The 72089-nt window shown below is 35.3% G+C and overlaps 1 protein-coding gene and 1 pseudogene across 4 annotated transcripts; both read left to right on the plus strand.

The window, feature by feature from the left end:
* The first annotated feature begins 37843 nt into the window (after positions 1-37843).
* On the plus strand, positions 37844-58137 carry LOC111719689. Of its 4 annotated transcripts, XM_023498979.2 has the most exons (4): positions 37844-37957; positions 54847-54915; positions 55465-56526; positions 57932-58137. In XM_023498979.2, the coding sequence occupies exons 2-4, from the start codon at positions 54885-54887 to the stop codon at positions 58006-58008; spliced, it is 1170 nt and encodes a 389-aa protein (XP_023354747.2). In that variant the 5' UTR covers positions 37844-37957; positions 54847-54884; the 3' UTR covers positions 58009-58137. The 4 variants fall into 4 exon arrangements, with proteins under 4 accessions (XP_023354747.2, XP_031815310.1, XP_031815309.1 ...); XM_031959450.1 differs by having other exon boundaries at positions 37847-37957; positions 55480-58137; XM_031959449.1 differs by having other exon boundaries at positions 37848-37957; positions 55465-58137.
* Positions 48468-50141, plus strand: LOC105749818 (annotated as a pseudogene).
* Positions 58138-72089: the final 13952 nt, after the last annotated feature.

The following is a 72089-nucleotide window of genomic DNA, read 5'->3' on the forward strand; positions in this document are numbered from 1 at the left end:
CTCAAACATTTATTAGGTGTATGACTCTGGGCAAGTCATTTAATTTTATTTGTCTCAGTTTCCTCATCTTAAAGATGAGAAGGAAATAGCAAATTACTTCAGTATCTTTGCCAAGAAAACCCCAAATAAGTTTACAAAGGGTAGGATATGACTATAATGACTGAGAAACAAAAACATGGCAGTCAGCTGTGATTCATGGAAACTAAATAGTCTTAATTGACTGTATATCTATCTTGGGTAACCATAGTTGTTTGAACATAATGCCTGCCTTCTTGATGTTCTATACATCTACTTGGAAGAATTGACTGCAATAAACCCTATGAATTCTCCAATAAAATAATGTCAATATTTAAGAAAAAAATTTTAAGAAGTCTTGAAAAAATACAATCAGAAAGTATGTCATAATTACATCACAATTAGCTGTGAATAGTCTAAACTGTATATTGGCCCTTGAAAAATGATAAAAAAAATTTTTAACATTAAAAATTTAGCTCAACACTCTTAGTAATCTAAGAAGTAGGCATACTTTTAGGGATTTTTATTTTGAATATGAATTTATGTATTATTTGCAAAGTCAATTAAAATACTCTAAAATTATTTATATTTGAATATGTGGGACTTTATATATAGTATCTATTCACATTTATCAAGTTACTCCCTCTTCCAGCTTTTTTTTCTCCATTGTCCTCCTTCCATCTCTTTGTTTCCTTTTTTCTCATTTCCTGTTTAATATAGGAATACAAAATTTCTTATGTAGAATTGTTGGGGGGGAGGTTAGTTTGATTTTGCTCTAAAGCAAACAGAGCAAAATCAAACTAACATCATAGGTTCCTAGAGTTTTTCCAGATTTCTTTCTATTTATGGTACTGATTTTAATCCAATAGTATTTCATTGTGTTTATAAGCCAGAAATTATTCAGCCATTTCCCCATTTGTCAGACTCTCTCCATAAAGTCAATAACAATAACAATAGTAATAATAAGTAACATTTATATATTTCTTATTACGTGTCAGAAACTATGCTAAGTGCTTTTACAATTATCTCATTTGATCTTCACAACAATGCTGAGAAGGCAGGTGCTATTATTATCCCTAATTTATAGATGAGAAAAGTGATGTTAAGAAATGATTTCAGTGGTTCACTCAGGGTTAGTAACAAAATAATACTCTACCACAAATACCTCTGAACATATATAATTGTTTTAAATATATAATATTCTCTTATTTGGAAATATTTCCAGTAAATGGATTACAGAAGTAAAAGCATATCATTTTTATTTTTAAACATTAACTTTTTTCTACCAGATTGTTGTCTAAAATAGATATAGATATAGATATAGATATAAATATAGATATAGATATAGATACATTCCTAATAGAAGCATATGAGTATACCTGGTATTCCAGAGCCATGCTAATGTTGGAGTTTCACAATTTATTGTTTCTCCTTTCATGATTTTAATGCCATCAACTTTTTCCTTTAAATGGAGAAAATATTTAGAAAGTATAATTACAAGATAGTCCCAAAGGGAATAAAGTAAGATCATGCATAAAATCAACAAATAGAATCTATTCCACTTTACATAACTGGACAGGAAAGATGTCTTAAGGAGGTAGTAGTCAATTCCTGTCAAGATAAAAATATATTTTTTTTTATCTTGCTTCCAAAGACAATGTTATTACTATCTATGAAGCAAAATATGGTCATTTCAAAATTATAAATGAGCACACACATAAACACAGGGCAAAACAGCCCAGATTTATAAGAACAGAAAGAGCCCTATAAGTACATATCCAATGCAACTAGTTCAATCAGAATTTCTTAAGTATTTACTAAGTGCAAGTCCTGTGAAGTGTGTGAAATCTGGGGGAATAAAGCTCTATGATCTTCAGAGCTTTACAATGTAGAGTAGTGTGGTGAGAGTAGCATTAGGGATAAAGTATAGAATAGAAGACATAAAAGAGATTACAAGAGATTATTAAGGAAAAAGTCAATACTTTCACTGGATATAAAGAAAACAGAACAGCTAAAGGAGTCATCACAAAGAGGTCTCAAATTGCACCATCATAAATTAATAACTATTAACACGACTCGGCAAGGTTTTCATTGTTGTTGTTGTTTTAAAAGGTAGATTAATGAAATATAGTCCATAAGGAAGCCCCAGATGTAACTGAACTCAGCATTCCAAGGTTCGATAAACCCAAAAACAAAAATGAGAAGCAATGGTTCAATGATTCAAAGTCATCCCAATAGACTTTGGACAGAAAATGCCATCTGCATCCTATGGAGATTGAATATAAATAAACGCATGCTATGTTCACTTTTTTTTCTGTTTCTTTTTTCTCTTCTTTTTGTTTTTTGCCTTTCATTCTGATTTTTCTCTCCCAATATGATTCATCAAAGCAATGTGTATTAAAATAAATTAATTTGAAAAATTAGAGAGAAAGAATTCTGTATTTCTACAAAAACTTCAAGGAAAACTGGAAATCAGTTTGACAGAAATGAGGTTTTAAACAGGAAAATATATACTATTTATTAAAATGAGTTCAAGTTGAAGATACAATTTTAATATTAGAGGATATTCACATAGCATTCAAAACTGGGGGAAAATTGAGATTTTTTTAGAGCTATGCTGGCAGGAGAGCACACTGATAACCAAAAATAGGAGATAGAGATGATCATAAAAGACAGTCAAAATCTAGACTACATTTGATTAAGATTTTTCAAGAAAAGAAATTTCTAGAATAAGAAGAGATGCCCCAGAAACATAAAAGATAGAATTCAAGAATACACACACAAACATGAGTACACACATGTGTGCGCACGCACATGCACACACACACACACACACACACACACACATCTACTTTGTTTCCAGACAAGAAAATGTAAATACATACATATCAACATTTTTCTGTATATCCTATCTATCCATGTTTTCTTGTCTGAATACAAAGTGGATGTCCATTCATTTAGGAACACCTGAACAAATGAATTCTAATATAAAAAAAACTCATATTAATTAATGTAAAGCAAGAAGAAGAAAGAGATTATTTAAAACTAAATTAAAAATACTCTAAGGTAAAAGAAAGCAGTCATACTCTGATAGAACAGTTAAGGAGCACAGTGGATAAAGTGCCTGGCCAGGAGTCAGGAAGAGCTGGCTGGCTTTACATCCAGCCTCAGACACTTACTTGTTCTGAAATCCTGGGCAACTCAGTTACCTCTGTTTGCCTCAGTTTCCTCATCTGTAAAATGAGCTGGAAAAGGAAATGGCAATCCACTCCAATATCTTTGCCAAGAAAACTCCAAAAAGGCAATGAGTTGGATATGACTGAACAACATACTCTGATTAATTGAAATTGTTTTACAATTAATTGTAATTTTAAAAATCCCAATCTAGGATTTTGGAAGACAATAAGATGGTGAGTGCAGATAGAGAAAGGAGCAGAGAGCATCAGATTCAATTGCTTTGTTGGTCAGTTTTGCTTGACTCATTCTGTATTACCTACAAGTGATACAATAGTGAGGGTGGTGGATGCATATTGGGAAAAGAGAAGTTTGCAAATCTCAAAGGCATCAAAAAAATTTAATAAATCAATTAAAAATACTTCCACATGATAAATTAAGATAATCACTTAGTAGTGTTTAAGACTGTTCAGACTAGGAAAAGACTTTTTTAAAAAGAACAAATTAATTTTTAGACATCTCTTGATGAAAAAAGTAAGAATTTTGAATTTCTGTATCTTTTGATTTGATTCACATAATACCTGATCTTTGATGGAATGCATCAAATATTTCTTCCTTTCCTCAGACATCTTGAGAAGTATGATGAGTTCTGTCAACCTCAGATGGTCCTCATCCAATTTCAATTCTAAGTTTAAAAAAACCAACATATGTACTTAGAATAAGACATAGTTATGAAAACAAACCAAATAGGCAAAGTCACTTAAGCTTTTGGTCTTCTGAAAACCTCATTAGCAAGTAGCAATTACTTACCAAAAAAACACAAATTCATGAATTAAAAAGAAATCCAAATGAAAAATCAAGGGTTTGCCTGAGATGTAATGAGGCAAATTTGGAGAAAATGTGTAAATAGAGCTTAAAAATCTGATGAACAGAAAAGAAAGTTCATTCATATCCAGCAAAAGGAGGAGGAAAGGGAAATTTTAAAAATATATAATGTGGCTTTCTTCCTCCCCAACGTGAATATGAATCCATTGCTATGGAAATTTATTTTCCTTATTCAACTAGATATCTATTTTAATGACCTGGTTAATATATTGATACTAAAAAACAGAACCGAAATGTACAATTTAAGATTTTTACGATGCAACACCACAATGCATTCATATAATTAGAAGACCAAAGGGCAGTACTTGGACATTTCATTGACACATCATCTATATAATTGCTATCCAACATGCATATTCAGATCACCATCTCTCTATAGATAAATAAGTAGTTGCAGAGGGTTGATGTGGCTGAATAAATTGATCATATTTCAGCCCATACTCAAAGTCTTTCCAGCTGCGTACAACATATTAAAGTAAAAGCTATCCTTCATTCTACCATAAGGCATAAGAAAATCTTTGTCATAGAACCATTTCATTTCAATGATAGTTTGGTCGTGGCAATATTTTAGAGGCAATTTTTCTTCATTTTTAAAAGATATTTTCATAAACCCAGGATGTTTTATAGTAGCTTTTCATACTTGCAAAATTAGTCCCATTCACGATGATTTTAAATTCTCCCTACAAAGTTAATTCTTTAAAAGTTGTAAGATCAAGTCCAAACTCACTATGAAGTTGGTTGACTATCTCCTTCAACAATTTCAGTGATAAAAACACCTGTTTCCTTTTCAGCTGCTGGCCAAGGCTGCTGGATCAAAGAAGAGACAAACAAAAAGTACTAGCTCATTTTCACCTTTAAATACAAAATAGATAGACAGACAGACAGACAGACAGGTAGATAGATAATATAATACAGGCAGAAACATCTAAAACAATAAACAGTAAAAAGAAAATTCCCATCTAGTCCAACTGGCCAAAACCAATCTCTAGATTGACACTTAGATGCTTAAGTCATCCACTGATAAGTTTTCCTGCATCCACTTTTTTAATAGTAAGCATTCTCTGATTCCCTTATATTCTCCCAAATCCAGTGATTCTGAACTACTCACCTCATAGTATAAAGAATATTTCTCAATTCCAAACACATTTTTCCATTGTGCAGTACTTCCTTTAACACTCTTTCCATCTTTTGACACTCCACGAGTCAACCTGACTCCCCCTCCTTTTGACATTATATCTCTGACAATTGTATAATATTCCTTGCACTTTTTTTTTCATCTTTCTCAGTCCCTTTTTGAAACCAGTTCAACCTCACAGTATTCAATACCCTTGAATCCCTCACCTATTTGTTCTATCCCAGATAACCTCTTATCAAATCCCAACCTTAGATCACTTCTAGCATCTACCTCCTTTTCCAGCAATTCACATGCCAAGAAGTACAAAACATACTAACTTTGTCAATTTTAAATTTATGGTACATAATCTCAATTAGGCCAATGATATAGAAAGGCAATGCTATTTATATGTCCTTATTTGATTTACTGTCATACTCATCACAATTGCTATTTCTAACTTTTTCATCCCTCCCTTAACTTCTCTAATTACTCTCCCCTTGACCTCTTGGTTAAGGCCTTTATCTCATTCTTTACTGAAAAAAATAGATCTTTCATGAAGAGCTTCCTCTTTTCTCCTCCTATTCTTCCATCACAAAGATATCTTCCCCACCTATTTCCTTCTTCACTTCCATCTTGCATGAAATCAAACACATTCACATACATCCTTGATCTCATTTCCCATCATATTCACCTGAAGGTTTTTCCCAGTATCATTCCCACTCTGTCATCTCCAGTCTCTACTCACTTGATCTTGCCCCCTGTTACCTATACAATCATATTTTTATTTTCTCCATACATGAAAACCAATAACAAAGGAAAAGAACCTTTTTTTGAGTTGACTATCTCTACTACTTACTGCTGTAAATCTTTAAGCTCCTTTTTGACAAAAACTCCTTGAATGAAACCTAGGGAGTTCTTTTTTTTTAATTTGTAAATGAAATTTCTTAAATTTAAATGAGAGCTTATGAAAAATCAATACATAGGTTCCAAGGTCACAGACGCCCTGAAATCCATCCAAAAACAAATTGTGTCTTCATGCATTCTGAGTTAGAGACACCTTGTGTGTATATATATAGATATATATATATATATATATATATATGTATATATATAAAGCAATAACTAATTTTAATCTATTTTCAGTTTTCTTAGCATTTTTTATTAATTTTTTTCAAAACATATGCATGGATAATTTTTCAACAGTAACCCTTGCAAAATCTTGTGTTCCTAATTTCCCCTTTTTCCCAACTCCCTCCCCTAGATGGCTAGTAATCCAATATATGTTAAACATAGTAAAAAAAAATCATATATATGTAATTATACTGCTTTACAAGAAAAATCAGATCAAAAAGGGAAAAAAAGATAAAGAAAGCAAAATGCAAGTAAATAATTTTTTTAAAAAGTGAAAATGTTATGTTGTTATCCACACTCAGTTCTCACAGCCCTCTCTCTGGGTGTAGATGGCTCTTTTTATCACAAGATCATTGAAACTGGCCTGATTAACTTCATTGTTGAAAAGAGCCACGTCCATCAGAATTGATCATGACAATCTTGCAGTTGTTGTGTACAATGTTCCCTTAGTTCTGCTCACTTCACTTAGCACCACTTCATGCAAGTCTCTCCAGGGCTCTCTGAAATCATCGTACTGATATTTTTCTTATAGAACAATAATATTCATTCATGTACCATAAGTTATTCAGCCATTCTCCAAATGATTACATCCATCAGTTTTCAGTTCCTTGCCACTACAAAAAGGGTTGCCATAAACATTTTTGCACAGATGGGTCCCTTTCCTTTTCTAGCATTTTTTAAAAAATAATTCTTGATCCTGGTAGCCCGAAGACTTTGGGTTTATTGAAGACTAGGTTACAAGATTAATTTCATTCTGCATGTTCTGGATATAAAGTGTTCCATTAATTGATCCCTCCACCCCAATTAGTTGTGTCCAACTCTTCATAACCCCTTTTGGAATTCTCTTGGCAGAGATGGTTGTTTGCAAATAGGGTTAAGTGACTTGCCATGGGTTACACAGCTAATAAGTATCTGAGATCTACTTTTTAAACATGCTAAATAATTTAGAATATCCTGTGTAGTATACTTTGATATATGAAATGAATAGGTATCTTTCCTTCCAAACCTTTTTTTTTTTTTGGTTTTATTATTTCTCTTGAGAATCTTCACTTTTTTTCCTTCAAATGAATTGTGTTGATACTTTCTTTAGCTTTATAAAACAATCCTTTGTAACTTATTTGATATGACAATTAAATTCATTAATCTAGAAAGCTATGCAGTTTTATGATATTGGTTTGGGCTACAGAGGATTTTATTAATATTATTTCTTCAATTATTTAAGTCTTTATTTATGTAAAGACTGTTTTGCTATTGTATGGAGATAGCTTCTGTGTATACCTTAGGGATGGATAGTGTCCCAAGTATTTTATAGATTTTGTCATTTTTTAATGGAATTTATCTGTTCCTGCTGGGAGTTTTGAGGGGTAATATATAGAAATGCTGATGATTTATGTAGATTTATTTAATATCCTACATTTTCCTGGAATTATTCTATTTTTATTTGGCTCTCAGCTTTTCTAGGTAAACATTAAAATCATTTCTATAAAGTAATATTTTTGTTCTCGTGATGCCTTTACTAGTCCCTCAATTTCTTTTTCTTATTGTTATAACTCACATTTCTAACATTCTATTTGTAAATATTAATGGTGACAGCAAATATCTTTACTACTTATAACTGCACTTCATTGGGGAGGTTAATCTGAATATTTTATTTGGAAAACATTTTCCAGATTAGATAGTACTTAATATAGCATATCAAAAATATACTTGTAAAAAATGGAACTGCTCCAAGAACAGTTATATATGTATAAAATTGGCAATTATAAATGCTTATCTTTTTTCTATTTGATAAGGAAACAAATGCAGCTGCTTAAGTCTTTTGCATCATTTTCCCCACCCTGGAACCTGCTATAGAATTTTGTAATGTTTATTCCTTAATATGTTTTTTTGAATCTGGGCAAATTCTTGAACCTCTTTAAGGTATCTTTTTTATGCCATGCAAATTAATTACCCTCTGAGGTTCCTTTGAATTCTACGACTTATAAAAAAATCTGATGGTTCTAAAAGCAAAGGGAGACAGTACAACAAAATATGTAAACCCAACTAGGTTTTATTGATATACAATTGATATTCACAGAGATGTCTATAATACCACTAAAATTCACCAGAACAAACTGTAGCAATCTATTGCTTTCTTCAATTTAAGTAAGGCCTATCTTGCCTTCAATTTTATCAACTTTTCCACTGTCTCTACCACTACCCAATATATTACATAATTCTAGGAAAACTCTCCTCTCCCCATTTTCTGCATTAACATTGCAATATTTCCCCCTTTTTTTAAATCTTATCCTCTTCTTTGCCTTAGATGGCCTATCACCAGTCTGACTTCTTTCCCAAACTCCCTTGAGACCCGACATTCCTGTGAATACTCAGTACTTACTTATTATCCATTACTACTAATATCAAGTGTTCTTGACTTATTTGCCAGTAAAACACATCTACTATGGACATTCAGAGTTTCAGTTCAATTTTGATATAGGTCATTAGCATTACAATATTTTTCCTATCATTTCTCATTAATATATATACTTAATCTTCCTGAGATAAACTGAGATTCCCATGGATAGCTTCCCCCAAGTACTTTTATAGATTCTGTTATTGTTTTAAAACAGAATTTTTCTATCTCTTCCTGCTTAAGGTTTTTGGAAATGCTGATATTTATGTAAGCATATTTAAAACTCTTAATTTTCCTGGACCTATTATTTCAATTACTTTTATTTGACTTTCAAGGGTTTTCTAAATAACCTATCATGTATCATATCTCTCAAAAATAATAATTTTAAGATCTTTTATCAGTTTTCTTAAGGAAGTCTGAGTTTTCCCTTTTTGTTTCAGGATCACTTGATTATTACTAATAACCTGTAAAGAATGAAAAGAAGGCATTTCTTTTACCTTTTTATCATTTTCTCTAAGTGGGAGACCAGCCTATACACCTGAGCAGTCATTAATTGGGTAGAAATTCCATCACAAACTTGATATAGAATATTATGAAATTTGTTCAGTTTTCCATATTTCTACTTTGGAACCTAGCAAAATTTGTTATTAAAAGAAGTATTGTTTGATGCATATTTTTAAATTTTTGATTAAACACTGAACTATTCTTGACCAATTTTCCCTTAAAACAAAGTCATAGTCTTAAGATGCCTGCTTTAGTAAAACCTAAAATAATTTGATAATTTATATGTTCTTTCACACTTGTTTTTTCAACTGAAATGCCCATAAAAATGTAATATTTTATTGTACTGTTATCTTTCTACTCCTGAAAGGTGACAGATATTTCTTAAATGTCTTCAAGTTGACAATTCTCATTCTACAGATATGGATACCAAGGTTTTTAAAGTCATAACAAGTTTATATCCAGTGTTTGAGGATGACAAGAATTAACAGTATCTTGACACTAAACTTATTTAATATTAGAATTGCCTAATGTGGGAGAAAAGAGTGGCAAATGAGAACTTTAGGCATGAGGAAACTGTCTTTTTTACCAAGACTATGGAAGTCCTTTAGATTGAATAATGTGTCTGTGCCTTAATGAGGCGACTAACTAGACAAATACAGATTTTTGTGTGTTTTGGAAAAAAAGAGCAAAACATTCTTATTTCACTACCTTACATGAGTTTCTTTCAAAGCTGTACATACTCTATTCCACAGCACTCCCAGAATACATACTATGACATGTCTGCCATTTGAATAACAACACAGATTCCTTCACCAGAATCCAGACCTCTATCAATGGGGTTCCAGAATCCTTATGATATGAGACAAAGCCTAATAGCCAGGTCTCTCATGTCTTAAATGTGAATAACTTTTCCCCAAGAAAGTACTATATAATTATGGAATTCATGGTTCCTCTCATCTTTTTATTATCAGCATCTAACTATAATATGTGTTTAATAAATAATTCATGGAACTGAATTGAATGGTGCAATAGAAATTAATTAAATTTGGAGTCAGAAATTCAGTCAGTCTTATTTCAGTTGTGTCTGATTCTTTGTGACCCAATTTTCTGTTTTCTTGGCAAAAATATTAGTGGTTTGCCATTTCCTTCTCCAGTTCATCTTATAGATGAGGAAATAGGCAAATTGGGCCCAATAAAGTTTTCAAGATTACCATTGCTTTATAAAATTAAGGGATCTGACTAGATCCTTCCAAAGGAAATTCGAATATTTATATATATATTGAAGAATGACTCATTTTCAAAAAGAAAAACTGGGAAGCAGGGAATTTAATGCCATAAGATTGTCTCAAAATGTAAATTTTCTAAGAGTTTAAGATAAATTATTACAGACAAATTTAATTCTTTAAATTATTACAATTAAATTTATTATAAAGCATAAGTGTTTAATATGAAAAGTAGATACAGAATCTGAAAGATTTTTGAAATATCCATGTTGTCATTCCACAACACATCCACCCATAACAAAAATCATCAACACATCAAACCCTAACCTACTAATACACAAGACACCAATTTCAAAGCAAACCAATCCACAATATAACAATCTAAAAATATATAATAATCTACAACAAACTACTCTATAACACAATTTTTACAATTTATTTAACAATTTATCAAATTGCTGCCATTGAAAACAAACATATCCTACCTCCTTGTTTTCCTTTTCAGAAATGTTCTCTCCCAGTCCTCACATCTTTATTTCCACCCATCCCCCATGTTATATTGGTGATGCAGAATGACATCATAAATGTTTTATGATGGAATCAGTAGCTTTTACTGGCTATTGAGTTAGCCTCTTCAGAAAGTAATCAAGGCTTAATACTAAGTTGAGGTTAACTGTCTTCATTTTATCCACAGTTTATGTCAGTCAGCCAGTTTTTAAAATAGTTGATAGCTATTTCAACCCAGGACCTACCTAATCTTTCAGTTTTACCACTTTTATACATTTAATATGCAGACTTTGTCTTTCATTTGAGACTAATCTAGTTTTACTTCCTAAGTGTTAGAATAAGTTTCCCTATCAGAAAGAGCCTATCCAATTCTACCCATCAATATAACCAATAGGTATTTATTAGTAGCTTACTATGTGGTAGATATCAAGCTAGGTGCTTGAAATAAACAATAGTGAAAACAGTTCCTGCCCTCAAGTGGCTTATAGTTTAATCCAGAGGTGTAAAAAACAAAATCAGAATCTTCATGATGTACTAGATTAAAATATAATTGAGAAATATTTAACAATTAAATAAAATTTGAATGATATTAATATATGGTTCTCTAAGTCACTATAAGGCTCACCATAATCCATATGTATCATTTCTCTTTGAATCTGACAATACTGAATTAATCAAGAGTGATAGTATATATACAAATATTAGCAAAATAAATACAAGATAATTTTAGGGAAGACATTACTAGTAGTTGAGGGGATAAGAAACTGAGCTGAGTCTTTAAAGAGACTAAAAAGAGAATTTAGCATATACTCTTCTCTATTGATTTTCCTTTATTTCACAACAAAACTTTACTTGATGGGGGCAATATGCTCCATTCCCATACTAACTGGGATCATTATCTCAGCAGAATGAATACTGACCTAGATAGAATCTGGATATCTGAGAATGAGACCCCTGATAAATCCTGAGAGGACAATAAAATAGTAATGAGCAAGCAGAGGCTTAAACCCTTCCCCAAGGGTATGGGATATTTGTATTCAACTCTAATTTCTATTCATGGATTACACATTTTCCAGATGTTAGCAAATGAGAAAGCTTCATAGACCAAGAGCCTTTGAAATCCAAAAGGAAATTACCCAAGCTGAGCAGGAATGAATAAACCTGGATTTCTTTAGTTTGAAAAACAGTAGCTGGAGTCCTACTGGAGAGAAAACAATCCAAACCCTTTCCTGGTTGCTCCATAAAGTTCTACTCTGTTAATATCTTTAGTTCTGTTCACCTTGAAAATACCAAAAAGCTTACAGAGGTTATACATCATCTACCAAATGTGAAAAGTAAATTACTAAAGATCCATAGAGATTGTAGACAAAAAGATTCCATTGAAGGAAAGAAACAAGAGACATATGCTGGGGCCTGGTCTGGGACAGCGGAGACCCAGACTAAGCCTTGATACATGTAATTGTGGCCCAAGAATCAGACAATGAGGAGTAAAAACAGCAACTATGGGGCAAGATTGCATGATGACAAGAAGTCCATTCACAGTAAGGCTTCAGGATCAAGACAAGAATCAAGGTTCTGCAGCTGTTTGCTGGAGCTCTAGGACCATCAGCTCTGTAATTGCAGCCCAACTCATCCGGATCATGATGTTGTGCTGAACACAGGACACAACCTGCTTGCTGAGCCTTAGCTCCGAAAAGTGGGGTGTTTCCTAGTAATAGAATAGAGGAGTGGTCTTGGGGTTGGCCCTGACAGTTACACTCCTGACCTTATCCTCTGGACATTAAAAATAACGTTCAAAGACAGGAAGAAAAGTGGTCAAAACATGCATAGAGCAGGCCTATTTTTATATTAGGAAGTCCAATTTAGGCCAGAAAGAAAAGCAAGAAATAGATTTGGAGTATATAGATCTGAGGGCTGGGTTCACTGTCCAAGTCTGCAATGAGAAAACAGGAATTCTGACTGAGGGGCTGAGATCTGAAGCTCAGGATATGAAATAGCTGGGATGATCCACAGATCAATGGAACTATAGTCTATCCTCTATAATATCCCTTATTTTCAATCTGCAGTTTGGCTCCTTCCCTACTACCTATAAACTTATTCATTTCTGCCCCATCCTCAAAAAAAACCCTCTCTTGATCTTTATATCCCATATCTCTTCTGCTCTTTGAGACTAAACCCTTTAAAAAGCCCTCTATGATGGAAATGCCTTCACTTTTTCTCCTCTTGCTCTCTTCTTCTACATTCTGTCTTCTCATCTTATAGGTATCTTCCCATTCTTCTGTACCTCCATTAGAGAGGAAACATATGAGCTGCTGGACTCTGTGATGATGTCATTGATCAGCCACTTTTTTTAGATGGCTTTTGACTAATTCTTTCCAAGATAAAGGAATTTTTCTATTTTGTTCCTGGTTATTCAGTTAGAATCTATGTACCCATTTAGGAATTTACTATAATTGCACTTATGTAATGGCAATATACTCCTGCTCCTATCCTGCTGAGAATCTCTCATGCCTTTATGAAGCCTTGAATTCTTTTGACACTATGAAATAAAAAAGCTCCATTGTAGCAGTAAAAAGTCAGTGCTAAGGAACAGAGTCAAGATAGTAAATTGAAAAGCTTATCCAACTTTTTTTTGCCAAGTTTACCCAGAACACCACCTTCAAAACAGTCTAGAAAAGGTGTCATACAAAATTTGAATCAAAAAAGATAGGAAAAATTCATAATGACTCGATTTTCCGCACTCAATAAAGGTTAGGAAATTAGAGAGAAGACTCTGGACAATGGATTGAGGACTGGCCAGAGGTAAGAACATCTTAGGGTCCAAGAACAGAAAAGGAACCAAGACAGAGCACAAGGCAGGAAGCTCCAGAGCAGAAAAAAAAAATATTTCAGGAACCCTTGAATTACCACTGGGTCCAAGAACAGAGTCATCTAGAACTTTTGTTGCATGTTAGCTAGTTTCAGGTCACAGATCTAGGATGAAGAAGAGCAGTCTTAAGAGAATACAGGCCTAGCCAAGTACTGAGCAAGGAACAAATCTGAGAAACTTACTTTCGTGGCTCTAAGCCCAGGAACAGAGATTTACCTTTAAGCCCATCATATAATTTTGCAGTGACAAAACCAGGGCCAGGAAATTAATACCAAAGAAGAGCCAGCTATTCAAATGCCCTGAACCTACAAGACCTCCCATCTGTTTAGCAGGGAGCAAGTGAGTCCATCAGAAATCTTATCAACAAAACACAAGTCAAAAGATCCAATTTGCAGAGCTCAAATCAAAGGGCAGTAAATAGACTTCTCCTCAGTCTACATCACTTTGGAAGCACTGAAAACTTACAGGTTTCCACACTGAGCTATGGATGCAGCAAAAGAAATTAAAGGAAAGAAGTTCAGCTCAGACATCCCTTGATCCAGAAGTGAAGAGAGCCCAACGCTGATATAAAATATATTAAAAAAAAAAACACCTTTCTAGGAATAATGAAAGAAATGGAAGGAAGGATGGGGAGTGGGCTCCCAAAATCTCTTTAGCAGCACTGTTATTTATCAAGGATAATGTAGGAAGTAAAAAAAGAGAGATCGAAGCTGAGCTTAGATGTGAATTGGGCAATGTTGGAGTAGATGTTGGGAACCAGGGACACTAATACATTGTTGATGGAATTGTGAATACATCCAGCCGTTCTGGAGAGCAATTTGGAACTATGCTCAAAAAGTTATCAAACTGTGCATACCCTTTGACCCAGCAGGGTTACTATTGGGCTTTTATCCCAAAGAGATCATAAAGAAGGGAAAGGGACCTGTATGTGCATGAATGTTTGTGGCAGCCCTCTTTGTAGTGGCCAGAAACTGGAAAATGAATGGATGCCCATCAATTGGAGAATGGCTGAATAAACTGTGGTATATGAATATTATGGAATATTATTGTTCTGTAAGAAATGACCAACAGGATGATTTCAGAAAGGCCTGGAGAGACTTACATGAACTGATGCTGAGTAAAATGAGCAGGACCAGAAGATCATTATATACTTCAACAACAATACTATATGATGATCAATTCCAATGGACATGGCCATCTTCAACAATGAGATGAACCAAATCAGTTCCAATAGAGTATTAATGAATTGAACCAGCTACATCCAGCAAAAGAACCCTGAGAGATGACTATGAACCATTACATAGAATTCCCAATCCCTCTATTTTTATCTGTCTGCATTTTTTATTTCCTTCACAGGCTAAATGTACACTATTTCAAAGTCCGATTCTTTTTGTACAGCAAAATAACTGTTTGGACATGTATACTAATATTGTATTTAATTTATACTTTGACATATTTAACATGTATTGCTTAACCTGACATCTGGGGGAGGAGTGGGGGAAAGGAGGGGAAAAATTGGAACAAAAGGTTTGACAATTGTTAATGCTGTAAAATTACCCATGCATATAACTTGTAAATAAAAAGCTATAATAATTAAAAAAGAAAGAAAAAGGAAAATTAGCTGGGCTGCAGGAAAGGAGACAAGACTTGGAAAGAGACAATAAAGGATTTGGACTTAAAAAAAAAAAAAAACTTATTCTTTGTTCCAGAAGAATGTATTTCTCTTTTCCCTCCCAAATAAGATAAAGCAAACATCTCATATGGGGAAAGCTCCAGATCTCTTCTGGCAGTGGTTTTACAAAGCAATAGGCAAACATTTGGTCCAAAACAATTGAGTATCTCACTTCAACTTAGTAATCTGTTTCTTAAGAACCTCATTCAATCTTTTCACTTTTTCTGATGAGAGATGCACTTAATTTACAATCCCCCTCCCTTATTTCTTATAAAACTTTAAACATAAAATATGTTCCATTATAAGAATTCAATAGTCTCTCACAATCCATACTTCATTATAATTTGTTCCAATGTTATTCTACTAATCCCACTAGAGGTAGCAGAGCTCAGGAGAAAGCATCCACCCATCCTGTCAAATGGTCCATTATAACCTATAAATATATCAGTTTTCCTACTAGTGTCATTTCAGTAAATCTAACGACTATTCTGGGCCTAGACTCCCTGCCTCTAAATGGACATTTCCTCAATATCTTCTCATTTGTCTTTAGATATATTACATTCATTTCAAATATTTGTTCAGCAATTGTATATATCCCTATACAGTTAAATTTTCTTAAAAGACATCACACATTGCTTGAGAACCCTAATGGCTTCCTTAATACAATGCAGCTAAAATTTCCTTAGTCATGGCCTTATTCAACATTCTCCTCCCATCAAGTAATTGTCAAAATCCTTCAGGGATTTTTTATTGCTCCAATATCTTTCAACCTTTTCTCCTCCTCTTTAGAACATATTGGAGCTGTCTCTATTTTAAACAGAGTGGATATAAGAACAAACATCCCTTATTCAATCTTCTCCCTACAAAGCCACTTGCTTTAAAATTTTCACTAACAGTTAAACAGTTGCCCACTACCTCAGGGATTATCCCTTTTTATACTCTCTAATATGTCACTATCTGTTTACTTCCCCAAGGTCTTGTATTAATCCATAAATCTTATCAGATTATTAAAGAGCAAAATAGAGGTATTGAAAAGGGACATACAAAGTTCTAATAGTCTGTCATTCAAGAGTCCCTTTATTATTGATTTCAATCTTATTTTTCCTTCCAATAATATAGGGTATTGTTTAACACACACCACATCCTCTGGATTTTTTCACTTTTTCACTTTTTAAGCTTTCCCCATTTCTGCCATTCATATTTTATCAGAAGAGGGTGCCTTTAAAATACCACCTTTAATTCCAATACCAATTGTATAGTACAATCTCTGCCAAACAAATTATTGCTTACCTCTGGAATTTACATTTATCCCTTAATTTTTCCCAGATACAGGAGTGCTTCTATAATATAGGTACAGAGAAATTTTTTCCTTTACACCCATCCATTAACAATTCCTGACTAATTTACAGAATGAACATCTTTCCACTCCAGTAGCTACTCAATCTTCTTTTTCCTCCCAGATAGTTCTATTCTTCAAATTTACTAAGCATTTCCAGTGAGGCCTAGAAAGGAGAAAGCCCAGGTACCTCTAGTCCCTAATTTTCTCAAAAGGTAGGAAGGGCACCACCTTTTCCTCCTTCTTTAATTCCAGACACTCCTTCCTGAAGTGTCTAGTTTTCCCACAATAATAACAGGTGATCTGACCATTCCACTTTGTGATATCTCTTCCTACCCCTATCTCTCCAATAAGGGGAAATTTTCAATATCCCTTGTTGCACTGAGTTTCTTCCTCAGGTCAACTATGGACTCTTCCCAGTGCTGCTTCACTCATCCTCTTGTTCTACACATACAGTAATTACCAATTGTCGGTTTTAACCTAATGAACAACCTTAGAATTTTCATAAGTAACAGCCAAATGGTCTTAGATGCAATTTCTTCTTAACTCAAAATCAAAAACCACCTAAATAACATTTACTGAATTAGCAAGGCTGATAATAACAACAGATTCCTTAACACATTTTCCATTTTCTGTTAGATTTTCAATTTATATTACAATAACATTCAGGGTACTAGATAACAAGTTAAAATCTGGTTCTATAATCTCAGAAAAAAACCATTATCATCAATTCAAGTAGAACAAAATCTACAATAACCAATTAAGTTTCCGATTTTAACACACATACCAATTGAAAGTTACTTTTAAATTAACCAGTACTTGAGTTTGTGAAATTCCCTAAAACCTACCTAGTTGTTCTATTCAAGCAAAATTACCTTTTAGTTGTTTTCCCAATCCACAGAGCTTTAAACTTTTAGAGGTAGTTACCTTATATTGTTCCTTTCCTGTAATGGGCCAGAACTCTGGAGAAATATACTTGAGGCAAGGATTCTTACAACAAGGTGTTAACGCAGTGGAATTGATGAGACAATGATTATCTAATTTAGCATGGTGATTAATAGTTTTAATCTTACATTAAATCTAAAAATAGATTTAATCTTACAACAAAAAATAGTTCCCTAGTGATATAATAATTGGCTTATACTCAGTATGATGAATTGATTTAATTGGAATAGAGTATATAAACTGGGGACAAATTCAGCCACTAGAGAGATGACTTGACCAGCCTCATGGTGGCTTTTTTGCTTTCACCACTTCTCCACTAAGACCAAGGACTCAGGCTGGTCTGGAGATCCTTCAAAGAGCTAGCTTGGACACTATATTTTAATCCACCCCAGTGTAGGGGCTCTAGAACCCAGAACATTTTGTCAAGCCAACTTGAGGGCTCTAGAAAGCAGGACATTACATTTGGATGTGTAGACTGCTGACTGACTGGCTGACTGGATAGGAGCAGAAACTGAATAAGACTGCTGGTACAGACTGGGAGACTGAAGGAGACAATAAAGACTTTGGACTTTATTCCTGACTATTCTCATGGTGATTATTCTGCTGAAATCAAGGCTGGTCCCAAGACCTCCAGAAAACTAACCAGAACATTACACTTTCCAGTGGTTCACATTATCTTGTCCCCTTTTATGTAGGACTCACCCAATCTTACCAAAGGAAATAGGAGCATTCTTATAGATTTGCTTAAAACTTAGAGCTCCTAACCCCAATCTAGTTGAGTCACCTAGATGGCTCACCAGTTCTTGACAAAGGGATAGCACTCTTGCAGAGTCAAACCAGTTAGAGCATCCCCACCCTCACCCAGCTCATTGATTTCTTGCCCACATTGTTAATTAATTCTCTATTTTCACTATCCTGGTTCGGAGCTCCACTTGCTTATTTTTATCTACTCCAAGTGTCTCTTTTTGGGAGTTTACTCATTTGGAGGAGAACTCCAGACTGAAGTCCAAGGATCACTGGAGAACTCTCTGGTAGGAGCTTGCTCAAGAACTCCATGTGAAGACCCCTCATGAAAGGAAATATTTTGGGCGAGCTCCTAAAGCTGTGTGGGACAGTGACCCTTGCCCAAATTGAAATCAGAGACTCCAGAGGTAAGAGATAAAAAGGAGTTTATTACAGTCTCCTGAGGAAGGATAACTCCTTTCTACCATGATATTAGCAGAGAGAATGCAAAACATAAGCTGCATACACAGATGTCTATAAATCCTAATACAGAAGTCCCCTCTTCCCTTCTGGACCTTCTTCCCATTGGCTGGGAGTCCAAGCTCACAGTCTAAATGTAGAAAATCTACCCCACATCCAACCATTCTGGAGAACAATTTGGAACTATGCTCAAAAAGTTATCAAACTGTGCATACCCTTTGATCCAGCAGTGTTACTACTGGGCTTATATCCCAAAGAGATCATAAAGAAGGGAAAGGGACCTGTATGTACACGAATGTTTGTGGCAGCCCTCTTTGTAGTGGCCAGAAACTGGAAACTGAGTGGATGCCCATCAATTGGAGAATGGCTGAATAAATTGTAAATAAATTGTATATAAATAAATTCATATATATGAAATATTATTGTTCTGTAAGAAATGACCAACAGGATGATTTCAGAAAGGCCTGGAGAGACTTACACGAACTGATGCTGAGTGAAACAAACAGGGCCAAGAGATCATTATATACTTCAACAACAATACTATATGATGACCAATTCTGATGGACCTGGCCATCCTCAGCATGAGATGAACCAAATCAGTTCCAGTGGAGCAGTAATGAACTGAACCAGCTATGCCCAGAGCAAGAATTCTGGGAGATGACTAAAAACCATTACATTGAATTTGATTTCCTTCACAGGCTAATCATACAATATTTCAGAGTCCAATTTTTTTGTACAGCAAAATAATGGTTTGGTCATGTATACTTATTGTGTATCTAATTTATATTTTAATATATTTAACATCCACTGGTCATCCTGCCATAGGCTATTAAAAAAGAAAGAAAGAAAGAAAATCTACCCCAGAGACAAAGAATAAGGAAATTAATAAAACTAGTCAATGACATACATTTTAGGAACTTATGTTGATGAGGCGAAAAAGAATGTCTGCTTAAGACAAGTGAATGAATACCTACAGATTTTGGCTAAAGCGCAACAGCATTGCAAAGTTTCAATTTATAATTAGGTTACCATTACATTGAACTCCCAATCCCTATATTTATGCCCACCTGCATTTTTGATTTCCTTCACAAGCTAATTGTACAATATTTCAGAGTCTGATTCTTTTTGTACAGCAAAATAACGGTTTGGTCATGTATACTTATTGTGTATCTAATTTATATTTTAATATATTTAACATCTATTGGTCATCCTGCCATCTGGGGGAGGGGGTGGGGGGGGTAAGAGGTGAAAAATTGGAACAAGAGGTTTGGCAATTGTTAATGTTGTAAAGTTACCCATGCATATAACCTGTAAATAAAAGGCTATTAAATAAATAAATAAATAAAATAATTAGGTTACATGTCAAGTCTATAAGGCTTCCTTTCCTACTTCTAAATTCTCTGATTTTATACAAAAACATTCCTTACAGCAGGCATCATTCACTATAGCAAAAAAAGTGGAAACAACTCATATATTCAGTAGTTGGGGGGAAAAGCTGAAATAAGTGAGGCATAATATGTGATGGAATCCTGTATTATTGCAATAATAAAATTATTATTGTAATCCTAAATTGAATATAAGTAAATTTGAAAATCATGTTAAGGGGCTCAGATGAAGAAAACAGAAATCAAACAACAGTGTACACATTCAGCTAAATGGCTTAGTAAGTAAAGTGCTAAAGTGATGAAGATCTCATTTCAAATCTAGATTATTAGCTGTGTGACCTTGCATAAATTATTTATCTCAGTCTACCTGTTTCTTCAACAATAAAATGGGAATGATATCTACTAACCACAGTTGTCATGAAGATCAAGTGAAATTCATGAAGTTTAATTTCATGAATTTCGTGAATCGGCACAGTTGTATCATACATAGAAGATGATAATAAATGCTTATTTCCTTCCTTTGTCTGTAATTCATCATCATATCACTAGAATTCAGAAAAATATACATAAGGAAAAATGTTTAGAGAAATACATGAAGATATTCATGTAATTAAATTTAATTTTATTGTTATGTTGCTTTATTTACTTTTTAAATTTTAGTTACTATATTGTTCAGGTTAATTCACTTTTTTAAAAAATATAATAGTGAAAGTTTCATATGTAGTCTTTTTAAGAAAAAAATCTAATTTGCACATATATGCATATCTATCCATCTATACTTGAAGACATTAATATGATATTCTCTTTACAAGTGGAAGAGATAAGATTGCAGGATGAATTTCCCTCTTCAGAAGGGGGAAACATGCTAAAAGGCAAAATGTTTCCTTTCTTTGAGGGGAACGTTTATGATGCTGGCACCAGATGTCCACCTGATCTCTACAAGAGGGAGGAATACGTCTGTGGGATATGATGCATTTTCTTTCTGTGAGGGACCAGGAGCATTTCCTGGATATGCTGCAGGGTAGGGCTCTGACTACCCCACTCAAGTGGGAGGCCACTTGAGCAGAAGACCCTACTTTTGGGCCTGCAGACTTTTAGTTAGTCTGGTTCTGAGTCCAGGAGTCAGATAATGTCCAGTTGTGTGTAGTAGGTGTGCCCAAGAGGCAGATGGTGGAAGGTGCTCCTTCCTTCCCAGAGCCTAGAAAGCATAGACTCCAAGAGAGGTGCCTCTTCCACCCCATCTTCCCCCTACCCAATTCAGCCAAAAGGGATGAGTAAGTTACAAGAGAGATCAACTTATTAGATCAATTGCTAAGGTAAGATGTGAAAGTAAACTAAAAGAGTCTATAAACAGCAATACTAGAGATTGATTGAATGAAAAATGCCTCACCGTAATTGCATTCATTAATATGTATATTAATGCATTTTGAGTAGGTTTTTCACTTATTTTGCTGTTACATTCTGTAGACATTTTGTGTCATGTTCATTCTGCTGTCTAACTTTGCACCCTACTCACTTTCTATCCTACTGAATATATTAAATTTATTAATTTAATTTATTTTAAATTAATTAAATATATTACATTTTTGTGCTTTCAAACTTTCCCTGTTTTGAGGTAGGGTGTCCTTGGCTTATGCTAATTCTACTTCTATGAAATCCATCCTGTAAGATATTCAACGAGCAGTCCAGGGATCTCCTGGACTCTATTAGAAGGTAAATTATTTGGGTTGGAATCTATATTGCATCTTACCCCCAGCAGGCCATAGTCATTTGTGAACTCCCAAGTTCAAGAGTTATACCCATGATAATGATGTCACCATCAGCCATAATGTTTAATGACTTGTGTGTTTCTGATTTGAGACTTTCTCATTAAATCCGCCTTTTGGCTTAAAGTGCCCTTCTGCATATTGTAGCCTGTTTTGGTGTTTCAAATAATTCCCTTTTGTTTACAAATGACTTATCTGCCCAGGACTAATGAGAAAACAGCATTAGACTAATGGTGAATATTTCAGTGCTGAGATGATGAACTTTATGACTCAATCAATGCCCAGAGTTTGTATGTTAACCTTTTTCTAATTGAAATAAATGTGGATGCATTTTTGACATATTTTAACATAGATTTAAAATTTCCCATCAAAAGTTTTTTCTTATATGGCCTTTGACTGCCTTATCCATTGTCATATTTCCATTTCTCCTGCTAGATTAAACACATTGGTAGTCATTTGGGACTGTACCCCATCCACTTTGATAGCACTTCCTTCTCCCCTGTAGCATCTACTATTTCTTGCCACATAGAAATGACTGGTATTCATATAATAATGTTCTGTGCTGTTCCAGTCCTGCTTGAGCTCATTTCTTTTTTCCATGAGTGAAATGAAAACCTGCAAGGAAAGCTCTCCCCAGCCTTTATATTCTCTTCATGAAAAGTAATACTTAATTGTTCCAAATTATAGGATTTCATAACAGAAAGGACCTTAAAAATGTAGTCCAAACTGCATTTTGTAAAAGAGGAAGCCAAGTTTCAGAGTTGCTAAGTGACATGCCTGACACCTCATATGTAATCAGGAGCAAAGTAGTCAGGTTTTCTGATTCCAACTTCAACACCTTTTCTACTACATTATACTGTCTGTGTGTGGTGATAGTTAAGGAATTGCTAGGAGAAAAGCCAGCAAATGAGAAAACTACTTGTCCTATACTTACTTACCTATACTTCCCTCCAACAGAAAAACAGAATTGCTGGCTCATTCCTTTGAAGGCTGAGTTCTGTGTCCCTTTCATGATTTAATATTGCCAATCACTTCTTTCGTTTATTCACATTCCCTCCCCAAGGCCTCAAAACTTTTAAGCCGTATAAATTTACTTTGTTTTGATCATCATAACAGGTTTTAGGATGTATGGTATTTAATAAATTAACTAACATCAATTTATTCCATTTTTCAAACCATATAAATAATCACATGCATTGTTTTGCCTCCATTTTTTTGCCTGTGTTGTATTTTTTCCAACAACTTTTTTCTTCAGTTTTGGGTCCATAATGTTTATCTATAACCTTTTATTTAGTTTGTGAAGAGAATTTTTCTTCCATTTAGTGTTCCGGTATGTGCCTTCTCAATCTATCTACAATACATATGCACACAAAGTTTATTTCAAAATCAAGCCACGCACAAGAGGTACAATCCTTCAAACTCTTATGTGAGGAGACTCAAAGGCCCTTGTTTGAGGTTTATTGTCAACCATATCTCCACATAAAATGCAAGAATTTGAAATAACTCATATGAGGTAGAACTTGATACATTCACATTCTTACCACTGATTCATTTTCATGAGAAACCCAAAGGATTATAGGACTCTGAAAAAAGCTTTTGCATTTCAAGAATAAATGGCCCTGGGGTAGCTCTCATCAGCCCTGAAGTCAGGAGGACCTGAGTTCAAATCTGGTCTCAGACACTTAAAACTCCCTAGCTATGTGACCCTGGGCAAGTCATTTAATTCCAATTGCCTCAGCAAAAAAATGAAAAAATAAAATAAAATAAAATAAACATCCCTTTGGTAATTTGTTGGAATGCTCCCTTCTGAATGTTTTCAGTTAGAAAGTGGGTTTCATAAGTAGATAATTAGCAACTGGCTGTATTTAAATGGGCATTTTCTAATCTTGATTCAGATAGACCAGAAAGAGAAATATTGATCCTATTATTGTTTTCATTCATTCTCAAAGAGGACCACGACATCAGAGAGGTGATGCATCTGAATTGGGAGCAGCTATAAGAAATATTTAATCAACACCTCTGATCTGAGAGTGGTGGCTCATCCAAAAAGGTGTTGTTACCTTCATCAGGAAAGGCTTTCTAGGCATTTCACATTAGCAAATGATCACTAATCTGTCCTCTGAAGCAATGAAACCCATTACCTTGGAAACCTTAAAACTAGTAGAGATATGGAATGATTAATGGGGAGCAACCCTAATAGTATTTCAGTGATAGCATCAGAAGACATAGGCAGCCCTGCAACACAGAAGACCCGATTTATCTTTCCATGTATACATTCTGGCCTTGATATCCTCTAAATGTATGCCACTTTTATCCTGATATGTGTGTGTGTGTTTTATCACTACTTTTTTCTGTTATTTTAATAAATTCCTTTGCATTTATTTAATTGTGTTATCTGGCAAACTTATAAAAGTAGATATAATTATAAAAGCTAGGAAATTATGATTTTGAGAGGATGACAACTTGAACCTGGGGGAGAATTTGGGGGAGTCCCATGTATGAGAGGAGTTACCACCAGGTACCACACTTGAACCCCCTACCATCTCCTCAATTCTTCTGCTCCAGTTTTGGCCTTGGAGAATGAATATTTCCAGTTCAGATCCTTGGTTCTAATGATAGTTTATTAAGTTATATCACTACTCTAAAAGTTTTCCTTTGGTCTTAGGAAAGTTCAGTTTCCTCTAACCATAGGAAATTTTCTTTTTTCTTCCCTATTTTCTTATCACATTAAATGGCCCAACTATGAAGGCTCTATGGAGGGATAATGACCATAGACTATCCTATTACATTGGGTAGACTTTGTGGAGGATCTACAACATTTACTATATTTATAAAGGAATGTAGAGTTCAGACTAGCTCCCTGAAGGGCTTCAGGATCAGTCAGAGTCAGGATAAATCAAAGTCCTTGGTCTTTAGGGGAGAAGTGAAGGAAGCAGGCAAGCTGCCATGTTGCTTGCCAAAGATGTACCCTGGATTCTGGAGTCCATAGTCTCCAGCCTCTCTCCTGCTCCTCCTGCCACCAAGTCACTCTCCCTTCTTCCCACCCCCCAATCCTTGCCTACGATTGATTATCTTACTATCAAACATTCAGCAAGCACCAATGGTGAGGAGAGCCATGATCCAAATATATGCTAAAGAGCCATTGTGTTACTTCGAATAGGTAATTAGCCATTTCCTTCTCTAGCTCATTTTATAGATGAGAAAACTGGCAAATACAGTTAGGTGACTTGTCCAGAGTCACATAGCTGGTAAGGTGAGGCTATATTTGAACTCAGGAAGATGAATTTGCATGAGTCCAGGCCCACCATTTTATCCACTATGGAATTTATGTCTTTTTCTCAGAAAAGTTACTATCAGGATTTCACAAGATTTAACAGCTTCTACACTAAAAGACCATAAGTTTTGGGACATTATATTTCAAAGGGCAAAAGATCTGGTGTTAGAATCAAAAGTAATTAGCCAAGAATAACCCAATTACATGCATAATCCTGAATGGGGGAGGAGAGAAAAGAACATTTAATGAACTGAAAATTTTTCAGATGTGTGTAACAAAAAAATCAGAATTCAATGGAAAAATCAATAAGATCCGGAAGAAATAAGGAAAACATTAAAAACTAATTATAAGGGATTCATTAAGGTCAAATTCTTTAGGTCAAAATTTTATTAGTATTTATAAGACTATCATCATTATTTTTGCAATTTGAAAGATTAATGTTGAATTGAGTCTAATGGATGATTCTAGAAAAAAACAAAATTGGGCAGAAAAGGTTAAAAAGCAATTTTCTCATACAAATGAGGAATAAAACAAAAACTGATATTGATGGAGCAAGTGAGAGTGAAGGATTGGTAGTACTGAAACCATACTCAGCAGATTTGGGTTAAAGTGAGAACATAGACACATAAAGCGTAAAAAATCTTTTAAACTTATGCAGAAATAAGGGTGAGAGGACAGAATAAGGAGGAATTTTTAGAAGGGTGTGTAAATTAAGATTTAAGGACATGGGGGGATTTATTATGCTTCAGGTGATACACACAAAAAAGCAGAAATAGGAATCTCAGATAAATTTAAAGCTAAAATAGATTGAATTAGAAGATAAGTTACATTTTAGCAAAAGATACCATAGACAATGACGCAATACCACTACTTAATCCTATATGTGACAAACACTGTAGAATTAAATTTTTAAAAGAAAAAAAATTACATGAATTACAAGTAGAAATAGATATTGTAACATTGCAGAATTTTAATCTTCCACCTTCAGACTAGATATAAACCTGACCAAAAATCAAATAAGAAAAAAGTCAAGGAGATGAATAAAACTTTAAATAACTTAGATATGATTGATATCTGGAGAGAACTGAATGGAAACAGAAAGAAATATACCTTTTCTCATAAATTTATGCAAAGACTGATGATATGTTAGGGCATAAAAATTTTATAGTGAAAAACAGTTATTAAAAGCATACTTTTCAGATAATAGTGCAATAAAATCTCATTTAATAAGGGATTGTGGAAATGTGAAAAATTAATTGAAAATTAACCTAATTTTAAAAGAGTAAAAAGATTAAAGAACAAATTATCAAAACAATTTCTTTAAAGAAAATGACAATAACAAGACAACATGTCAAAAACCTATGGGATATAGCAAAAGCAGCAGAGGAAAAAAAATTATATATTTTATATCTATGAATGTATACATACATATATATATCTTTAAATATTTACATCAATAAAACTGAATAATGAATTGAGTATACATTTTTAAAGAACTTGAAAAAGAACAGACCAAAAAACAAATAAAATATTGGTTAATATTATTTTTTAAAAGAGAAAACCAAATCACTAGTTTTAAAAATGAAAAAAGATGACTATATCACTGAGATGAAATCAAAGCTTTTTTTAGGAATTATTTTGCCCAATTATATGCTAATTTAAAAATTTAAGTGAAGTGGAAGAATATTTATAAAAATAAAAATTGCCTGGATTAATAGAAAAGGAAATGAAATATTTAAATCAATTGACTTTAGAAAAAGAGATTGAACAGGCCATTGATGAATTTCCTGAGAAAAAAAACACTAGGATTAGATGGATTTACAAGTGAAAACATTTAAAGACTTAACTAATTCCAACATTAAATAAGAAGGGGTGCTACCATATTCTTTTATATGGTCTTGATACATAGGGAAGGAAGAGTAAAAATAGAGAAAGAAAATTAAAGACAATTTCATTAATGAATATAGATGCAATCATCCTAAATAAAATAATAGCTAAAACGTTACACTAATATTTTACAAAGATTATACTTTATGACCAAGCAGGATTACTAGGAACACAGGGATGGTTTAGCATAAGAAAAACTTAATATAATTGATAATATCAATAATAAAAATAATGAAGTCTTATGATTATGTCAATAGATGCAGAAAAGGCTTTTCATAAAGAATAATACTCATTTCTATAAAATAAAATCCAACACTTGAAAGAATAGGTATAAATGGATTTTCCCTTAAATTGATAAAAGTCATTTGCCTAAAACAATCAGCAAGCATTGTTTATAATGGAATAAGCTATGAGACTTCCCATAAGATCAAGTGTGAAACAGGGATCAGTATATAAAAATCCCAGCAATAACAATAAGAGAAGAAAAAAATAGAAGGAATCAGAAGAGGAAATGAGGTAATAAAACTATTTCTGTAGATAAGATGATATATTTGAAAAATCCCAAAGACTCAATTAAAACATTAGTTGACAGAGTAATTTTTAGCAAATTATAAGGATTTAAAATAAATCCACATAAATTATCAGCATTCCTACATATCACAAACAAAAACCTGCAAGAAGAGATAGTAAGAGATACTCCATTTAAAATAATTCTAGACAGTACAAAATACTTGGAAGAACAGTTCCCAAAACAAACCCAGGAAGTATGTGAACAGAAATTATATATATTTTAATTATGTAAATAAGATCAGATTCAAATAATTGGAGAAATATTAATTATTCATGGGCCAATATAATAAAAATGATGATTTCTAACCTAGTTATATATCCAATGCTATCTCAAAATACAAAAATCGTTTTGCTGAGATAGAACTAAATAATAAAAATAATTTGCAAGAACAAAAGGTCAAGAGTATCAAAGGAACAATGAAAAAAATATATAAAGGAAAAAGTTTTGGCAGTACTAGACCTTGTAAAAGCACAGTCTTAAGAAGTTGGGATCTAAGCCAACCTATGGGACTTGAAGTTTCTTCTCTCATCAAAGTCCTTTGCTAAAAAAGAACTTAGAAAATATGCTTAAACTATAAATAATGCTTTCTCTTAATGAAGGATATCATTGCTTTAAAAAGTAATATTGTCACTTTCCTTACCATAGGAATGAACCCTCCACCCTCACAGTTATCCTATCATGACCACCAGGGAAAAAAGCTGTGTCCTTTGTGAATAATGAGAGTACAAATAACCTATGCTTATACCACAAATACCTTTCAGACCTCCTGGGCTTGCCTCTCAGGGTTGAGTTTCATGATCTGTTGATCACCAGTCTGACATCTCTCTAACTTTAATCCCTTCTGGTTGTCAATATAGGTTCACATCTGAGTCAATAATTCCCTAGTCACTCAGCTATACAATAGTTAACCATGGCTGAGGCACTCAGGGACAAAAAATGAAACTTCTCAGCTAAGATGCAAAAAAAAAAAAGACCAATACATAATTTTGATCATTGTTCGAAGGAGGTAGCTATTAAGAAAGAGACCATCGCTCCCAGACCCAGTAACTGAGATTAACAAAACTGGAAGTTTATGCTGACTACTATGCCAAACTCAAATTAGCCTAAAATTTAATTGGTCCACAAATTTACATTATAGAGATCAAAATATCAAAACCATATCACATTCAGAAACACAGGCAAAAATGAACCAATCAAATAAAAATTAACTGGAACTGTTGGACAAAGTTCTTCCATATATACAATTACCAAGTCATTATAATATTGTTAGCCCCATCAGACACATTTTTTATGCCTTACTTCCATTGGAATACACAAATATAAAAATCTGTGGACATCACTGCTAGGGTATAGAACTCTGACTAAAGGGAGTACAAAGGCCACCTCAACCTTTGGTGCACAATAAGCTTTCTGCCATGTTGCAGAAACACCCTTGTTGAGCAAGGAACAATGATTTGTGATCATGGAAAAGGATTCAATCTCAAGGTCATAGCATAGTTGCTCGTAAGCAGGAATGTTTTGACAGGGCCTCTCATCTGTGAGGGGGTTGCTAGATAGCTGGGTTTGCTCTCCTCCCATTGGCAGATGCATGCCATATGCAAAGTCCATGAGCTGCTTCTATGAATGGTGATTGGGGCTTGCCTACTGTTCATGATGCTTGCAAAAATGTATATCAACAAAGATGTGCTGCATTGTAATGGGCCAGAACTCTGGAGAAATATACTTAAGACAAGGATTCTTACAAGATGTTAACTCAGTAGAATTGATAGACAATGGTTATCTAGTTTAGCATGGTGATTAGCAGATCTCTAGTTCAGTATGATTGATTTAATCTTACAATAAAAATGGTTCCCTAGTGATATGATTATTGACTTATACTCATAATGATGAATGGATTTAATGGTAATAGTGTATTTGAGAGGTTAGAGTCAGATCTAGAAGAGGACTCGAAGAGATTTGAAGACAGAGACCCTCGTGGTAGCTGGCCTGTCCTTCACTTCTCCCCTGAGATCAAGGTCAGTCTGAAGGTTCCCCAGAAAGCTAGCCCAGGCCTAGGTGAAGGAGACAGACTATGAAGGAGATAATACAGATTTTGGACTTTATTCCTGACTATTCTTGTGGTGATTATTCTGCTGAAACCAAGGCCCATTCAAAGGGCCTCTAGAAAGCTAGTGTGGACATTACATTTGGCGCCCAACTTGGATACAAGGATTTACACTCAGCAGTCCAGCTGACAAGATCGTAAGTTCAGTGGAGAAGTCCCTGTGATATAGGGAAATATGATGAGTACAAAAATAGACAAGCAGGAAAACTTGATAAGAGCTAAACTAGTGTTTCAGCTGAAATGGGACAAATGCTTAGAAAAGAACCTTCCCCACCTCAAAGAAAGTGTGTAGAATGCATAGTTAAGCTAATAAAAAAACAAGGTTTGATTGTAACTTGGAAGCAGATCATTGGACTCTTACAAAAATTACAGTACACAACTCTCCTTGGTTCTCTAAGGAAGAAAAATTAGATCCAGATAAGTAAAAACTAATGGGAAAACAACTAATTGTATATTACAATGATAATGGTCCTGATTCAATTCCTGAAGAAACATTCTGTATATACAACATAATATAATTAGCTTTAAGGAATTACAAAAGTATTAGAATAAGGAAAAAGGAGAAAGAGTAGGAGGAGGATGATATTGACAAAATAGCTGAAAAGCATGAAGAATTAGATAAGAAAAGAGTTAAGTGCTAATGAAATTAAGGAATATGGTGCTTCACAGCAGGAGCCATTAGTGCATTCCCCATCCCTTGATCCTCCCCCCTTAATTCCCCCTCCTGGGTGGAAGGAGGAGGAGGAGAGGGAAAGGCAGTGACACAATCAGTAGCACCCATGCAGCAGCCTTGTCCACCCCCTATGACATGATTATAAAAAGCATTAGTTAAAGGTAAAGAAGAAGGACAGGATATATCTGATTTAGGAATAAAAGCATACCCTGTGATTGAAGAATTTGATTCTTCAGGTCAAATCAGAAGAAAATACACTCCTTTTGACCTGGAAATTATCAAAGATCTGAAAAGTGGTTGCACTCTTTATAGGGCTACATCATCTTATATATGTTAAGATGGTATTACAGAATTTGGCTTTTGAGATTTTACCCCTAGTGATTGGAAATATATAGCAAGGAGATGTTTAGAAACTGGACAAAACTTGTTGTGGCTTTCTGATTATAGTTAATTCTGTAGAATACAAGCCCAACAAAACAGGCAAACCTGGAGTTAATATACCAGTCACTTTGACCAACTAGAAGGTATAAGTCATTATGCAGACACTTTAGTGCAAATTAATTACCGTTTGATAGGATATGAGCAAATTGCTGTTGCTGCTATCAAAACATGGGGCACCCTCCCAGGAAGATAAGATAGAGGGGAAGCCTTCACAAAAATAGAGCAAGGTCCAAATGAACCCTTTGCTAATTTTGTGAGACATCTGCAGACAGCTTCATACAAACTATTGGTGAAAATGCATCAACAGGAATAATGATAAAACAACTTGCTAGAGAAAATGCTAATGAGGTTTGTAGAAGAATTATACTGGGACTACATAAGTTTGCTCCTTTAGAGGAGATCATAAGACGCTGTGCCACAGTAGGCACAGATGCCTTTTATAGCCAGGCTATGATGCAGACTTCCCAGATCCGAACATGGGAAGACAGTGTCCCAGAGAGACTCATCAATGCTTTCAATGTGGTAAAGTAGTGTATCTGAAAGCTCAATGTTGACATAGAGATAGAGTGAGAAGACAGGGTAAGAGAACAAGACCCAAAACCCAAAAATTAAAATGCAACAAAAGCTTCCATTGGGCATCAGAATGTAGATTGATCAGGGAAAGGGGAGGTGGGACCTAGCTCCAGGGCCCCAGTGGACATCAGAATGTAGATTGACTCAGTAAAATGAGAGGTGGGGCCCATCTCCAGAGCCTCAGACAAAAAACAGGTGGGACATGATGGCAGCCGAGGTTACACACAGTCTTTAGAAGTTCAATACTCTGATATGATCAGTCAGCTGAAAAGCATCAGATGGGAGAAAGGGATTACAATTGGGGAGAATACAGGTTTTATAACCTCACAGAAGGGCAGTGTTCAGTGTAAGAAGCTCCAATATAATTGCCAGGTGATGAGGAAAGATCCAGAAAGTGGTGAATGGAAGGGACCAGATAGGTTAACTGCTTGGGGGAGAGGGTAGAAAAGGAATCAGATAGAGCCAATGAGCTGTATTCACCTTGTCCATTGGACAGAGACAGAAAAAGAGAAAAACCTCAAAATAAAGGAGAAAACTCAAGAAACATCATGTGGTTGCATTTCTGACTACATGTGCCCCCTGAAAATGCATGACTGTTAACCCAATGTGTATGGCAATTGACTCATGAACATCAAAAATTGTTGAAAAGACTGTTACAGAACTTCAGATTCCCTGAAATGAAAAATTGTTGATAAAACTGTTGCAGAACTTCAAAACCCATAGGAATCATTGGATTCTCTGAGACATGATAAGATTTTTGCAGGACTTGAAAACCATCAGGAATCACTGGATTCTCTAATACATGATGAAACTATTGCAGGACTTCAAAACTTGCAGGAATCATTGGATTCCCTGACACATGAAGTAATAGACAATAGATTGGTTTTGGATTATCTCTTGGCTGCTGAAGGAGGTATATGTGTGATTGTTATTTATATAACCTCCTTCTAGGACTTATGGAAATCTTTTACAATACCATGTTGATTCATATTGTTTGTTATATTACTACTGATATGTACAATTCATGTTTGTTACACCACATTGAACCTGCGTCAGCTGTGGGGAGAGTCATCACTATTAGCCTATGCTTTATTGTAATGAGCTTGTGTAACACTTCCCATGCCGATGGATTTATGTATACCTGTTTCAAGTGAGAACCTTCTAAACAAAATCCGGTTTGACTTCCCATTTGCCTTTGGTGTTTTCACCTAGCTTCCTGAGAAGTCAGGGAGGGCATTATCACCTCCTTTTTGGTGTTTTCACCCCCCTTTCTGAGAAGTCAGGGAGGGTATGATCACCTATGTTCTAAAACAAAAGAAAGCGGGAGAGAGAAACCTTATGAATGTAACAAATGTGGAAAGGCCTTTAGATATAAGAAAAATCTTACTGTACATCAGAGAATCTACACTGAAGAGAAACCTTACAAATGTAACCAATGTGGAAAAGCAAAGGGCATCTCTTATGTACATCAGACAATGCACACTGGAGAGAAACCTTATGAATGTTTGCAGTGTGGAGAGACTTTTAGGTAGAAGACGAGTCTTACTGCCCATCAGAAAGTTCATACAGTAGAGAATCCTTATGAATATCTCCAGTAAGGAAAGGACTTTATAAAAATCTGATTGACTAATGCCAAATGTGAAGAAAGGTAAATGTATTAAAATAAAGAGGTATATTGGGAGAAGATGTGGTGGTACTGATGCCTTCTATATTTAGCTTTCTCTAGCCATAACCCTAAGGACATAGGGAGGAAGGAAATATAAAAGATGGCTAGGGATAACAGATAGGTTCTTATGCATATTGAATCCTTCTTTTCCACCTGGTCACCTATTTAAAGGACAGCATGGCAGAATGTAAAAATCACTAGATTTGGATTCAGAAGACATGGGTTGACTCATAATAAACTGGAGCTCTTTTCACACTCTGTGAGTCTCCCACTTCATTCATCTTGCTTCTGAGATCAAAAGGCTAATATGTTTTGAGCTCTTAAAACAGCCACAACACCTCACACACAGTGAACATAGAGCTATGAATGTAAAAGAAAATCTGGTCTTGTTTTGTCTAATTGGCCATATCTCTACCTGGCTCTCCCCAGTAAGCTCCATCCTTGTGGAGAAAATAGTGATCCCCTATTGACTAAGTTCAGCTGTAACAGACCTCTATATGGGTCTCTATAATAAACGTCTTCTAATTATACAATCTATTTAGTTTGTGCATCATGAATCCCAAATGATTGTCACAGTGTTGAGGGAAGCAAGTCATGGACATTACTGATTAACCAATTTATTTGCCTGATTCAGAAGTAGGAAAGAGAGTTTTTTTTAAGTGCTCCCATTCCCATTGCCATATACTGTCTTTCTGACAAATCTATCCCTTTACACCCTTTACCAGCTTTTTCCTCATGCTCTCACATTCAGACTATGTAGCCCTCGACCTTTCAAAGGTCATCTGACTTGATTTCATGCTTTCCAGGTATCACCAGCCAAGGGAAAAGAAAAGAACTTAGATAAAAAGCCACTTGTGGAAGAAATGCCCTTGATAAGCAAGAACATCATAGAAGAGACACCAAGGAGACAAGGAACAAATTTCAAATCTGAGAAATTTCAAAATAGAAAAAACAATATGCTCTTTCTTTTTGTAAATTAATTGATCCCTTGTATGTGTCTCATCCTTGGGCTTGAGTTTATGTCTTGCTTATTATTTTGAAGAGTTAGAAAATCACCAAATTTATCTTTTGGATTCATGAGGGCAACTGACTGTGAACCTATATAGTCAACAAATATTTACTAAACCTTTTCTGTGTGCTAAGGACTAGGGATACAGAGAAAGGCAAAAGGCATTTCCTGTTTTCAAAGAATTCATAGGTCAATGGAGGAAAAAACATACAAACTAGGTACCAACAAAACATATATGGAGTAAATTGAGGATAATCTGAAAGAGAAGAAACTAAAAATAAGCAGGATTAAAAGAGACTTCTTGCAGAAGCTAGTACTTAAGGTAAATTTTGAAGGATGTCACAAACTGAAATAAAGCATTCATAGGCTGAGGGGATAGCCAGTGAAACTTCTCATCTCAATAGAGAAATAAGAATATGTATTCAAGGAAGAGTAAGGATGTCAGTGTCACTAGTTTGAAGAACTAAATGGGGAGTATGATTTAAGAAAGTAAGAAACACCACAAATTATCTCTGTCATCTCCTTATGCCAGATCCTTATCTCAAGGATCTCATATACTTATGGGAGAGACAATGAGACAATGAAAACATATTTGTTGGGAAGCCACGAGAAAAATCTTCCCACATGTTCTCTCTTCCTCTTTATCCTATATGATAACAGCATGCTGAATGGCTCCCAAGAGGACAAAAAAAGCATTTGAAGGCTCTCTGAATGCCCATTTTTATTTCAAATATGTTTCCTTCCTATAAGGTTGCCCTTTAAAGTCTGTCATGATAATGAATTATATCAGGTAATTATGAAATCCACAGTGTTAAGACAGGGGGAAAGAACATCTAAACTTTAGTATTTCACAACATGAAAAGATCCATTATTCAACTGGAATTTAAAAAAAATTTTTTTTTTGTTTATATTCTAAACTTAGCAAATTCAGATGAGCATTTCCATATATGAAATAGAAAAGAGGGGGAAAAAAGAGATTATACATGAAACAATAGGTCTTGTGTAGAGCTTAATATATATAAATATATAATTCTACATGTGGTTTTCAAAATTATTCTTATCTGTTTTTCTCCTTCCTGCATTAAAAAAGATTCTTCAAAGATCCTCATTTTTTCCTTTTCTTTCCCCACCATTTTTGCCCCACCCTCATCCTTATAACTCCCTCACAACCCTGCTAGGAAAAAAAAAAGTTCTCACATCAACTGTATATAGCATTAATTATTGTTGGCCTGACTGCTTGTGAGTCAAGTATATTATACTTCACTCCTCCTCCAGGGTTCTCTGGGTACCCTTCAGGGAGTTTCAGGGGTGTTTAGTTCAGGGTTTGCCATAGTCAAATTTTAAGGGTCTCCTGTACTCCAGTTGCATTTAATCAATTAATATTCAGATGAGTTTTAACAAAGGAATGTTTACTTTAGCTACATAGCAAGAATAAACCTGTGACCCCCCCAAAAAAATAATACCTAGAGGGCATAATTCTCCCTTTCTAGAATCATAGCTGATCATTGCACTGATCAGAGTTCTCAGATATTTCGAAGCAGTTTTTTCTTCATATTGTTTTGCATTTTGTTCTGATTCTGCTCACTTCCTGCAGTCTTCCCAAGTATCTCTGAAATAATTCTTGGTCATATTATAATATTCATTACATTCATATACCATAATTTGTTTATCCATTCTCTAAGGAATGGGTAACTCTAGTCTTAGTTTTTATGCTACCATAAAAGGAGCTGCTATAAAAATTTGTGTGCATATAGGACTGTTTTTTCTTTGATTACTTAAAGACTAGTTCCTTAGACCTAGTCATGATTCCTTGGGTGAAAGGTAAACATTTTCTGTGTCTCACAAGTTCAAGGCTGGTGAGTTGGACTACTTCTTGCTCCCCGTTAGTTATTTCTAGGTTATTTCCCTTCTTCCATGGCTTATCACTCCATGTCATCACTACCTTCATCACTCTTGTTCTCTTTTCAAGATTAATGCTTTTTGTCATGCTGCCCAATAAGAATCCCTTCAGTGAGTTCATTACTTGGCTCAAAATTTTTCTCTCCTTCTCAGCTCCTGCCCAACTCCTGTTCAGCTTCAACTTCAACATATATATTGACTTTTCTTTCTCAGTTCTTCAACCTACTCACTTCTCATGGCCTACTTATTCCTCTATCCTACCTTAGCCACATAAAAAAATGGTTATACCCTTGATTTTGATCCTCAAAAGTATTTTCATGTTCAAGAATTTTGAAGTTCCCTTGTCCTATAATATTTTATTGATTCTTCCTCTGCTTTTCCTCATCAAACTTCCTGCTCATCATATCATGGCTTCTAATTTCTTAGCCCTTCAATCCTTTTCCAGTTCATATTCCTACCACCTGCCACTCTCCTTTCCCCCCCATCTTGACCCCTTGACACATCTCTGCAACTCTATTCTGTACACCTTTTTTGATAAAAGCTATTTTTTAAGTCGTACAATTAAAAATGGATTAGTTACATTTCCTATAGGATTAAAGATAGAAAATTATCTCAGTAATAATTCTTTTAAAGATGAATAGGTTTTTTAAATACCCATTCAATCAGTCAATAAGCAAATATTAAGTACTTTCTCTAGGAACTAGGAATATAAGGAAAAGCCAAAACTTGTTTCCTACCAAGCCTTCAAATAGCTCACATTTGGACAAGAAAAACAAGATACCAAAAATACCCATGAGATATATACAGGGGAAATGGAGGGTATTTCAGAGAGAAGGCATTAACAGCTAGAAAAGATCTCCAGCAGAAGGTACAACCTGACTTGATTCTTGAAAGAAGACCAGGAAAGCTGAAAGGAAGAATGGATAAGAAGAGTCAGAAGATGGAGCTGACATATTGGAGGGACAGCACAGAAACTAGTGCAGTGCCACTGGGTTGTTGAGCCACCTTAGAGAGCTGGAGTTTGAGTGCTAGCTCTGTCACTTTTTTCTTTATATGACTTCGGACAAGTCATTTAACTTTTCTGGGAATCAATTTTATGATTTCTGTAGGAGAGGGTTGGACTACGATGATTCCTAAGGATAAATTTTAAGAATCTTAAGATTCAATTACATCTGTAGCTCTACAAATAATCATACAAACAAATGCTTATTGGGTATTTGTAAGTATTATCATTCCTGGATCATGCCTCTTTTTCATGTGAAGCCCTCAGAATACAGAATAGCTACCTCAAGTTCAAGCACTTTGTGTGTATTCATTTCCACTCAAAACCATGGCTTATTAGTCCTCACTAACGTGCTTTCTTTTGTCTAGTCATCCAAAGGACAGAGCTCAATGCAAGGTATTTAGTGAAAAAGGAGTATAAAAAAATAGAACATTTACCCCATTATCCAGGGGTATGTTCTTCCACAAATACACACACCATCATTGGGTAGAATAGATTATACAGATGGATGATACAAATATGGAGAACAAATTTGGCCAGAGGATGCACATGTGAGGGAAACCAGCACCTGCAACTGTGAGGCACCACAAATGTCTGGTGATGTCATTGTACTCTTCTTGCTGGACCTGATCTCTGTCTTGCCAGTTTCCCTGGGAGGGTAGAGGGGTATGGTTGTCTGATGGCTGTGCATTTAATCTCTTTGACACTGCTGGGTTCTTGGTGTCTCCACTGGGTAAGTTGTTGTTTTTTTCTGATTATAACTGCTAGTCACACAGGCCATACCACCTCTTTTACAATTGTTCTCTAGTAATGAGCTTCTGAGTTTTATCTTCTGGCCTGTTCATATCTTCTCATATCCAATTACTATAAATAATATGTATAAACATTTGCATGTGTGCATGTGGGGACAGAAAATAGAACCTGTCATTTCTTCGGGCTTATCATAGCCTCCACAATCAGCTAACAAAAGACTTTGCCAAAGCCAAAATTAAAAGACTATTGTTGTTGACCATTAGATGAAAACCTTCTTTTACAGAGAACTATAAGGCAAAATATTGCCAAGATTTTCTTTGTCTTAGCTTACAAATGAATTTTATCCTGAAAAAGATAAACTAGTTTGTTTTCTAACTTAAATGTAACTTTGTTTTTTATCCACTTAGCCATCTTTTCTGACTTTGTTACATTCTTCAATAGCAAAGCCCTAATATTATATTTTTAGCCAGTTGAGATCCTGTTTTCCTCATATATTATTGATAGTATAACAAATCATTGATTTAATACAAATTAATGGAGAAATCATATGTGTACATTGATTGGTAAAGTAAAGGAGAATAGGAGATGAATGCAAAGTCAGGCACAAAGTTTGAAAGTTCTGTGGAGAAGATTTCATAATACCCTCCGCAAAATAAGATGGTTACCCAAATGTCTTTACTTTATCTCTTTTGTTTCTCCTTAACACTCTGTAAAGCATATTATGGTCATTTTTACAAGTGAATGCTATAAAAATTCTTTCTCACATACACACAATTCTAGTTCTAACATATGTACACAAGCTCCCTTTAAGCTCTTTATTAATGATGGAGGAGGATTACAAATGTCCCCTTAAAAGGAATTGGAAACAAGTTTGACTCTAAAAGCTCAGCTCTAAAGAATTCAGTGCTTGCCAAAATACAATCTTTTTCTGAAAAGATTGACGTGATATAGTTTATAAAAAAGAAATATATATTTTATATAACAGCAAAAACAAGATCATTTCTGAGTTTATCCTGCACTGACTATAATTACTACTATCATGGGCTAAAGTCAGCTGATGCATTGTGATGTCATAATAGTTGGACACATGCCTGGAGGCATAGTGTTAGTACAATATCAGAAAGTACACACACCTAGCTTTCAGTCTTTTGGGGGGAAAGTAACATTCTTCTAGATAATGAGTTTTTTTTTCCTTTCTTTACCATATCCCTGTTGTTTATTTATGAGACCTTGATTTGTCCTTCAGGGAAGATATATATTCACAAGCTAAAAGTGAATTTGAGTTCCTGATCTTGGAAAATTATGAAATACATTGTTTCTTGTTATTTCTGAAATTCTGAATTAGTGAGATTCCCTTTGAAACTAAGACAGGATAAGTGATAAAGGAGGTTGGGGTTACCAGAGCACCCCAAGAACTTTTTCTTGGGTTTGAGAGTGGAAGGAGAAAAAAAGGAGGAGAAAGCTGAGCAATAGAGTTGTGCCTAAGGTACCCATCTCAGTGGCAGCATGTTTATGCCAATTTTTTGGCATAAGCAGTTCCCTTCCCTAAGGCTTACAAAACATGCTTTCAATTAATTCCTACAGAAAGGAAATTTGTGAGATGTTGAGAAGGATAAAGTAGTCTAAGATAACTTAGACCAGTATTTTCAAAAAATATTTTTTAATTCACATTTTATTTAAAGTAAATATTTTTCCAATTATATGTAAAAATAAATTTTACATTTATGTTTCATTTTTCATTTTGAGTTCCAAATTCTCTCCCCTTTCTCCTCATTGAAAAGACAGACAATTTCTTACATATTATATATGTGCAGTCAAGGAAAGCATATTTCCATATTAGTCATGTTGTTAAAAATATAAAAAATAGTATGCATTGATTGGCATTCAGTTCTTTTTCCAGTAGCAGATAGTGTTTTTCATTATAAGGAATTGTCTTGGATCATTATATTTCTGAGTATAGCTAGTCAATTACAGTTGATCATTGTATAATATTACTGTTACTATAGTCAGTGTTCTGGTCCTACTCATTCCATTTTACATTAGTTCTTATAAGTATTTTCACGTTTTTCTAAAAGGATCCTGCTCATCATTTTCTACAGCACAACAGTATTCTTTAACAATTATATTCCACATCTTGTTCACCCATTCCTCAATTGATGGTCATCCCTTCAATTCTTTGCCACCACAAAAAGAGCTGTTATAAATATTTTTTATATAATTCCTTTCCCCCAGAAGTAATTTTTTGACTTGATCATGTGGTGTAGTTGAACTGAGAAGTTTAATTGAAGTCCAGCCTCTGACACAATAATTAGCTGATTGACCCTAAACAACTTGCTTACCCTCCTTGTACAAGTAGCAAGCTCTAGAAAACTATAAATTGCAAAATACTTGCCAATATTCATTGGAAGAGGGAATTCCTCATTGGGGAGAGAGGAGAGAATATACATAAACTAATGAAATTCACAAACCTAGACAAAAGTGTCTTCTTGTAATTGTTATGCCACAGTTCTCAGTTTCCATAATTATCCTGACCCAGTCCTGACTCAGTTTCCCTGCTTCTCAGTCCTGCAAAACCTCCCCTCCTCCTTTATCAGAATACATGATAAGGATAAAAGATCTTATGTTTTAGAATATCAGAATGCCTCTCCCTATCCCAAGCTATCAGAATGTCAGATACTGTCTTATAAATATGTCTCTCCCCATGTCCGGGGTGTCTCCCCCTGATTATGTCATCTCATCTCCAGAGGCTCACCCGACCTTGTCAGAGCCCCATTCCTACTCTCAGCAGCCTGACTCCACCTCCACCTCAGTCTACCCACCCTGAGTCTGAGCCATGTGTGTATATAGATCATTGAGAATTCTCATTGCTTGCTGGATTCTTAGAGATAATAGTCTCATTCAGCCCTAGGACCAAACCATGGATCCATCTGGTCCCAATAAATCTCTCCATTTAATAAATTATCAAATACTCTTTAATCTCTATATGGCTCAGTTTCTCCAACATTACATAACTAAGAAATTATCAAAATTATGGAGTCCTGTGGTAAAGAGTAGAGATACAAACGCAAATGAGGGACAGTATTTGACTTCCAGAAACTTAGAAGGAAGCAACAAACAAATGGAACGGGGTGATTATGTGTAGAGGACTGAAACTCTGAATAGGTGTACTTGAATCTGAGAATACAGAGCACTTAAGGCTAACTACCTATTCAATGTAAGACAATGGCTCTATTAGCATATATTTGGACAATGGCTCTCCTCACCTTTGGTGCTTGCCAAATGTTTGGTAGTAAGATAATGGTTGGCAAGGACTGGAGGGTAGGGAGAGAAGGGAGAGTGACTTGGCAGCAGGAAGAGGAGGAGAGAGGCTGGAGATTCAAATTTCAGAACCCAGAAGACTTCTTTGGCAAGCCTCATGGCAACTTGCCTGCTTCCTTCACTTCTCCCCTAAAGACCTAAAGTGATTTGTCCTCACTCTGGCTGACCCTGAAGCCCTCCAAGGAGCTAGCCCATATTTTACAATTATGGAAATATATTTTGATTATGGAAGCCCATTGTAATGGCTGGGCTAATAGGGCAATCGGTGACACATCATTTTCCAGAGACAATAGTGATGTTGATTTGATCACAGTTTTCAGGATAGAGGTGAAAAGTTGAGGAGGAAGTAGGGAAAGATGTAGATTTATAGCAGGGAAGAAAATGGCTGGGGTGAAAACGAGGATACATTTTCCTAAGGAATTAAGGGATGCTTCATTTCAAGAAGTTACCAAAGTGTGATAGCCTTTGATTCAAGAGATGGCTTTCATAAATTGAAAAAGCAACAGATTGGTTATTGAAATGTCTAGGTATAAATTCCAGATCTGCCACTGATACCATTTGATTCTTACTAGACTTGAAGTTGATGCTATTATTATTTCTCCTTTTTACAGATGAGGAAGTTCAAGTTGAGAAGAGTCAAATAATTTGCCTAAGATCTCAGAGCTTGTGTCTGGTCATGAATCAGACACAAGTTTTCCTGTCTCTTAAGTTCACTGCTCTGATTTACTGTACCGTGCAATCTGTCATTTAACCTCCTTATAGCTCTGTTTTCTGAAACTAACAAACAAACATCATCAGGGAATTCAAATTTAAAAAGACAGTGAAAAATTGTGGCAATTTCTTCAAACTGATTGTGGTCACTTAATTCACATTTTACTGAATTTTATCATAGTGGAGTCAATTTGGTCATGCCTGATTCCATGCCTCCATTTGAGATTTTGTTGGAAAGGATACTGGAGTGGCTTGTCATTTTCATTTTCCAGTTTATTTTACAGATAAGGCAACTGAGGCAATCAGGGTTAAGTGATTTACAAAGGATCACATATCTAGTAAGTGTCTTAATACTGGATTTGATTTTTAAGTTCTTCTTATTCCAGGAATAACACTCTCTATATTGCACTACTTAACTGCCTATTTCTTTAAACACCTACCTTTTCTTTCCTCTATTCTATCTATTGCTGAACTTTTCAAGGTAATCCCTGGATTTCCCTCTTCCTGGCTTCCCAAAACACTCCTCCAACTGTTGGGAGCAAGCAGATATTTTGTTTGAATGACTCAACATTTTTATAGTTTCCTCACCATAATGGATTTCTCAGGGAGGGGAACTCTTACTATTAAAAGTATTTAAGTTGCTGATGGGTTGATGATATATCTTTTGATAACCCCAACTCTCTTAATTGTCTTTTTGCTTCCAGAGGCTCATAAATTGGGATGGACATGGTATAACCTGCCACCTAAAGGACTGTTGCTTTACTTGAAAGATAGATTTTAAACATGGATAAAAATGAAATTTATTTAAACTTCTGCCTGTGGTAAAGAAGAGTTAAAGAGAATATTTATATATAGGCGTTTTAGGGAGTCTATTTCCCAAATCCAAAGCCAGATATGCAGATTCTATTTCTAACAGGAAGAGAAATCTGACTGTTCATTTGTACTATATTATGTAAATTATGTAAAAAATTTCTACTATAATCATGACATTATGCTTCTTGCTATGGAGATAATCATTAAGACATACAGACATTAAGACATTTACAAAGGATACTGTCTAAAAGAATTAATGTCAAACTCAAATAACTGGCCCCATGTGGAATTAGAAAATCACAAATTAATATTTAGTTTCTATTGATTTTTTGTTTTATTTTGTTAAACATAAACTTTTTATGTGGTTTTTTTTTTAATTTTACAAGCCTCCTGCAGGCCTTAAATTTGATATCTCTAGTCTCATGTATTTTCTTCAAAAGAGAAACTAGAAAACTGGGGCAGTTTAGTGGCCTAAGGATAGAGTGCTATACTTGGAGATAATAAGTGTAAACTCAGATCCTACCTCAGTCACTACCACTGCAGTCCCTTCTGGAGCCTCAATGTCCTCATTTATAAAATTATGATAATATCACCTGTTCACTAGACAGCATATATCAAGCACTTTGGAAATCTTAAAGTGCTATATACCAGCTATTTTTATAAGAATGAGCTAAAAGTTTTCAGAGACATTTGAATTTTCTTCCTCCCTATCTTACTAACAGCAAAAACATAACCAAGATTTGTTCCTGCTTACCTGGCCATAGTGTCTTTTTCAACATCAGTGTACGTGCCTTTATTGCTATCTATCTCAGTCATAGATCCTTAATGTTGCACCCTGACTGTCCCTTCCATTGTGCTTCTGGAACTCCCACTCAAAAATGAACACTCTTTGTTCCATTTTAGACATCTTTCTTGCTTGTTGTTTTACAATTCATCATTATTCACTTGAGACTTAGTTCCCTAAAGATGAGACTGTCCCAATCAGTCTTTCCATGACTGGCTGTACATTGTCACATTCTCTAGAATATTTCTGGATCTCTTACTGCTTTCAGACTCTCACTATTCATTTTCAGCAAGCTCTTCCTCTTAAGGTTTCACATTATTTAAATTATTCAACTCCCTCAGAGATATTATTCCTCCTTTTTATAATATTGTGGTAGACTTAGGAGATTTTCTCACACCAACTGCTGTCCTTAGATTCTTGGCGTCTTCAATATAAATGTTGATTTTCCTTCAGATATTCCAACTTTGCAGTTGCTCAATCTTTCCAGATCCCATGACCTACTCTTCCATTGTATTTCAACCATACAACAACGATACAACAACCATACAAGTGGTCATATACTTGATCTTACTATTGCCCTTATTATTTTAGTTCAAGAACTCCAAAATTCCTTTATCTAATCAAAATTTTTATCATTCCATCTCAAGTTTTTTGTTTTTGTTTTTTTTTTTAACAACTAATCCAATATTTCGTTAAATTGCTATGACTCCTAATTCCCTTCAAGACTCCAAAGCTATCATTCCTCTTCTGACCATAGTTTCCTCTTTTCAATCTCAGCCCCTTAGTGCACCACTTCATCATGACTAATCTCTCAAATATCTTCTTCCTTTGTCCTTTGTCTAGTTGCTACTCACAGTTTGCCATGCCCCAACCCTAGATCCTTCCTATCATCTTTCTCAGTCCTACTCATGGAAGTGGAGGAAGTCACAAATTAGTGTTATCTGGATTCATTGCAAATTGGTGTGATCTCATCTCAACCAAGCCTTCATTATTATTTGGAAATTTTTCTGCTTCTCTTTTTTTTTCTGCTTTCTTGATTCTTTATTCCACTTGTCATAGCAATCCTTCCAAAACCTCTGTCTTCAAGCTTTCTCCAGAACTTTCACTCACTCAGGGCCTTGCTACCCTTCCTCTTATCACACTCCAATGATAGCATCCTTTTCACTGTGTCTCTTTCATTCCAGTTTCTGATAGGCCCTTCTCTTTTGCTAAAGTCAAGCAACTCTCCATGTACCTTTAATCCCATTCCCTTCTCACCCTCATCAGCACATTACCTCAACTATCACCCCCTCTCTCTAATCTTTAATCTCTCCTGAGGTAATGAATTCTTTGCCTGCCTACAAATACACCCAAGTCTTCCCATTCTCTAAAAACTGTACACTATGCATATATCTCTCCTTTATTGCTCATCTAAACTCTTGGTCAATTAATCAGTAAGCATTTATTAAGTGTCCAGTCATATATGCTGAACCCTCTGTTAAATATTGGGAATAAAAAGAAAGGCAAAAAAATAATCCCTGTCCTCAAGAAACCCAATCTAACATGAAAGGGGAAACAACAGACAAACAAGCTATCCATTGAGAAGACAAGACATATGATGTCCATTATATAATATATAATTATGTAAAACATGTCTGAGTTAGTCATATTCTGAAGGGAAATCAAACCAAGAAAAATAAAAGAAAAAAATGTGCTTCATTCTGCACTTTTGAGAGTGTTAGTTCTCTATCTGGGATGGCATTTTACATCATGAGTCCATTGAAATTGTGGTAGAAATTGAATTGATCAAAGTTTCTAAGCCTTTCATAGTTGATTATCTTTATTTATTGCTCTTACTATGGAGAGTGTTCTCTTGATTCTGGTCACTTCACTTTGTATCACTTCATATGTTATCACAGGTTTTTCTAAAGCTATACTTTTGTTACAAAGTATATTGTTATATAACATACTATATACTGTAACATTCTATGTATAATATAATATAAATTGTTTGCCCATTCCTCAGTTAATGGACATCCCCTTAATTTCTAATTCTTTGCTACCACAAAAAGTGCTACTATATTTTGTCCCTATGCACAATTTTCCTTTTCCTTCACTCTCCATAGAAAATAGACCTAGTAGTATACTAATTCAAATGATGTACCTGATTGTATAGCCCTTTGGACATAGTTTCAAAACAGTTTTGGATAACTAACACCTTTACCAATAGTACACATTAGTTTGTCTATTTTTTATATCCTCTCCAGTATTTGTCATTTTCATTTTCTGTCATTTTAGTCAATCTAATGGTATGAGTTAGTATCTCAGTATTGTTTTAATTGCATTTCTGTAATTATTGATGATTTAGAGTATTTTTCATATGATTTTATATATATATATATATATATATATATATATATATATATATATAACACTTAGTTTCTTCTGAAAACTACCTGTTCATATCCTTTGACTATCATTTGGGAAACTATTTTTTATATATTTGGGAAATGAAATCTTTGTCAGACAAACCTGCTGCAATTTTTTTTAGAGTTTCTTGCTTTTCTTCTGATTTTGACTGCTTTGTTTTGGTTTGTAGAAAGAGTTTTAATTTTATGTAATCAAAATTGCCTATTTTATGTTCCTTGAAAATCAGTTTTTTGTTTGGTCGTACAGTCTTCCCCTATCCATGGATCTTACAGATAATTTCTTCCATGCTTCTTGTAGTAGATTCCTCCATTATGTCTAAACCACATACTCATTTTGAACTTAGTATGTATGGTGAGAGATCTATCCCTAGATTCTAACCCATTACTTTCCAGTTTTCCAAGTAGATTTTGTCAAATAGTAAGTTCTTATCACAGTCACTGGGATCTTTGGATTTATCAAATACTAGGCTACTATGCTGATTTGCTTCTATAAAGTATACGCCTTGCAAAAATGTTTGTGGCAGCCCTTTTTGTAGTGTCAAGAAACTGGAAACTGAACAGATGCCCATCAATTGGAGAATGACTGAATGTTATGGTATATGGAATAATATGGAATTTATTATTCTGTAAGAAACAACCAACAGAATGATTTCAGAGAGGCCTGGAGAAATTTACATGAACTGATAGTGAGTGAAATGAACAGAACCACGGCATCAAAACTATACGATAATCAGTTCTGATGGATGTGGCTCTCTTCAACAATGAGATGATTCAAATCAGTTCCAATTGTTCATTGATGAAGAACATGAGAAACACCCAGAGAGAGAACTATGGGAAATGAGTGTGGTTCACAACATAGCATTTTCACTCTTTTTGTTGTTGCTTGCTTGCATTTTATTTTGCTTTTTTTCTTCTGCAGCACAATAATTGTATAAATATTGCATATATTGGATTTAACATATATTTCTATCATGTTTAACAAATGTTGGACTACTTGCCGTCTAGGAAGGGGCGTGGGGAAAGGGGAGAAAATTAGAGGGTTTTGCAAGGGTTAATGTTGAAGAATTGTCCATGCATATGTTTTGAAAATAAAAAGCTTTAATTAAAAAAAAAGTATATGCTTAATATGTTTCACTGAGCAACTCCTCTATTTCTTCTCCAGTACCAAACTGTTTTCATGATGATCACTTTGTAATATAGTTTGAGAAGTGGTACTGTTAGACCCCCTTCCTTCACATTTTTCTCCTACTGATTTCCTTGACATTTTATTTCTTCAAATGACTTTTGCTAGTGTTTTTTCTGTCTGTATAAAGTAATTCTTCAATAGTTTTGGCTTTGGACAGTATGTAGGGGGGAAAGAGTATAAAGAATTAGATTTCTCTCAGAAAGTGAGTTGGGTTAGGAAGGGAGGTACTTAGCTAGGCTGGTTTGGGTTGGCTGGGCTGGCTTGTTTCTTCATAGCCTCATTTGTTCCTTTGTGGAATTGAGTGGCGAAGAATGGTTAGGTAGTACACTGGAGGCATATTCCTTAAGGGAAAAAATCATTTGGTACTTGTTCTTTTTGTCACTCTTTGTGTCTTCTGGACCAATTAACAGTGACTACCAAGGTACCACTGTACTATATTCAATAGTAATGATGATAATTGACAAGCTTGTTTCATTCCTGTTCTTATTTGAAAGGCTTCTATTTTATCCTTATTACAGATAATGTTTTTGTTGTTGTTGTTGTTGTTGTTGTTGTTTATTTTAGAGATGCCCCTTATTATCTTAAGAAAAGCTTCTACCTCTCTCCTCGTGGGGAGGCATCCTCAGACTGTGGAGATCCGTATCTAGTCCATAGTCTAGATCCACAGAGGAGGCCTGGTGAATGGCAGATGCTTGGGGAGGGCTCCCTAGTGGGCTGCTGCCTGCCTACTTCCTTTCTTGGTGCTGGATCTCTCCCGCCTCAAAAGTCTCCCTCCCAACCTTCTTATTCATGAGTTTAGAGCCTCCAAGGCAGCACCATCAGGAGGAAACCAAGTTAACAGCCCAGCCAGGTCCAAAGTTTCCCATTCCCCTCCTCTTGACCTGTCTCTCCAGACAGATTTCAACCTTAAACTCCTCCCACAAGGTCCCTGAAACCACAAGAGGTGCAGTGAATTTTGATAAAAGATAGGAAAAACTCTTAACAATTAAAGCTGTTATCATGTTGGATTATGTTGGAAAAAGTAGCTTGGTATGATCACTATATGTGGTCTATCTTGAACCTCTTGATGAAAGACTTTCACAGAGACTAAACATTTTTTGGAAAATGATGTATGCCATTTGCACAAGAGAATTCTGAACTTTGGAGAATAAGTATTGGTTATTTATCATAGGTATTGGGAAGAATATACAAAGAGGAAGTATGGACAATTTATACAAGTACCTCAAAACACAATTTTTAAGAACTGACATGCTCACCTTCAGTATATGGATAAGGTAGAATAAATATGAATGAACTACTTATGGAAATAGGAGAACCTAGTATTGGATAGGTGGAGAAAATTGATGGTGGAGCCATCACAGGCAATCCTTATATTAATGATCTTTCAAGAAATAAAAACTGATAACTATGAGGAAGACCCAAATCAAAAAGTAATCTATAGGGTTATTAGCTCATTTGTTCATGTTGAACAGTATGAGAAAAAATTCCCCTTTTAAGTTTTACCTGGAAATTTTTGAGTTGTCTTTTTTTAACTGAAATAGTGCAGTATTACAAACAAGAAACTTCAAATTTATTGCAGGAATCAAGCTGTTTGCAATATGTGGGAAAGTACCTAAGTAGATTTAAAGTTTAAGAAATGCAATGTAGAAAATATTTCTATCCAAATTCATATAGTAAAGTGATTTATGAATGTCGGCAGTGAATGGTGGCAGCCCATTTACAATTCCTGCATGCAGAATATCACAATGTTATCTTAATAGCAGAAAATAAGTGACATGATAAATATGTACATCTTGCTTTATGCTGTGCCAAATGGTTCACAGAGCCATATTCATGATAAGGTTCTTAGAATATCTGGTAATTTTTCTCAGGAAAATATGCCAACTCAATTTTTGTAGAACCAGTTTTTGAGATACATGGTAAATTTTCCCAACTTACCAACACTGTTTTGAATGGTGATCAATGAGTGCCCTGAATAAGACTTATATCGGTAGTAAACTATAAAGAATCCAAAACAGTTGCACTATGACAACTCACAGGAAAAGAAATCAGCAAAAGAAATGACTGAAAATGAAGTGGAAAATAAGCTTGTCAGATTCATTATTGTTTTCAAATATGTTGATGGATAAAGATGTTTTTCAAAAGTTGCATGCCAGACCTACTATTGGCCAAATGTTTAATTCGTGACATCTATATCTATGGATTCTAAAGAAGCCATGATCCATAAATTAAAGCTAGCCCATAGATATGAATCTACAAGAAAACTCCAATCAAATAAATATGCAGAAATAAATGTCAATTGCTTTATCTTAACAAATTCAACAATTTTTTAAAAATTAGGATATTGTAATCTATTTGGGAATTAACTTTCAAATATATGTCCTACCTACATGCTGGTACATGATTTCTTACTCAGTCTCCTTCCTATATATTTGCCCTCCCTCAGTAACTGGAAAAATATATAGAAGAATAAATTATTTTATACCCAACATCTCAGTGGAAAGAAGCCGTCATGATTACATTATCTTTGTAACAAGTGATGTTAAAATGAATTATTTGTCTAAACCCTGTGTGACCATGGTGACAACATATCAAATGGCAGTACTATTTGCTTTTAACAGTAGTGAAAACATCAATTTCAAAGAGCTTCATGATAATCACATAAATGAATGAAAAGAAATTAGCAAAAACTATCAAATCATTACTCGATGTAAAAATGATTAACTATGATTCAGAAAAGGAAGGCATAGATGCAGAATCTACTTTTTCATTAAATATGAACTTCAGCAGTAAAAGAACAAAATTCAAAATTATCACATCAATGCAAAAAGACACACTACAGGAAATGGAGCAAACTAGAAGTGCTGTAGATGAAGACATGGAAATGTAACTCTAGGTTGCTATAGTCTGCATCATGCAAACTCATGTCATTGACATTTCTTAAAACTTTAATAAATAAATGAGTAAAGTACTGCAGAAAGATGGAAATCTGGTTAAATATCATACTTTTTTCTCCCTCACGTTTGAAGTTGATGTGCTTGCTTTAATGTATCTTAAAGGACACAAAGTAAAAACCTAAAATATTGTATTAGGATGCATAACTTGATTATTGTATCTACATTAAAGTGACAAATATACTATTGCTGCTTGTTGAATTAAAAAAAAATAAAGAATTGGACTGCCTTTTTAAAAAATAAAGATGTGGAATGTCTTTTTTAAAAAGCTATCATTTCTAGTGTTTTGAATAGAAATACATATTCTATTTTGAAAAAAATTCTGCATTGATATAATAATGATTTTTATTACTTTTATTACTTATATAGTCAACTATGTTAATAATTTTTGTAATTTTAAACCAGTTGTGCATTCTTGCCCATAATGTACTATCTTTATGATTTATTTCTATAATTTTATTAAGTATTTTACTTAAATTTTTGTATCAGTATTTGTTAGAAAAATTGTCTCTATACTTTGTTTTGGCTCTGTGTTTAAGGCATCAAAATCATATTTATGTCATAGAAAGAATTTGGCAGGACTGTTTTCCCTATTTTTTCATACCATTTCTTTAGTATTGAAATCAATTGTTCTTTAAATTTTTGATAGAATTTACTTTAATTCCATCTAGGCCTTTTCTGTTGATCTGGACAATTTATATTTTTATAAATATTCATTCATTTCATTAAAATTATCAGTTTTATTGGCATATAGTTAGGCAAAATAACTTCTAATAAATGTTTTAATTTCATCTTCATTGTTGAAGTATTTGCCCTTTTCCTTTTTGATATTATCTATTTTTTTCTTTCTTATAATCAAATAGCCAATGATTTACCATTTCTATTTTTAAATACATCCAGGTCCATATTTCTTCATTAATTTCATGTTTTTTTAACTTAGTTTTATTAATCTTTCCTTTGATTTTCAGGATTTCTATTTTGGTATTTAATTGGGGATTTTTAATTTGTTGGTTTTCCTAGGTTTTCTTTTTCTTTCTTTTTGTTGTATGCCCAACCTGTTGATCCTTTCTTTAGACATTTTCATCCTAAGTACTCTTTTGGCTGCATTCCATGAAATTTGATATGGAATCATTATCTTTAGTGAAATTGATAGATCCTATGATTTATTCTTTGACTCATTCATTCTCTAGAATTAAATTATTTATTTTCCAATTAGTTTTAATCTATGCTCCAAAGATTTTTTATGGGATGTAATTTTACATTATGGTACAAAAAGGCTGCATTTAATATTTTTGATTTTCTGAATTTGTAAGATTTTTATGCCCTAATAACAAGGTTAATCTTGATAAAGCTTCTATGTAAAGTTGAGAAAAAGGTATACTCTTTTCTATTCCTGTTCAAGATATTGCAAAGATATTATCATATATAACTTTTAACAAAATTCTATTCATCTCCTTAAATTATTTATTTATTTTGTTGTTATATTTATCCAGGACTTGAAAAGGAGAAAAATTGAAGTCCCTCACTAATATAATTTTATCATTTTTTTCTGTCATTTATTTAACTTTTCCTTCATAAATTTGGTGGATTTCCTTTGAGTGAATATATGTATAGTGTTACTAATAACTCATTATTTATAGGTAGTACCTTGTAATAATGTAGATATTCTTTTAAATTAGGTCTAGTTTTGCTTTTGCTTTGTCTGAAATCATAATTGCTTTTTCTACTTTAGCTGAAGCATAATAGAGTCTGCTATGACCTCCTCTTGGCCCTTATTTTAACTCTATTATTTCAAGTGTATTTCTTTTTAACATCACATTGCGAGATTCTGGCTTCAAATCTATTCTGCTATCCTCTACCATCTTATAGGCAAGTCCATCCCATTCCCATTCACAGTTGTGATTGCTATGTTTTTTTTTTTTTCTTCCATCCCATTGTCTTTTATTTATTCTTCTCTCTTTCTCTTTTTTAACTGTATCTCTTCCTCAGAAGTCTGTTTTTCTCTTGAGCACTTCCACCCTTAATCTACTCTTGCCTCTTAGCTTTCCTTTACCTCAGTGTTAACCCCTGCCCTTCTACTATAGATTTTTTTTTATCCAATTGTATACATGTGTGTATTCTTTCTTCTTGAACCAGTTCAGATTGAACTGAAGTTCAAGTATTGCTCATTATTCCATTCTGTTTTCTCCCCATTATAAAGATACTTTCTAATGTATTTCTTTTATGTGAAATAATTTTTCCCGTTCTTCCTCCCTTTCTCACATTGTATTCATCTTTTCCCTTCCATTCCGCTTTCAAAATCATCTCAAGCTACTAGACTCAGACTGTTGCCTTCTATCTAAGTAGATGCCTAGATGCCTTAATCATATCCATTATGATCTACTATCAGTGTTTTTCTATTTTTTTTTATGTTTCTCTTGAGTCTTGTATATATTTACGTCAAACTTTCTATTTAGTTTTGTTCTTTTCATTGGGATGTTTGAATTTTTTTCTATTTTACTAAATGTTTATTTTTTTCAATGTGGGATTATCAGTTTTTTTAGTAATTTAATGTTTGTTTTAAGCGTAGTTCCTTTTGCCTTCCAGACTATCATATTTCAAGCCTCTTCCTTTTATAGTGGTAGACACTAAGTCTCACTTAATCTTAACTGTAACTCCATATTTTAATTCTTTCTTTCCAGATGTTTTCAGTATTTTGTCTTTAAATCTGGGAGCTTTAGAATTTGGTTGTGTTCTTGGAAGTTTTTATTTGGGAATTTCTTTAGGATATGATTGGTAGATTCCTTCAGAATCTACTTTGTCTTCTGGTTTTAAGGTATCTGAGCCTTTTTCCTTTTTAATTTATTGAAAGATGAAGTGTAGGATCTTTTTTAATAATAATTTTCAAGTGGTCCAATAACTCTTAATCTTTCCTTGTTTCCTCCCCATACTCCAGTGTAATTTTTAAGGATGTAATTCAATGAGCTTTTGTACTACTTTTGGCATTTGGTCAATTCTGATTTTTTAAGGAATTATTTCCTTCCATATATTTGTATCTCTTTTACCATGCCATTTATTCATTTTCATCATTCTCTTAAATTTCTCTCATTTATTTATCTAATTTTTCCTCTAATACTCTTAAAATTTTTTTTAACTTTTTTATTCTTTTAAAAATCTCTAGCTTTTCTAGGAATTTTTTTGGGCTTGAGCCAAATTTTTGTATTTCTTTGAGGTTTTGTTTGTAGATATTTTCAAGTCATTATTTTCTGTCTTTGTGGATTGATCTTCTCTATCACTAAAGTAACTTTTTATGGTGAGGTTCTTTTTTGTGTTTTTATTTTTCCAGTCTATATCTTGGCTTTGGTCTTTTATCTTAGAGTTCATCCCAACGGTGTAAGGAAAAATCTAACCTGAGTTTGATTTTTAATGAGTTTCTGTTTCTCTCACAACATAGTGGATACTTACAAGTTTTCAGTACTTCCAAAGTAATATGACTGGAGGAGAGTTCTGATTGCAGTTCTGATTTGCGCTGTGGTCCTCACCCCAGATAGGTTTTCCTACTTCCTTGTGACTACAACCATTCTTCTCTTTCCTGGAACTTCAACAAGATTTTGGAAAAGGGCAACAGAGCTTCCAATTAGCACATTCCTAGTACAGGGAGTCCTTTAGATCTCTTCCTGAATAGGCATTTAGTCCCTTTAACTTCCCCAGGAGCTTGATTTCTCTCACTGCTACCACCCTACAGCTCACAGTGAGTACTATTTCTTCCATGCTATGGTTCCAGGTATTTCCCACTCTACTATTTGCAAACTTTTTTTTGTCTTCCTAATCTGCCTTCTGCTGCAAAAATGACCCAATGTGTTTTGTTAATTTCACCCATAGAATTTTGTTTGATATGTTTTGTTTTTAAGTTTTTACAGAGAAGTATGTTGGAAAAACTTAGCAAAAATGCTGACTTCAATTCATTATCATAGCTCTAGTCTTTAAATCCAAATGAAATTTTTTTGAGTACTTAACTGGGGGAAGGAGCTGGATTTTGAAGAGGTTTAGACTTGTACTTCTTGGACTTGGTTGTTGTATTATAGCCTATTCAGATTCCAATTATTTTAGTTAATTCCACACAATTATTCACATAATTTTAAATTTAATTTCATCGTACTTTAAGAATACAAGAATAAAAAAATGTAGTTGAGGGTTTGGGTTATCCTGAGTTGAGGTGATTTTGTGTAAAATTAAATAAAAAGTATGCAATAAGTTTTGTATAATTGATGATGAAGAATGAGAAAAGGGTCCCTAAGAAAGTACCACTTGAGTTCACAGCCTGATATTTTAAACTTCTTCTTTATAGCCTTATTCATTTAGCTTAAGGGTTTAGTTTTTCCTAAATTCCTGCAAGTAGGGGTAGCATTATTCTTTTCTCCTTCATAACAGTTCTCCATGTAAAACAGTTTATTACTTGTTTTGTAGAATGAACTATAGTAAAGTTGAGGAGCAATATATACCAGTGCAGCAGAGGCCAATGACTAGCTTCCCTATTTTTTTCTTAATATGAATTATTATGAGAAGTTTCTCAAAACTTAAAAGATATTAAACTACATAAATATATTGACATTAACACTGACAATGTAGAATGAGTTTGAAAGAAAATGTCTCAGGCTGGCCAAAGCTTTTTGTAAGCTTTATAAATACATTTTATTATTTAATTATCACTTCTAGGATAATAATAACTCTGAAGTAAACCTTTCAAGAGGTGAATGGGGAGAAAACAGAGACTTTTTCCAAAAGGTGAGAACTCTGGTTTTCAGACATCTTAAATAGGGGCCCCCATTATATCACTCCCTACTCTTGCCCACTATTCTTATGAATGCCATAATGCATTTTCTTATAAAAATTTATACTCTTTTTATGACATTCATACATCAGATCCTGAGTCTTGTAAGGATCCTGAAAATCAGAAAGCTCTCTATCCTAGAAACAGAAAGATATGGGTTCTAATCCCATCTCTGCATCATGAGCTCAGTCAGGTTGACCTCTGTGAATATTAGTTCTCCTAAATTGTTGCCTTCACAATTGATTATCTATGACTCAAGTTGTTTTAACTTTTTTGTGTCTTAAGTTTTCTCACATGTCAAATGGGCATAATAGTACCTGCCATGACTATCTCATAAATTTGTCATACGGATCACATGAGTAATGCTCGTGCAAAGTACTTCAGTAATTTTAAATTATTACACAAATACAAAATGCATTTCTATTATGCTCTCCCACATATTCCACAGTTCTTTTTCCCGTAGGCTATATTTTTAATGTGGTTCTTTATTCTCTCTCACATAGTCTTTTCATTAACAGTTGAGGCCCAGTTCCCTGCAAAAGACCTTCACCCAAAGGTCCAATCAAGTTTATCATGTTCCCAGCATCGGATTTTATCATCACGGGAAGAAGACCAGTGGTCCAGAGATGAGCAGACATTTCACTTTAATCAGGCTAAAACCAAGTCATTACCCCTTTCAGATCGAAGGATCACACCTGTACCCTCGCAGTACCAGAAAAACAAGGAAACAACTGGGCATCTGCCTGACTCCGACAATGAGAAAGTGGCTGTGCTGTTACCTTATCTTGACAAGTGGAAGATGACTAAACCACCCTCACCCCATAAGCATCATTACATGGCCACAGTTTTGCCTTCAATATATCATGAGTACAAGACTAAAGGAATTCCTATGTCATTACCATCCCTAGAACAATGTGTAACACCTCTACTCAGACCTGAGCAAAAGGTTCAAATTCTGTTGCAGCCTGATTCCTGGGGAGAAAATTCTTTGACCTCTGACCAGAATCCCAAGGTTTCTCACTACCAATTCAACCAATATTCCACAACACCAGCAATCTCTGACCACTGGTTTGAGGTGCCACTTTATCCCTCATCCCAGGAGGGTACCATGGTTGAATCATTAGCATGCCATAATCAACAGACACCAGCTTTCCTAAGTGGTAAACCCTGGATGCGGGAAACACCTCACCTGAATCATTGGCACAGAGCTATAGTAACATCATTGCCATGTCTTGACCACTGGTACAGGGCTACAGCTATGACAGCTTCAAATCTGAGCCCCTGGATGAAGGCTTCAGGTTTCACTCCATCACATTCTCCTCTTTATCCCAGATCTAGGGCTGTACCTTCATTACAAACCAATCTCTATACCAAGGTCACAATTCCATGCTCATTTTGCCCCTACCAGTGGATTAAACGCACATCAACACTATCTTCACACGGAAGAGTCATGGTTTTACCATCATCAAATCCCCAACTCCAGGCCAGGACAAAAGCTTTGCCATTACTAGGCCCTGAATTTCCAGCTAAAGGCACAGATTATTCACCATGCCCAGACTACTGTGGTGAGGTTGCTTCTGTGTTTCCTCCATATGCCGACAACATGACAGTTATTCCACAGAAATCTGATAACAAGTCTAAGGACATATTTGGATCATTACTATCTTCTGACTCCCATGATGTATATCTATCAGAGGCCAGTCACTGTGATGACGTTGGGGTTTCAGCAGACCTAAATCATGAGATTTCATCATGAGGCACTGCCCACTTGCTGGACCAAATATTAATTAGTTTCTAATGAAAAGACCAGAATTTCATCAAGTTCAAGGCACCATGATTTGGTTTCTCAATTTCTGTACTGCCAGACTAAATCTCCCCCAAGTCTTAATCACTCATTTGCATTTCCACTAGGCTTGAACTATCAACCTGTTTTTCCAAAGGTCCCAGATTCCTGAATTAATTTTAAGTCAATTTTTATTGATGGAATATATCAACACAAATTCTTGCCTAGCAGGAAGAGAGAGACTGTTTTGAAAACTAACTCAAAGACAACAAGTCCAAAAAGCCTGATCCCTTGGTTGTATCATCAGTAGGCCTGGACTATTGAGTGTCACATTATCAACCTCAGGCCAAATGACCATGCTTTCATTCAATCAGAACTCTCCAACACCATGCCAATCTACCAGGCCAATGTACACCAAAGCCTAATTATCAATTAACATTTCCTCCAAATTCCAGGACTTGATCATCAGAATACATTTCCAAAATACCAGGATCATTGGACAAATATCACTACTCAGGAATGAAGGAATAATAGACCAATATGGGACCATTTCCTCTAACAGAATCTTACAAGGCAGGCCTGGAACACTGCAGAGAAAGTCATATAAGCCCTTAATTTTTGGAATTTCCCTTACAGTAGGTCCTAGCTCCAGAACCAAAGTTCTTATAGGCAATGGTTCTTTGGCTAAGACTACATTGATCTCTGTTCTCCCAGAAAAGGTAGTTCCTCAGAAAAACTTTTTGGAAGCTATGCTTAGCATAACTTCTAGGTAATCAACATCAGTTCTAATGCCCTGGAGAAAATGTTTAAAATGATGTCCACAAAGATATACTCCTGCAAGAGCTAAAGTAATGTCCCTCTCAGTGACTTAGGCCTTAAATGTCTAAATTATTTGGCCTGTTTAATATGTGCCTTCTGTGTCCCAAATGATTGTGGCCACATACACTAAATGATATCTTTGTTGAGTTCAAATATTGATCAAAATAACATCTTTACTCAGTTCTGAGAAGAATGGATATGAGACAGCTCCAAGCAAAGATATTTTTCATTTTTAGCTTTCAGTAATGACATTTCAATATGCTCCTGCCCTCATACTATCCACCATTCTTTATATCAACATCTCAGTTGTGAAGCAGACTGATTCTTGAATCATGTTTTTTTTTTTTTTTACTGTCAACTGTATGCAGGGGTCACCAGGATTGACATTATACTTGTCAATGATAACCAGCCATGGGGGAAGAAAAAGTCAACAAACATTCATTAAAAAAAAAAAAATGCCCACATAGAGTAACTCCACCAATGAACAAAGTCAAGAAGACCTGAAAGAGTTCTTTAAAGTTGGCAAGAGAAATGCAAGAATAAGTAAACTGCCTGACCTCTGGGTTATCTTCTATATTTGTGTTTTATTTCTGTGTCTTTTTTATAATTCTTTGCAGACAGGAAAACATTAACTGTGACTTCCTTTGAGATCATGCAGAGTTAGTTGTAGACTCTGCTAGGCATGCAATGAAGAGTTTCCATATTCATTTCTGCCCATACTCTCCACTTTCATTCTCTGATTCTTTTCTCATCCAGTTTTCTGCAAGTCAACAAAAATCTGATCCTTCCCCATATATCTTGGTATCTGTATTGTTAAAAGCCTATTTCCTTGAATCAGACATTAATCTCATTGAAATGATCCAGATATTTCCATGCTGCAGATTAGAATATGTCAGTCTCCCTACTCAAGAACTAATTTTAGTGGCTAAATATTAAAAAATGTAATGATTGCCCTGCCAAACTTGGACCCCCTTTGTACTTTTCTAGTCTTCTTATATTTTACTCCTCAGTTTATAACTCTAGTTTTAGATTTAGTTACCTTGTATTACCTGTTCCATACACACATGACTTCATGCCTGAAGTGCTCTTTATTTTCATTTCTGCCTTCTAGCTCTCCTTACCTCCTTCAAAATTCGTCCACAGTCTATCTGCAGGAGAACTTTTCCAATCCAGTCTATTGCCTAGTTCACAATCTTTTTCTTCTAATAATAATTTCGGTTTACACTGTATATATCTTGTATTACACATCTATTTGCATGTGATGTGAGTTCCTTGGGAGTGAGGATCCTGTTTTGTCTTTTCTTTATATGACTAACATTTAACAAAATGACTGGCATATAAATAGTGTTTAATATATGTTTGTTGACTACATTTAGGGAAATCATCTCAGTGAGGCTTTGGGTTTTAGTCCAAACAATCTATAGGTTTTGGGGTTCCAGAGTTTTTCTACTCAACCATAAAAACTTCAGATTGTTCCCTTTTTTCCCCAGCAAGTATTTAAAAGCATCTGAATCAATATGACAGAATCTGCCTAAAAATTTCTCTTTCAACAAGGTGTTTCCCATAAATATATCAAAATCATGTAAGATATCTGAGAAGATATAAAAACAAAGATACAACTCTGATGATGCTCTAATTGTGAATAATTTATAGTCTTGCTGTAAATACATGAAGACCCATATCTACATTTCTTTGCCTCTTGGCCATCCTGTAAGTAATAGTTATCTGAAGTGATGGAATTGTTTTCTCCTTTGTTTTATTGCTACTTTTGTAAACATCTTATTCTCCAGCAATTAAGTAAGCTATTAGTCACCAGGATTGCATTTATTTATAATTCTTTGGTGCCATGATCTTGGAACATTTCTAAGTAAGGGTGTTCTTGCTTTTAACTCCAACTATTAGAGATTTTCAGGCTGAATCAGATGAAGACGTGTGGAGAATTTGGGTCAGAATAAATTTTGGGGTCAGGAAAGGAGAAGACATGGAGATTTAGAAGAAGGGAGTGTATAACTGGTCTATAGTAGCATTTTCCAAATTCTGTTTATCATATATAAATGTATACAATGTTTATATACACATAGATATTTATGTATGATATTTTAAATACCATACTCACTGTTGGGCAGTTTCTTAGGCAAGAATGTCTTTTCTCAGCTGCCTCAAATTACAAGTTATATAAAGGCAGCTCTAATACTGTTTTTGCAAAATGGTCCCACAGATTTTGCTCAAATCTTAAAACTGGAGCTTCTGAGGGCAGAAATATTGAGGTTTGAGCAAGATTTTGAGGATCACTGGAAAAAATCAGCATTAGAGTTGGTTTTAAACAACCTATACTCCAAGAAAGCAAGACAGACACACACTTATTTCTTTTATTTTCTTTTTTTTTAATAGCTTTTTATTTACAAGTTATAGGGATGGGTAATTTTACAGCATTGACAATTGCCAAACCTTTTGTTCCAATTTTTCCCCTTCTTCCCCCACCCCCTCCCGTAGATGGCAGGATGACCAATACATGTTAAATATGTTAAAGTATAAATTAAATACAAAATAAGTATACATGTCCAAATCGTTATTTTGCTGTACAAAAAGAATCGGACTCTGAAACAGTGTACAATTAGCCTGTGAAGGAAATCAAAAATGCAGGCAGACAAAAATAGAGGGATTGGGAATTCTATGTAATAGTTCTTAGTCATCTCCCAGAGTTCTTTCGCTGGGTGTAGCTGGTTCAGCTCATTACTGCTCCATTGGAACTGATTTGGTTCATCTCATTACTAGAGATGGCCAGGTCCATCAGAATTGATCATCATATAGTATTGTTGAAGTAGATAATGGTTTCCTGGTCCTGCTCATTTTACTCAGCATGAGTTCGTGTAAGTCTCTCCAGGCCTTTCTGAAATCATCTTGCTGGTCATTTCTTACCGAACAATAATATTCCATAACATTCATATACCACAATTTATTCAGCCATTCTCCAATTGATGGGCATCTATTCAGTTTCCAGTTTCTGGCCACTACAAACAGAGCTACCACAAACATTCTTGCACATACAAATCCTTTTCCCTTCTTTAAAATCTCTTTGGGATATAAGCCCCGTAGTAATACTGCTGGATCAAAGGGCATGCACAGTTTGATAACTTTTTGAGCATAGTTCCAAATTGCTCTCCAGAATGGCTGGATGTGTTCACAATTCCACCAACAATGTATCAGTGTCCCTGTTTTCCCACATCCCCGCCAACATTCTGCATTATCTTTCCCTGTCATTCTAGTCAATCTGACAGGTGGACACACACATTTCAAAAAGTGTTGGTGACAGGACCATAGTCATGGAAAATTACCAGACTGCAGACCTTGCATCAAGCAACAGATGGCGGCCAAATAGCCAGGAAAGCGGAACGACCCCCGCACCTCAGAATATATATCCATGGTATTATGTCAGCCACAGAGATGTCTCAGGGCATAACAACCCTGGAAACTCAGATAAGAACAATAACCACAGGATGTCCTTCCTTCTCCTCCCAGAACATCTGCTCCCTCCTGTAGCCCCCTCCCATACCTTTTCTCCCACGCAATGCACATAGCTTCACTCTCCCCTGCCAGCTTTTGTCCTCACGTATTACGCCTAGCTCCACCCTATATAACCTGAGCTGTTTCCAGCAATAAATGAGACTTGCTTCAACCGTATGCTGTCTCCCTCCTCCTTCCCGCCCGTTTCTCTTTCAGGCTGGGTCCCCCTCGGTTCCCGGTGGACGGGACAAGTGGCGCCCAACGTGGGGGCAAGAGGTGCGGACCCTTGCCAGGCGGACCCCGAAGAATCGTCTGGACCCCGAAGAAATCTCAAGGATGTCCTTCTGTCCTTGGTAAGTAAGATTCGTCCGTCTCATAGAAATGGGCCATAAGTTGTCTAAAGAACAGGCCTTTATAAAGGACCTCAAGGCCTCCCTTAGGGAAAGAGGAGTTAGAGTAAAAAAGAAAGATTTGGTGAAGTTCTTTGTTTTTATCGATGAAGTCTGTCCCTGGTTTCTCGTTACTGGGCCAGAGATTCATCCCCAGAAATGGCAGAAGGTGGGCAAAGATTTAAATGACAAACTATGAAAGGAGAGACCTAATTCTGTCCCCATAACTATTTTTTCGTGATATTGTAGATTCAGCATCTGATGACCCTGATAAGCAGCAACTTTTATCAGTTGCGGAATTTTGTCTCCACCCGCTTTCTCGGACAGCCTCTGTGGCTTCCATCCCTTGGCCGATAAAAATCCTTCCAGACCCCCATCTGTCATTATTGAGATGCCACCCGCCCCAAAACCATCTCAGTCCCTTTATCCCCCCTTGCCTCTGGAAAGTCCACTTACAAGCGAGCCTCAAAATTTCCCTATCATTATAAAAACCCCTCCTAAAAGCCCGAATAACGATGTCCTAAGCCCCGGGGACCTTGCCGAATTAGAGGGTGAGGCTGCCCGTTATCATGACCTTGATAATTCAGCCCCTCGGGATCGCTCTTCTATATATCCTCCTCCACACGCTCCACATTTACCCCCCCCCCCCCCCCCCCCCCCCCCCCCCCCCCATGTCACACAAACAGTTTTGACCAACCCCGCCTTCATGCCCCCCTCTGCCCTTTCTGCAGCTACGGAAGAACTCTTCCCGGGTAGATTCCCTCAAATAGCATTTAGATTTACAGAAACAATTTGTCCAGCTCTCCACTGAACTCTCCTCTCTACAACATTCTTTACGTGGCATGGCCCTCCCCCCGTACACTGAAACAAGGACAGGCCCCCTTAAACGACCTAAGAAAGCCTTGGCTTTCCCCATCATTACTCGTGCTAACGCACCCAATAAACCCCATATTTCCCCTTCCAAAGGATCCCCACCACCCTCGGATTCTGAGGGAGAGAGAGAAGTTGATAGCCAAAACGAAAGTGAGGGCGAGGGTGACGATGAGGTTCCCACGACCTCCGGGGTCTAGGCGAGGGTGACGATAAGGTTCCCGCGACCTCCGGGGTCTCCCGGAGGGAGCTCCGTAAACTCAACTTTAAAACCCTTAAGGACTTGAATAGCGCTGTTAGAAATTATGGTCCCAATGCCCCTTTCACCCTTTCTGTTTTGGAGGCCATGTCCCAGGGAGGCTATATGCTTCCCTCCGAATGGACTCCCATTGTTCAGGCAGTCCTATCCCGCGGCCAGTTTTTGAACTGGCAGGCAGATTTTTTTGACTGTTGTTGCACCATGCCAGTTTTTGAACTGGCAGGCAGATTTTTTTGACTGTTGTTGCACCATGGCTGCTGCCAATTTAAAATCCCCACATTCACCCTCTGCCAACTGGACTTTTGAGAAGCTTAGCGGACAGGGAAAATATGCGGCAGAAGCTCGCCAGTCGCTTTCCGGTTGGCCTTTTAATGCAGACATCCCATGCCGCCCGTGATGCATGGCGGGCCCTGCCAAACACAAAATCATACAAGGGAATCAGGAAGATTTCTCTGAATACGTCAGCCTACAAAATCATACAAGGGAATCAGGAAGATTTCTCTGAATACGTCAGCCTCCTGCTTGAAGCTGCTGAAAGGACTCTAGGACAGGAGGCTGCTAACGACCAGCTTGTTAAACGCATAGCCTATGAGAATGCAAACTCCTCATGCAGGGCAGTCCTTCAGGGCAAAGTTAGAGACAAAACCCTTGATGAAATGATTCGTATGTGTAGGGACATAGACTCCCTCTCCTCTAAATTATCACAGGCCATTGACCCCCTTTCCTCTAAATTGTCACAGGCCCTGGACCTTACTATAGGGGCTTAGATCTGTTATTTTTGCAACAGGGGGGGCTCTGCGCTGCCCTAAAAGAAGAATGTTGCTTCTATGTGGACAAGCTTGGCCTTGTGGAAAATAGCATACAGAAAGTTAAAGAAAGCTTAGAAAAACGCAAAAGGGAGAGAGGTCAACAGGAATCGTGGTATCAAAATTGGTTCTCCACCTCCCCATGGCTAACAACCTTACTCCCTAGCATACTAGGGCCACTCGTTGGTATACTCCTTCTCATCTCCTTTGCCCCTTGGCTATTCAACAAACTAACCACCTTTGTTAAGTCTCAGGTTGATTCCGCGATCCAGAAAAATGTTCAGGTTTTGTATCACCGGCTCCACAAAGCTGACTCAAAAGATGACCTGTCTGCCCCATGGCCTGAACCTCTCCGTTTCTCTGACCTTGATGTAGAGCTGAACACTCCATGGTACCGGAAGCTTTGTTTAACATAAGATCTTGCCCCCCCCCCCCTTTTAGGAACCTTTTAGGCCATAAGCTGTGGACGAGCCCATGACGGGAATATTGTGATTCTATGTTTTGGACAATCATGCCTGGCTGTAGGAGCACCCAATGACGGGATTATTGTAAGTCCGCTCCCAGTGGGAACGGGGACCACTCACATAGCCTAAGACAGGGGCACTACCCTTTTGTATAGGCACCAAACATAGCTGCAAATCACATAGCCTAAGACAGGCCATCCACCGACCTAATGTATAGGCTCCTTCATTTTTAATAAGAAAAGGGGGACATGTTGGTGACCGGACCATAGTCATGGAAAATTACCAGACTGCAGACCTTGCATCAAGCAACAGATGGCGGCCAAATGGCCAGGAAAGCGGAACGACCCCCGCACCTCAGAACATATATCCATGGTATTGTGTCAGCCACAGAGATGTCTCGGGGCGTAACGACCCTGGAAACTCAGATAAGAACAATAACCACAGGATGTCCTTCCTTCTCCTCCCAGAACATCTGCTCCCTCCTGTACCCCTCCCATACCTTTTCTCCCACGCAATGCACATAGCTTCACTCTCCCCTGCCAGCTTTTGTCCTCACGTATTACGCCTAGCTCCACCCTATATAACCTGAGCTGTTTCCAGCAATAAATGAGACTTGCTTCAACCATATGCTGTCTCCCTCCTCCTTCCCGCCCATTTCTCTTTCAGGCTGGGTCCCCCTCGGTTCCCCACGAATAACTGAGTCCCGGTGGATGGGACAAAAAAGTACTGTCCAAAAACATGTTGAATGAAAAATGAAATGACTGAGAAAAGAAAGATTCAATCTTCTGAACATATTTATTTATTAAGCAGTGCATGCCAATTGCCTAACAAAGTGGGACCAGACCTCTTTAGTTTACCTCTGGAACCCAAATATAGAAGAAGACAGATTTTTGCACATTAAAAACAATATCAATCAATTAAATCCAACAATAAAATATTAGGTAGATTGATTTCTAAGTGTAGAAAAAATTAGGGATTTTCCAAGTTGGAAAGTGAAGAGTGAACAGGTATAATTCCCTGACTTTAGAAAAAGAAGCATCCCACTTCCCCCAGGTATCTATATATAAACAATAAAAGAAATTGACATTGTAACTGGTCAATATGAGGCCAGTTTTCAGATAAAATATATGGGTTGTTTCAGATGTGCAACTATGAGAAAAATTCCTTGCCATCAGTTTTTGGATCTTACTAAGTTTCTTGTCAGTATAACCTAGGTCCTTGGTTAAGAGTCTCTAAACAACAGGTAGAGCTATTCAAGGCTAGGTTTCAAACATTGCAACTTTTTTTTTCCCATTTCCCAAAACTATTTTCTCACAGGGCAAAATTTGGATGAGACTCATAAATGAATAGAAACTGAGCCAGTTTCAGAACTGAGTCATAGATGGAGTCAGTGTGGTTCACTCAATTTCCACAGTTAACCATTTGCTGTTCTAACCTCTAACCTCCTCAATTCCCTCAAATGTCCAGACTAACACTCTATAGCAGGTGCTACAAAATCTGGAAATTCAGGTGCTTCATAATCCAGGGCTCACCACCATGGTCCAAATTATGTGCTAGCCATTCTCATAACACAATAATAAAGCCACAGCCATGGTCCCATACACTAGGTCAGGACAAGAGTCAAACAGTTAGTTGACTTGGACCATGGCCAAAACCATATCTGATCATTACCACACATAGGGAAAAGCTCAGTCACATGACTAATAATTATTCATACTTACACTCAGTTCTTTCTGTCTCCAGTATTCTGTACACTATGCCACCTAGATGCCTATGAGAATATTATGTTAATAGATGTTAAAATGATAATGATAAAATGATAACTTTAGAAAATTTAAATTTTTTATTTAAGATATGATTTCATCAAAAGTTTTAATTTACAGGGTTCTGCCATTGTGGAAAAACTTGTGAACCACTAGATAGCTGAGTAGGTTAAATCTATCAATCCCCTTTTTCCTTAACTTCATAACTCCTTCACTCCAGATCCTTAGACAGTTTAGTGAAATAAAAGTTGAAATTAAAAAGGAACATATGTTTCTTTTGTAAAATGGATAGCTTCCTTTCTGAAGACAACTTTGAGTGACTACCACTATGAAGGCAGCCTTATGCCTTAGGAAATGCCTAAGTACAAGTGACTTGAAAAGTCTCAGGAGGGCTTTCCTGCCCAAAAAATATTTTCCCAAGGCAACTGACATAGAGCTTAAAATTCCAGTATTGCACATTAATGCCTTGAATTGCCATATGCCTTCTTTGTGTCGTGGACCCTTTGGGTAATCTAGTGAAACTTAATGACTCCTTTTCAAAATAATTGTTTTAAATGAATAAAATAAAGTATTAAGTCTCACAAAAGAAATTAAAGAAATTTTTTCCCATTCAGGTTCTTAAAGCTTCTAAAATGTATTGTATGGGAGTCCATGAATCCCAGTTCAAGAACTTCTGGATTAGATTTTGCCATATCTTTCAGAAAAAAAAAAAATGTTTCAATGAGGGAAGCATTCTTAATTTTGGAAATGGTTACCAAGAAATAGGTACATGGAATGTTTAAAGCAAGAGAAGAACAATAGAATAAAAAAGAGTTGTGCACCCAGGTGTGTGGAATAGAGAGATAAGGTGAAGAACTTACAGAAATGTATGAATTCTTTTTCTGTATTTTATTTTCATTATTTCTGTGTTTCCCCTATGACCTGTATAATATGTGTAGGCCCATATTTACTTGAGCTTGGCCAGCTATAACCATATTTACTTAACCTGAGCTGATGACATTTATTAGCATTTGACATTTATCCGTATTTAGTCTATTAGCTTGACCACTATCTGCTTGATTAAGCCTGAAGGCCTGCTTTTTTTTTTCCCTAGAAATCAGGTGATTTTGGGAAACAGAAACCTTCCATTCCAATCTTCTCCAAATAGCAACAACCAATTAAATGCCTCCTCCTCCCCTTCTCAATACTCTCTTACTTGTGATGTAACCTCTTGCATAAAAGCTGTGTATCTTTACTATTTCTTTAGTCCTCCTACCCCGAGCTTTCTCTTTCTTATCTCGTGATGGGACGGCTCATGCTCCAGAGGTTTCAATAAACAACTTTTCTGCTTTCTACTGAATGATCTCCAAATAGTCATTTGGGGTAAGGGTCTCAGAACAACTTCATTATCAGAGTGTCATCCCAGAGGCCTCATGTATGTTGTGCAGCCACTAAGGTCCCTTCCCTATAATCCTATGAATATAAATAAGTCACAGATATTGGGAGACCATTGTGGGATTTTGCACATTATTTCTCAAGAATTAAGAGTAAAGTTTTCATCTTTGAAGTTGTTATTATTCAGTGTTTACGAAGGTACCAAAAAAAAAAAAAAAAAAAAGGTTGTTGCAGACAACATTTTGAACTTTTTTCATGACAAGTACTGACTTTTCCTCTTTTTGAAAGCACTGCAGGTCCAGTGAAATATATTTACTGCCTAATCAGTAAACCTGAAGTTTGATTTCTAGCAAACAAGTCAAAGACACATCAGCCATACATGAATTCAGGGATAAGGGACAAGTGCTGCAATACTCAGAATGATTATAAAAGCAGTTAATAATCTACCTTGTAAATAAAATTTGAAGAAGAAAAGTATTATAAAATGAAATAGTAGCAATTAACATTACTATACTATATCCTACAAATCAGAAGGAAGGAAAAGCAAAATGAAGAAAAAAGAGAGAAGGAAAGAGAGAGGGAATGAAGAAATGAAGACATGAAATGTGAAAGAAAGGAAAAGGAAGAAAGTGAAAGGAAAAAAATAAGTATTAATTGCCTACTATGTGTCACACACTGTTTTAAGTAGTTTAGACAAATAAATTTGTCATTTGATCCTGATAACAACCACAGAAGATAGTTGCTATTAGCCCCAAATTACATTTGAGGAAAATGAATCAAATAGAGGTAAAGTATCTTTTTGGCAATTGACCATAAGGCCTACTTGGGAGAAGATGATTTTCTTGGACATATGATAGAGAATAGTACAGACCCCAAGCCTACACCTACAAATCTGGTAATAAAAATTGAGGTTTAGGGATACCTGTTACAGTTGATGCAGTGGAAGGCCTAATTAGAGACTATATACAGCTTAATTTCCCACTCTTCCAAAATCCTAACCCATGTTATATGCTATTTTGAAAATGGTAAAACTTTATAAATATGTAAGATGTATCATTATTGCCATCCTAAGTATTACTTCTTGTGCCTTTAGAATGACTTTGGGAGACATAATAAAAAAGACTTAAGAGGACAAGTGTGTCTGTACAAAAACATCAGACTTAAAATATTTATTGGATTTATTGGCTGTTCTATAGTTCCCAATTAGACAGCACAGCAATCCAAATCACAAAAGAAAGATTACATTGTCAGATAAGAATGATTTGACAGAAAAAAATGGTTAGTTTATTTGATACAAGAACCCCAAGATAAATGTGGGACTCCTAATTTGTATTAGATATTACTGATACAATCTCTTCTATTAGGTCATTTGTGTTTATTTGTTAATGTTAAATCTTTTCAGTCCTGATTTTTTTTGTGACACCATTTGGGTTTTTTTTTGGTAAAGATACTTGAGTGGTTTGCCATTTCCTTCTCCAGCTCATTTTTTTTTTCCAGTTGAGGAAAGTGCAACAGAATTAAGTGACTTGCCCAGGATCAGACAGTTAAATATCTTAAGGCCAGATTTGAACTCTAGAAAATTAGTCTTCCTGACACTAGACTTAACACTCTATCCTGTGCCAGCTAGCTGCCCTGGTATTATCTGAATTAAAATGTTGACTTAAAAATATATTCTATACTACTTGTACCAGTAGTTTTTTTTTTCAAAATCTCATGAACTGGGGACCTTTCCTTATTTCTTTTGCTATGACAATCATACAAATGGAGCACATTCACCATTCAAAGGGTTATCTCTAGCTCATCATTCTTTTTTTTTTTTGATAATACATTTCTTTGATGCTACCTTTGTCTGATTCTTCATCTTTCCTTATTTATTTTTCATGTAGCTCACTCACATACAGAAATACTTCAAGACTCTCTGAGTGAAACCCAAAGTCCTAACCTGATGTTCAGTTATGGCATTGAGGTGACTCAGAATCTCATGGGTTACACCATGTTTTAAATGCTTCAAGTACAAAGACTGGTATGTTTTCTGAGGACTAAGCTTCTTAAAATACAGAGAAGTTCATTATATAGAAGCATATCATTTGGTGACTGAACTGGTCCATAAAACAAAAAGTAGAAAAATTATACACAAAATAAGGATAAAAGGAAATAGGCTGTTTTTTAAAGCAGTCAAAGAAGAATATAGCTAGTTGTAAAGGTAGGTAGTCATTTGAAAAAACTTTTGGTAGAATTTGAGAAGGAAAATCTCTGGAAACAATTCTTTTCACATTTTTGTTACCACTTCAAAAATAAAACTTCAATAGACAAATGGAAAAAGGCACAAATATTTCCAAAAGGCAAAAAACTTTGCTTTTCAGCTTTCAAATGAACTTCCAACTCTTATCTCAAGGTGCATGTGTGTGTGTGTGTTTATGATACATTCAAGCTCAATTCTATCATCCTCATAATCAACAGGAGGAAAGAAGGAAAGAAGGAAGGAAGGAAGGAAGGAAGGAAGGAAGGAAGGAAGGAAGGAAGGGAGGGAGGAAGGAAGGAGGGAGTGAGAGAAAAAGGGAGAAAAATCCTTTTTAGGGAAGGAGGCGAGAGAGAGGGGAGGGAGGAAGGAGAAAAAGAAGGGAGGAAGGGAGGGAGGAAGAGAGGGAAGAAGGAAAAGGGAAAAGGAGGAAGGGAGGGAGGAAGAATTGAGAATAAAAAAAGAAAAAAAGAGGGGGAAAAGAAGGAAAGGAAAGGGGAAATAAAGGGAAAGGAAGAAAACAAGCATTAAGAACTTGCTATATGCCAGGTACTGGGTTAAGCACTTATATAATTCCTCACAACAATCCTAGAAAGTTAATGATTTTATAATCCCCATTTTACTGTTGAGACAGAAATTAAATGACTTTTCCAGAGTCACAAAATTAGTTGTGTCCGGGTCAAATTTGAACTCTGGTCTTCCTAACTCCAAGCCTAGTACTCTTACCCACTATGCCACCTAGCTATATCTAAGGGATTACATTGGTCATACGATCTGGGTTCTAGTACTGCCTTGAAACTTATTAGCCACATGGTTTTCGACAAATCATTTATTTCTGAATCTTAATTTTCTTATCTGTAATAATACTTGCAAAGTCTTGTCACTTCATAGGCAATTGTCCAGAAAATGTTATAAAAGAACAAAACTTTATATATAATGTATATTATATATATATATTATTTTATATATTACATATATTTATTATATATAAACTACATATGTTATATAGATATATATATTTCCTCATCTATCAAATGACTATAATGCCTGCCTTATGTGCTAGGAGTTCATAAATATATTTTTAATTCTTTGACACCATGGAAAGAGCCTCTATAGATATTCTTATGCATATGAGTATTTTCCTCTTTCTTTGATCTTTTTGGATTACAGGTGCAGGGCCTTTTCAGTGATCTAAGGTAAATAAAGTTTATGTCCTAGGTTTTGGGTATTGATAAAATTTCAATGTGGTGCTCAAGGTCATGATTGTAGCCCCATGATCAGAATCAGTTATCTAAATGAAAAAGTGGTTCAGAGGTAAGACTTACCCTCCAGGTAAGTCCAAGGATAAAGAGTAGGCAGAGATGCAGATAGAATCTCAGAGATGCATTCAGCTTTTCTACTGCAATGCAGCTTTTGCTTTATGTGCTAAATGTTTCTATTTGAATATGACACCACTGCTGTAGCCCACACATTAAAGAACCTTACCCTTGAAGTTGGGACAAGGGAAAGACTTAAGGTATCTTTTAATGTTTGAAGTACAAGGACATTATCACGGTATGCAAATAGACCATGGTCATGAATTAGGGAATTGGGAAGCAATATATGCATATATATGTTTATATATATACATATATATATATGTTTATATAATAGCAACAGTATTGTAGAAAAACAACTTTGAAAGACTTGCAAACTCTTATCAACACAATAACCACACTCAATTCCAAAAAAATCTAATGATGAAATATGCTGTCCATCTTCAGATAGACAGAGTTCAGATCAAAACATACTTTTTTTCTTTTTTGATAAGATTAATGTAGGAGGTTTTTTTTGACTATGTATGTTTTTAGTGGTTGAAAGATGAAATTAAAAACAAAACTGAATTTTAAAAAGCATATTCATGCAGCTATCAGGTTCCTAGATAAACCATTAAAAAAAATCTCTCACTCCTTGCTGAAGTTGCCCAATGGTCCTAGTCTCTTGGTCCTATCCTCTCGGTACTGGAACCATAATTATCATTACATATAAAGTCCATCTTCAGCAATAGAGAGGAATGAAAGATAATTCTTAATAAGGATGTGGTGGTTGTAGATAAATAGTGAGTCACAGAAGAATCCTACTGCAAATATTACCTACTATGTGGTATTGTTGTAAACATTGCAGATACAGAAAAAAAAAAAAAAAAGACAGTTACTGCTCTCCAAGAGCTTACAATCAAATGGGGGAAGACAATACAAAAGGACACTGGAAGGGGATGCCATCTAGGGTACACATTGCAGAGGTGAGAGGGCAATTTTTCTGTGGAGTTCAAATCAAGCCCAGCCATAGATGGAAAGTAGAGAGCTAACTGGAATGTCCAGGATCCAGCCTTCTATAAAGGGAGGAATTGAATGCTCTACATTCTACCCCTCCAATCTGAAGAGAAAGGATATTGAGTGGGTAGGGAAAAGGGGTTGATTATCTAAAACTGAATTAGCAGGATGACAATGAGACTTCAGGTTTCAGCTTATCCTGGACAGGGCATCATATTCTGTGAAATTCTAGCCTAAAAGAGCTGCAGATGAAAAGTGAAGAGTTAGCAACCCCAAATTATCAAGTAACAGGAATGACAAATGGTGGAAATTCCAAGTTAAGGAAGTGGTATCATAATATGGTATCCTCTGGACTCTCCCTTCCTATCTTGCTTGCTATATTCTTATGTACTAAATAGGATTCTTACTTTTCTGACAGATAGTTTACTTCTTGTTCTCTTGGAGGGTAGGGGTAGTATTGATCTACATTTACTTCAAATGAACTACCAGAATCTCGACTCTTGTTTTCTCCTTCATTGATTAATCTATCCATTCATTTGTTTATCT

The sequence above is a fragment of the Sarcophilus harrisii genome, chromosome 3 (genome assembly GCF_902635505.1).
Source record: "Sarcophilus harrisii chromosome 3, mSarHar1.11, whole genome shotgun sequence".
Lineage (NCBI taxonomy): Eukaryota > Metazoa > Chordata > Mammalia > Dasyuromorphia > Dasyuridae > Sarcophilus > Sarcophilus harrisii.

Excerpts from the sequence above, each read along its gene's own strand:
- LOC111719689 (XM_031959449.1), top strand. The coding sequence starts at position 54,885 with ATGGGGAGAAAACAGAGACTTTTTCCAAAAG. Across the intron at positions 54,916-55,464 it reads ACAGAGACTTTTTCCAAAAG|TCTTTTCATTAACAGTTGAG; the intron begins GTGAGAACTCTG and ends TCTCTCACATAG.